Below are 55,153 nucleotides of genomic sequence, written 5' to 3' on the forward strand. Positions count from 1 at the left end.
CACAGCGGATGGCGGTGGAGCCAAAGTCCCCGTGGTGGGGGCAAGGGTACACCCTCACTGTGCGGGTCCTTCCTGCCTCCTTATTCACTTATTCCAGACCAGCTCTGTCCTCTCCAGGCGAGGTGACAAGGCAGGTCCTCACCAGGGACGGATGCCACAGAGCAGAGGAACAGAGACAAGTGCTCTGAGTGGCGGGACTGGGATTCCATGTTGAGGACACACGTCCCACACAGAGGCAGCAACCAGAGCGAGGGTGTAGAACTGGGGGCAATCAGAGGCACACGGACGTGAACTCAGTTTCAATCCAAGCAGCTACAGACAGAGGTGCACGGACAAACGTGTGCGCACCTTCCCACGTCCCTGAGATCCTCCAGAGTCCACCCCCCACTGGAGGGCCCCAGGCTCCTCAGAGTGGGACAGGGACAGCAGAGCTTGGACACCAGTCATCCAGAAAGGAAGAGGGGCTCCCACTGGCCAAGGCCCAGATGCTGGGGCAGGAGCAGGAAATAGGACATTGAATGAATGAACAAATGGAGACGCCAACGAGGAGCAAGACCTTTGGAGTCCACACAGCCAGAGACAAGCCACGTGGAAACCACAGCCTCCTTACAGGCGGTGCCAGGCAGTGATCCTTCACAGAGGCACACGCGTGAACCCCCTGTCCTGAGGCAAAATCAGACAGACCCAAGTTTGGGTCCCCACAAGGCTAGGACCCCCATTCTTCAAAAGCTGAACGTCACCAAATCCAGAGGAGACGAACATGTTTGCACACTGGCTTGTCCTCCAGGCCCACACGCCTCCCCAGCCATCATGGGGTCCACTGCGGTGAGCTTGGGGTGCACCAACTTGTCAAAGCATCTCCCTGCCCAAATTCCCTAAAGCACAGATGAGCTTTTATGGTGAATTTGCTTTGATTTTTCCCTAAGAACTTGGTGACTCTCCCTTGGCACAGACTCTCCCAGGATCCAGAGTGGGGGAGGGCAGCTGCAGCGGGAAGACCTCAGGGACTCAGAGCCCCAGGCGAGAGCGCTGCTCTCAGGGTGGTTTGGGAGGCCTGCTATCCAGCAAGCTGCTCCCTGGCAGGGCTGTAGCGAGAGCAGTGGCACTGGGCCAGCCCGGGGTAAAGGCCCTCCCTCTCTCCCCAGCCCTCTGACCTACCCCAAAGGGACACCCCCACAGTGTTTTCTGGGAAGTCTCCATCTTCCAGTTGGCCCCCCACAACATCGAACAGGACCCTGAGGCACAGTCACCCTCACAATGGCCAGAGAGGCGGAAAGCCTGATGTGCTTTCTGGGCCAGTGACAATGAAAGAGACCTCCCCTAAAACCCAATGGCCCACGGAGCCCGCCGGCCTGTGGGACTGACCTACGCAGCCAGGCAGGGCCTCCGGCAGCAGCACCAGCCTACCCGCAGCTCCGCCTCCAGGGGGTTGTCCCCCAGGCCCATCCTGCCCACAGCTGCCTGGTGCAAGCTCGCTGCTTCTCTTCTCAGTGTGTATTTTCTCTGGACCCCGACCCATGGGCTTTTCTGCATTCTCTTTGAGATAAAAATCAAACACAAATCTTTAAAGGCCATCTCCAAAAACCACAGAATAGCTGGAATTAAATAAAAATAAAGCTTGTGGTTTTCCCCCCAGGAACTTCCTGCTTATCTGAAATGCACTGAGTCAGCAGCACCTCAGAGCCCAGATGGAGGTTCCTGGGGCCTCAGTCTTGGGACAGGGTCAGCCCGAAGGTGACCAGCCCCCCAGTCCCAGGGTACATCAAGGGAGGGGGACAGTGGCCAGACCTGCTGGTCCAACACCGACGTACACATGTGTGTAGTCCACACAGGGGGGTTGAAGAGTGTCCCCAAATACCCACGTTCACCATGATTCATGCCCAGGCTATTACGTGCTCTCTCATGAGACAGTCGGTCAGGTGTGGCCACAGAAGAACATCTGGGGAAAGCCAAGTTTATCAAATTCATGGACCCCAGAGATGGAGCCACATGTGCAGGGCCACAGGGAAGCACAAGGGTGGAAGCAGGAGCCGGGGAGGCCTAGAAGAGCCTTTCTTAGTCCCGGGGGCCAGGGGCTCTGGGGCTGTCCCCAGTTGTCTGGTCCCTGGTCCTGGGTGACCAAGGGCAGGGGGAACGTTGGCAGAGTGTGTGGGGTAGATAAGGAGGTGGGGTGGGGTCTAGAAGCTAGGTTCTTTAAGATGTCAAAACGTCACAGACAGAGAAAACTGTAAAACACAACAAATACAACCTGAACATCAGATTATGACATTACATGGAAACAGGGTCCTCGCAGATGGAATTAAGAAGCTTTAAGATGACATCATCCTGGATCAGGGTGGCTCTAAATCCAATGACTGGCATCCCAACAGAGGAGAAACCACATGAAGATGGGGGCAGAGGCTGGAGTGACACGGCCTCGGGTCAGGGACACTTGGTGTCCCAGGAGCTGGGCAAGCCTGGAAGGATCTCTGCTGCAGCCCCGTCAGCCTCCAGAGTGAGTATGGCCCTGAAACACCGCCATCTCTGACTCAGCTCCAGCCTGCGAGAAAACCAGTGCTATCTTAGGCCCCCAGTTTTAGTGATTTATTGAGCCCTGAAACCACGGTCTCAGAAACGTTCCTAGGGGTCTCGGCATCATCGTGAAACAGCGTCGAGAAACCAATAAAATTGTCTGTGAAACCTTCCTTTCAGCTGCCAGGAGAACACCTTTGGGATGACATTTAAATTTAGGGGCGGGAGGCAGAAGGAAAGCTTTGGTGGGTGTTGAGAGTCTGCCAGGACTGGCACCACAGGAGAAGGATCAAAGATTTTCACCGGGAAAGCCCTTCGTGTATGAACGGGTCCTTCTCACCTCAGTGCCCAACTCCAGGTTCCTCCCAGGCTCCAGAGAACACACACTGGGATCTACCTGCATCTCAACACAGTACAAAAATCTCCTTTTCCCAGACGATTAATTTAAGACGCTGGGACACATGGGGCAAGGCATCTGAAACCTGCTCAACGTCTCTGCTGAACTCCACATGGAATTTATACCTATCTACTGACTGCCAGGAATAGATTCATCAGCCAAATGACTGCAGTCCTGAAGGGCACTCATACGCATCTAGTGGCAAGTAACAGAACTGCAGGAACACGGTGAGAGGGGGACACCGCAACTCTACAGCACCCTGGCGCTCACCAGAGAAAGCCCCATCCGTGCTTGTCTCTCCCTGCCCCGAAAGTCACCCTCTTAGAATACATATTCCACACAGCCTTAACGGCCAGGAAGACTCTGTCACACTTTCTGACCCAGAGTTAACAGTGTGAAATAAAAATAAGTTTTATTCTTAGAAAATTTTCCAAATGCAAACCATAATATAAAGTTTAATGTGACTTTTCTTTCAAGCCAAACTGTCTCAAAGTCCTGACAGAGTCTCCTAAAAATGGGGGCAGGGTACCCATCTGAAAACTCACTCTTCTGGAAACACTGACTTAACAATCAGGAAAAGACACAGATGCTTCACGCATTTATTTGCATGTTATCCTTGAGCATGTGCACACGCAGACACACACACAAACACACTGTGCTCAGTTGTGTCTGACTCTTTGTGACCCCACAGAATGTAGCCCGCCAGGCTCCACTGTCTACAGAATTTTCCCGGCAAGAATACTGGGGCAGGCTGCCATTTCCTTCTCCAGTGATCTTCCCAACCCAGGGATCAAACCTCTGTCTCCTGCGTCTCTTGTATTGGCAGACGGATTCTTTACCACTGAGCCACCTAGGAATCCCCATCCTTGGGCGGGGGCCATGCTAATCTCTGTACTGTTCCAGTTTTAGTGCATGTGCTAAAGAAGCCAAAAGCATGTGGAATTTAAAGGAACCCACACCCGCATGAATAACTCCAATGTCCTCGCCCCCTGTAACCAACAAGCGCCTTGCAGGGCTTCCCCGATGGTTTCAGCTCCTCCAGACTGATCTAAGCCTGAGCTTTTGTGCAGAATAATCTGTCTTCCTTGTACTGATGTGGGAAGAAATAACAGCTGTTTTCACAATTCACCATCCACACCTGGTAACAGAAGACAGTCACCTCTCAGAAGCTAGCTTTGCTAAAAGTGGATGTTGGGAGGCAAACTCCTAACTGCACTTTGATGGATGAGACACAGGTTAACTTTGCCAAGAAGGAGAATTGGGGAGAGAAAAGAAAAGACAGACAAGGAATCAGATTAATTTCTTTCGTGCAGCAAAAATATTCTACAGCTTACGGCTATAAAGTTCTACCAACAAGCTTTACTGAGGAGAAAAAAGAAGCCACACACTCTTCAATGCAGAGCCCAAGGCCCAGAGCTGTCCCAGACTTGAAGAGAGCGGAGTAAAGGCAAAATCACTGAAGGAACAAAAGCAGAGAGGCTCAAAGGGAGCCTCGAACATCAGTATTTTCAACGAATAAACATCCGCAGGCACTTGTTTCCTGGGAACCAAGAGAGAAAAGCAGAGACTTTAAAGAAAAGCAAGGAGTGAGGGGGTGCTATGGGGACTAAAAGGCAGCTAATTTTATCTGGCTTATTTCCAATGATAAAATCAAATCCATCATTTTCTCTGGGTGAAAGCTCTTAATGAAAATTTAGAGTGTGCAACTGAAATTTAGAATTCTCCGGGGATTCTGCCGGCAAGATGTCTAACCGCCACACAAAACTTGCCACAGCTGACTCTGCCGAGAGAACTGTCCACGTGGGAGGCCATGGGGCTGTAGCGCAGCTCCTGGACCTCTGTGCCCCTTGCTGCCACCAAGGGAAACCTCCTCCTCCAGCCAGGGAGCCCAGGTTACAGCTTTCCACTCAGGGACACCCTGTGGGGAGGGCTGATGGAGATGCAGCCTTTCAGCACAACACATTTGCACTCTGCCAACATCCCCGGCACGACGTCCTCAGACAGACGGGAAAGGAGCCTCACTAGTCTCCCTAGGGCAAACGTCACACCTGTCTAGCTGCAGACATTTCCATCACCCTGAGAGGAAACTCTGCACCCATTAGCACTCACTCCCCACCCCACCCCAGCCCCTAATCTGGTTTCTTTTTTATAGTTTTATTTACTTACTTACTTTTGCTGGTGCTGGGTCTTCGTTGCTGGGCACGGCTTTCTCTAGCGGTGGCAGCGGGTTCAGCAGTTGTGGCGCGCACGCTCAGTCACCCTGAGACATGTAGGATCTTCCCAGATCAGAGATCGGACCTGTGTCCCCTGCTGGCTGGCAGATTCCTATCCACTGGACCACCAGGGAAGTCCTAATCTGTTTTCTGTCTCTCAGTTTGCCTGTTCTGGATGTTTCACACAAGTGAACACATGTCAGGTATGCGGCCCTTTCTGTCTGTCCTCATTCACTTAGAATAGTGGTTTTGAAGTCCGTCCACATTGTCGTGTATAGGCACTTCACTCCTTTTCACAGCTGGATGGCGCCCCTTGTATGGACAACTTCTCTCCAATTACCCACCCTCCATCGATGGATCCAGGCTGTTTCTACCTCACAGCTGCTGCGACTGCAGGAAAAACCGTGGGCAGTCAGATATCTCTTCAGGCGCCCATTTTCAATTCTCTTGGGTATGTACCCAGGAGTGGAGTTGCTGGGTCACCTGGTGACTGTGCTTAACCTTCCATGGAAATTCCGACTGTTTCCCACAGCTGCTACACCATTTTACATCCCCATCAGCCATGCACAAGGGTCCCAATTTCTCTACATCCTTGCCAGCACTTGTCATTTTGCATTTTTATTTTATTATAACCACCAGAGAGGGGGTAAGTGGTATTTCATGGTGGCTCAGACTTGCACTCTGTCAAGCATTTGTTCATGTCCTTGCTGGCCATCCACTTATCTTCTCTGGGGAAGTATTTGTGAATCTGCACTTCCACTGCAGAAGGATGAGAGTTCAATACCTGGTTGGGGAACTAAGATCCCACATGCCACAAGGCATGCCCCTCCGCCAAAAAAAAAAACTTCATTTAGGCCACAATGTGCAGCATGCAAGATCTTTGTCCCTTGACTAGGGATTGAACCCATGCCCCTCACATTGGGAGTACAGAGTTCCAACCACTGGACCAGCAGGGAAGCCCCTATCAGTGCATTTTTGACCTGGGTTGTCTGTCTTTCTCCCATTTCCACTCATCTTTCCGTAGCCCTGCATGTAGGAGGCTGGGGCATGTGGGGTCCTACTACTCCGTGAGGCTCACAGGGCCCTCTAATGCATAGGCTATGGTCTTTGGTCAGTGTTTGGAAACGGAGGGAATGATCTCAGCCTTTTAATGATCTCCTTCCTGGGTGTTCCCTTCTTAAGGATCTTTGATCAAAGAACATAATCATCCAATATATTTAATATTTTGTTTTCTCCTGGGAAGAGATGGATCCCAGTTATCCCAGGGCAGAAGGAATGACCTAGAGGCCAGGGTAACACCTGAAGCCACAGAACACAAGACAGCAATCAGGGCTTCCACATCACTGAAACCCGAACCCACTGCCACCGTCAATCCCAGAGAGGGCCTGAAGAACCAAAATTCATCAGAAAAAGCCAGAAAACACATAGCGATATCAGATGCCACCACTAAGTTTACAGTAGTGACAAATAATCTTCTGCCACTTCAAAGCTGTACCACCATTTTCATTCCCTGTGCCACGGGCTCAGTATCCCCTTAATTTTCCTCCTTTGATAAACAGGCAATTCGGACTCATTTCCACAAAAGCAGGGCCCACATAATTCTCAACAGATGTGCTCCAAGCACACGTGATGCTAGAGAGCTGTGCTAAAGCCCTTCTCATCTTAACTCTCTTTCATTCTATAGAGTCTCACCCTGGAAAACCAGCCTGATTTAAAGGAGTTCCCTGAAATTCAGAAACTACGTTATCCTGTACCTACATAAAAACACGGGTATGACCTCTCACACTTGTAACCTCAACAGAAGGTTTTCAACGACAAACATTCTAAGCCGAGATTCCCCTGGGGGTCCAGGGGTTAAGAATCAACCTGCTGACGTAGGGGATGCAGGTTTGACCCCTGGTCCTGGAAGATCCCACCTGCCAAGGGGCAACTAAGCCCATGCACCACAATTATGAGGCCAAGCTATAGAGCCCGCAAGCCACAGCTACTGAGCTTGTGCTCCCCTACAAGAGAAGCCACCGCAATGGGAAGCCCCCGCTCTCCACAACTAGAGAAAGCCCGCGTGCAGAACAAAGACCCAGAACAGTCAAAAATAATTAACAAATTTAAAAGGAAATAAAACATTCTAAGTCATCTCAGCAAACCTCGGCCCAGTGCATCTGTGCCTGGTTAGGATGTGGTCTCCAGGAGGAGGTGCAGGCGTCCTGAGCAAGGGTGGCTGCCTGCCCCTCCTGAGGGCAGCGGTCACTGGAGCTGCCTAAAGCCCCTTGGCTCCCCATGGCCCAGGCAATGGAGCCAACAGATTGGTGGTTCCCTCTGAGCCCAGGGAGACAGGTTCGAGGTGTGTGGGTGGGACACGGCAAACTGCCTTTTCTTATGTGGGACATTGTAAACCCGCTTCAAACCAAAATTAGAGGAAAAAACTAACATTTTTTTTCAATTGTCCGATATGTGAAGTCCCCCAGACCATGACAAATCACCCACCCTGTAGAAAGAGGAGCACCCCTCCCTTCTCTGTAAGCCCCCATCTGCCTTCCCTGGGCCCTCTCCTCTCACTCACCTTCCCACCTGACAGTGTTTTTGTTTCTGATGAAAAGCCATCACCCGTCTGGCCTTCCCACTCCCTGGTGACTTTCTGTGCATATCACACACAAGGGGAGCGGAGCGGGGGCAGAGGGAGGGCGCAGGGCTCCTCAGTCCTGGCTCTGGCCCCCTCCACCCGCATCGCCTCACCCCACCCCCAGTCTGGCCAAGTCAGGGAGTCTCTGTGGTGAAGGAGGCTGTAGTGTAGTAACCAAGGTGTGTGGGCTGAACTGACAACAGATTACCAGAAGAACAAGTTCATCTGTATGCACCTGGGGATGGCTCTGTAAATGGTCTAGATTAGATGCTTATATACCTAACTTAATAGGGGAAAGGGAGCCAGGAGAAAAGCCTTCTTACAGGAAAAGCAAATCTCTTCAGGAAAGACAAATGGATTTTAAGAGAATAATCGAAATGTAAGAAAGTATGTGATAATGTCCCCTGGAAGGGACTTGGGATAGACCTTATTCCCAGTGTCCCCCGGAGCAGACCCCCCACAGAAGGAATTTACCACAGCCTGACTTCCCAGAAGCTGCTCTTAGTCAGATGAGGGACACTCCAAAAAGCCCTTTCTGCATCTGCTGATTCTTGAATGCCTTCAGCTCAAAATAAACTTCACATCAAGGTGCTGTATTTTGTACTGTTTTGTTAATGCTATTTTAATTTTTTAAAGTTTTATAAAATCTTTATTAAAAATTTTAAAATTTATTTGGCTTCACTGGGTGCTAGCTGCCACATGCAGGATCTTCAGCTGCCGTGTAGGGTCTAGTTCCCTGACCAGGGATCGAACCCCAGCACCCTGCATTGGGAGCGCAGAGTCTTAACCACTGGACCACCAGGGAAGTCCCCAAGGTGCTATATTTTTGGCATGACATATCCTGATCCTCTTCATGACCCGTAACCACGCACATTCGCCCCATCACCCAGCACCAACCAAGTCCCCTGGGTCAGCAGGAGTCGCTGCTGTGTGGGCCATCTGCTTTTCCCTCCAAAGCCAGGTACAGCAGATCCTTTAAGGGCTGCTTGATTTCCCACATGAGGCTGATTAGAACATACACTGAATGAAGGAGTCAAGAGGGGAGTGTGGCCCCCCACCCGGCAACCAGGGAGCCCACTGGGGAGCAGAGAAGACGAACGGTGTTGGGTCCTCACTCCAGGAAGCCACCAACAGATCCAAGGAAGGGGGTGGCCAGACACACCAAAGCCTCCCCTCCAGGACGGGCCAGTGGCCCCTGGTCCACGATGCTCAAGTACAGGTCACAAGAACACCCTCTGACAGAAACCCTTCAGCGGGCTGCTTCCTGGAACCCTGTCTACACCAATGCTGCTGAGTGACTGGGACAAGCATCCTACTCACATGTACCACCCCGCCCCCACTTGCCTCCCGCACCCCATCTCTCCAGGGTTTACTCTTCCAGTGAAACCACGGTTGTGTTCAGAGCACCTGATAAAGTTTTGCAACAATAGCAAAAGGCAAGAATTCTGTCCTGATGTATCAGAGTTTTTTCCACTGGGAATAAAATAAATAAATTCTCCTCCTTTTCCAAAAAAATATAGGCACAAACATTCTTAAGTTCCTACATAAGACTTGTGCTTGGAAATGTCTGTGACCCAAATATTTTGTCAATTCAGTATGTACTGGGGCACCAAAAAAGACCCAAAAAAACACCAAGCAAAGTCCTTTCATAATCCTCTGAATTATGTTTTGACATTTGAGTTTACACACATCTTGTTTGTTTTTACATGGGACCCACTGTATTCCTATATACGTGTTTCTTTTCTGAGAAAAATTACTCTAAGCAGGTGAAACAGAATGTCCCACATGTCTCCACAGTCAAAGTCCCACACTACAGTTCCACATGTCTCCACAGTCAAAGTCAAGTGCTTGGAAAGAGTGGAGCTAAAAGTGGTTCTATGGGATGGGGGTCTGGCATCCTTGAGCTGGGTCCCAGCAGTTAGCAGTAGACCCAGTCAAAGCTGTGAGGTTCATTAACAAAATCATGACCATCGTCACAGAAACTACCATCACCACAAATACCACCATCATCATCACCATCACCATCACCACCATCATCAACACCATTATCATAACCAAAACTACCACCATCAAAATCACCTTGGGCTCACATTTACAAAGCACTGACCGCTAGCTCTTTTCATGTGCCAATTTATCTAATCCTCACACCCTGTGGGGTTAACCTCAGTTCATAAGGGAAGAAACCATGGCACAGAAAAGCTGAAGCCACACAAATGGGAGGGGACAACAGCAGAGTGTCAACCCCAGCAGTCTGGCTCCAAAATAAGACCCATACCCGAAACGGCAGTTAGACCAAATGTCAGTCCAACTCCCAGACTCATGGGAGCAAGTCAGCAGAGGGCCGTCCTGCTTTCCTTTCGCTGAACTGTTTCTCTTTTTTTCTGGTTGTGCTGGGTCTTCATCACTTTGCACAGGCTTTCTCTCACTGCAGCAGGCACGGGCTATTCTCCAGCTGTGGTGCACAGGCTTCTCGTCACAGTGGCTTCTCTTGTTGCAGAGCTCAGACTCTAGAGCGTGGGCTTGATAGCTGTGGCCCACAGGTTTAGCTGCCCTGTGGCATGTGGGATATTCCCGAGCTGTCCTCTGCATGCAAGGCACATTTTTAACCACTGGACCAGGAGGGAAGCCCCCTTCCCTCTGTTTCTGACACACAGAGCTCTGAGCTCTCAAGCAGTGAAATGGGGTGGTCTCCGTCATGCACAATCAAAGCACCTCTGACCCCAATTAGGAAGGGAGAAAGGAGGCGTGTGGATATTGAAATAGGAACTTCTGGCTGTTCACACACAGCTGAAGCAATCCAGGTGACCCACACTCAACATTTGGTGTGCTTTTCTGAAGAAAAATTACAAAAAGTTCAATTTCTGGGGGTAGGGCTGGTTGTGTTTCCGCTTTAAATGCTATCAGATTCCTCAGATGGGGAGGCCATGGGGCAAGGGGGTACAAACAGGTGGAGGATCTGGAAGAAGTTGTGAGCCAACTGAAGAAAAGGAATCAGTCAAGAGACTGTCTGTTGAAGGCAGCAAGAAGAACCTCTTTGACCACATCCTGATGTCCAGGGCAGAGGGCTGCCTAAGCGGGTCCTACAAATGGGGAGACTGCCCATCAGCTGTGTCTGAGGGACAATGGGAAACAGAGACTCACTAAAAACATTTATGAAAAGACAGGAGCCTTGATCCTCACTCAGTAAGGATGTGTCAGTGAAGAATGGAACCAAAGGTACTGTTTTCTAGGGAGGAAACAGGCTTTTCCACAAACCAGTTGTCACCAGTACAGTGAGGGGTAAGGACCAGATGGCCGTGTGATTCCAGGCCACTCCCGCCCCCAAGCACTGGGAAGGCGACAGGGACAACCTGCAGCGGCGCCCCCACCTCCCAATCCAGCCCAGCCCACTCAGCCCAGAGTGTCTGCCAGCCCTGCAGTCACCGCCTCGTCTGTGCGCACACCCACGCTCCCTCTCAACCTCTCCGGCCTGCTCCCCATGGAGTCTCCAGCCCCTCAGCAGGAACTGGTCACCCACAACTAACACAAATCCACACGTGGACCCTAAAGGGCAAAGCAGATGAAAACAGTAGCTCAAGCCCCAAGGCCAGAGTGCGAACTCCCAGAAAAGCTAACGGGGGTGTTCTGAAGAGACGGCAGCCTGAATTCACAATCCTACTTGCTCACTTGAGACCAAGCCCAGCAGGGAGAGAGCAAGCCGTTTGCCCACTGGATCCAGAGAACCGAGCTGGGAGAACATATGCTCCCCAGACAGAGTCCAACAACTGTGACCAAGGAGCCCCTCACCAAGCAGAGTCTTGGCTCTCCCTGAAATGAGGCATCAGGCGGGAGGAGGTGCAGGGCTCCTCACCAGGTGCTCAAGGGTGTCAGGCCAGCTTCCTCAGCCCTGCTTTGTTTTTGCTGCCTTTCTGACACTGCGTGCTCTCCTGGCCCCGGCTGCCATACCCTCAAGCACTCTCCCCTTTCTCCCTTCTTCTCCCTTTGAGGACAGGGAGGACCCTGTTCTGTGCCTCCAGACCCTCTCAATCTCAGCAGAAGGAAGCAGGATATACAGAAAGGTCATGATCCGAGCAGCAGTCATCATCTCCTTGCCCAACCAAGAGAAAAACATCCAACAAACCCCAGTTGAGGGGCAACCTGAAAAATCCCTGACCAGCACACCTCGGAATGGTCAAGGCTGTCAAAACTAAGTCAGAGACCCTATTCCAGAGAAGCCCAGGAGATGCAAGGACCACACATGACAGGGGACCTGCTGCAGGAAGAGGATGCTACCTAACACTGTGCTGGCGTCGGTTCATAACTGTAATGAGTAGAGGCTAGCAACAGAGGATGCAAAGGGCAGGGGGCACACAGGATCTCCATCCTTTCTACTTAGTTTCTCTGTAAGCCTAAAAGTGCTCTAAAATAAGTTATAGTCTATTAATTACCTTTTTTTAAGTAGCAAGGTGCCCCCATAATCACAGCAGCCCAGTCTCCCCTCAGACCCCAAAAGTTGAAAGGACTGGGACCCTCGCAATCACCCACAGTCTCTAACACAGACACTGTCCTCTGAGAATCCTGAATATATGAGCCTCAGCAAGACTGATGGGGCAGAGTAACCTTGATTACAAACCAGGTTTCTGCAAGCTTGTTTATCCTCATAAAATTACATTAAATATTTTATGTTTGACCTTCCTTATCTTTCAACAAAAAGAATCCAAAAGCAGCAAATCAATGTGGACAGACCAACAGAAAGAACTTGAGTTGGCCGTGTAGTTCTAACCTAGCTCTTCTAAGGGATCTGCACCAATGATGGGAAAATAAAGCTGTTTTTCTTTAAACTGTGATGTTTACATGCACTGGATTTATCATCGCTGGTTTTAAGTGAAAGTCCTAAGTGTAACAGCTGTTCTATTTTTGTTTCTAAATACCCCTAGATGTCACCATGTAACAGAAACTTTAAAATTTTAGGAGAGTTGAAGAGTCCTGAGGCTAAATTTGAAAGGCAGGTCTGGTGTTTGCAACCTGGGAAAGCAATTGGGTAGGCCTGTGGCTCCACCTAGTGGCAAAAGCCAGGCAGGGGACATGGGTGAGCCAGCCAGCTGAAGATGGAATGGCCTGACACCACCACACAGTACTGGGACTTCAGGAGCTGCCTTTTTGGGATTCAGGTGAAATGCAACATGAAACTGTGTCTTGGCAGGGCTGCTAGGATCTTCCTTTGAGATCCAGCTCCAAAGACCTAGCTCCACAGACCTCATCCCAAGAACTACTCAGGACCTCCAGATACCACAGGGGGCACCTCTCACCGTGTGCTGCCATTGGTGCATTTGCCCATTAGAGATGGACAAAAGTGGAACTTGGCCATCTGCACAACCCAGGCCCTGCCCAGGGCCAGGCCAGGGTCTCGAGGAATGAGAAGCTGTGGAGAAACAAGGAGAGGGGGTCTCAAGGCCTCACCAAGATAGGGCGGTGGTGACCCCCACCCCCGTGGGTGTTGAGCAGCACACCTGGCCTCCACCCCCAGACCCCACAACCAATCCCAGTGGAGACGGTGGTGGGGCAAGACTGGATGTAGATCCCAGGAGACCAGGCTTTACAGCTGTGCCAACGGTTGGCTCCTTTGCTGTGCCTTGATTCACTGGATTTTGTCTCCAACACACCCCTCCCCCTCCCTACAATCCTGGCTTACTTGCTGTCCAAGCCACAGGCCATCAGGACAGTGCCCAAAGTCGTTACTGAGGCACGATGGAAGATAAGCTTTGTTCCCTGTCGCCTGTCTGCCCAGCCTGTTAGTTTTACAAAAACTGCCTGGTGTCCAGTTCCATGGCACACCTCAAAACTCACCTGGAACAATAATCACATGGCTCATTCAGGTGTCCAGAACAGCACTTTAGGAGGGAGGGTGTCCCTGAGAGGTGACCTACGTGAGGCTTGAGGGGGGAACTGAGAGGGGGCATCTGAGGGGTAGTACCTGATAGGAGGGGCTGACCTGAGAAGGGGGGACCTGATGGGCGGGGACGTGAGGGGAGAGACCTGAGGGAGGACCTAAGAGGGGGTACCAGCGTGGGGAAACCTGACGGGTGGACTTGAGGGGGAGAACCTGACGGAGCGGGGATCTGAGGTCGTGGGTCTTGAGAGGGTGAATTTGACAGAGGGGACCTGAAGGGGATACCTGAGGGGAGGATCTGAGAGGGGAAACGTGAGTTGGAGTACCTAAAGGGGGGACCTGTGTTGGGGTATCTGAGCGGGGGACCTGAGAGGGGGAACCTAAGGGGTGGACCTCAGGGGGTACCTGAGAGGGGATCTGAGCTGGGGCACCTGAGAGGGGTGGACCCTAGGAGGAGGACCTGAGAGGGGTATATGAGGGGGCGACCCGGGAGGGGGCACCTGATGGGGGACCTGAGTGAGGAGACTTAACGTGGGGGAATCTGAGAGGGACTTGAGGAAGGGACCTGAAAGGTGGGACCTGAGGGGGGGATATGGGTTGGGCAGAGGCACCCTGACGGCTCTGTCGTCAGTCTTCAACATCTCCCCTTTTTTCAGATTCGGACGGACGGCATCGCTCACCAGTGCCGCCGTGGGGGACGCGGGGATGCCCGGCCACCTCAAAGGTCAACTGCCATAACTTAACAGGAGCCTGAGAAGCCAGGCCAAGGGAACACCTGAGCTTGACAGGTGACAATGCCACCTCCGTTCCGGCCACGCCTCCACAGAGGACGCCGCCGCCCGGCTCCAAGGTGGCTGCGCCACGCAGAACGGCGTCCTTCAGAAGCCCCGCCCCTCGCCCGGGGGGCCGGCCCGCGCGCCCCGCCCCTCCACGCTCAGACCCGGAAGGGCTCTCCCAGGCGGCAGGGGGCTTCGAGCGCCGCGGGCTGCGGAAGAGCGGCGGCGGCGGGGTCGGCGGAGCAGCTGAAGTGCGCGGGGCCTGCTGCCGGGCCATCCCTCGCGATGCCGCTCGGTACTGTCTTCACGATAAATACCGCACGTTAACACTAGTAAGAGCGCCGGAAACTTCGCTTAAGTCCTTTAGCTAAACTGGCCGTCACCTCCGTCCTAGGAGTCCTCGTCGCGAGTTCCCTGTCCTAATCCTGGCCCCGAGTCTGCCCTGCGGTGCCAGCGCCCGAGCAGCCAGGGCCCCGCGGTGCGTGGACTCCTCTCGCCGCCCCGGTCCTCCGGAAGCCAAGCCTGGAGTAGATTCGTCCTGGTGAAGCCGAGCAGCGAGCCACGCACATCTCTTAGCCGTCCCGCCGGTTCCGCCCCGAGAGCTCCGCAGTCCAGGCCGCGCTCCCGCGTGTGCTCCTTGCGTGGACTCCCGTTGTCTTGGTCCTTCCCCGTTTCACATGACAGACCCTTCCCCAGGAGGTTGAATTCTAGATTCCTGGTAACTCTGGTGTCAAGTTCTGCAGAGCAGTCTGCATATACTGCATCCAGAAGTGGCAGACGTGGCCCAGGCGAGGGAGCCCTGCGCTGAACCTGGGAGGGGTGAACGATGTCCACGGTCCCCATGGGAGACCTCGCCCCCTGGCACAGGACGGGGGTCCTTTCTGGGGAGAGGTCTTTGTGATAGTTGAGGGTCCCCATTCAGTCAGTTGCACTCTGCAGTCACCAGAGCTTCTGCAGCCTCTGATGAAATGAGCAGATGGCAGGTATTCCAACTGTTTGAGGGAAGTCACTAGATGAAGGACACAAAACCGAGGGTGAGACCTGAGCAAGCCCAGAGCCCCGGGGCCTGTTTCCTGCTCAGCCAGTTCATCAGACCTACTCTGGGCGGTGAGCACTGCTGGGCATCATCCCTATTATGGGGGGCAGCCCCAGCTGACAGCAACATCCCCTAAAGTGTCTCCTCTGCTTTTGTGGAAAATCTCTGGGCACTGAAACTGTTTCTAGGAGCCTCTTCCATCCACCCCTACATGGTGGGCATATCACTTGGGACCAGAAGCGTACCTGCTGAAGGTGCAAGGCCCACCACATTTGGCTACCAGCCGGGGGAGGGGGGTGGCTATGGCAGCTGTGAGACAGTTGGGGGGGTCCTCCACACACCCCCAGATCCACTCACATAGCTGCCCCACGATCAGGTAGAATTTTCTGCAGTGCTGCACAGACCTGGGGGTGCAGCTGCAGGTCAACAGGGAAAACCTAGAGCCATGCCCAGGCCTGGGTGACAACGCACTGGTGGCCCAAGGTGTGCATTCATCTCACTCACCTTCATGGTGAAAGGCCCTTTGGGGGTGCAGACCAGTAGACTTGCCAGCAATGTGCAGGACCCCTGAGTGGCACTGGCCTCATCAGAAGGGGACCCCCATGGCCTGTGGGCACTGGAGTGTTTGGTGCTTAGGCAGGTGCAGGCCCTGGGCCTCTTCTTGAACCTTAGGAGCACCAAGGTACAGACCACATGCGTCTTCCTGACCCACATGCTGGCAGTAGCCAATGTCATGGGAGGACTGGAGCAGGTGGGGAAGGAGAGGGAGTCACCTGTGGACCCCAGAGCCATTAGAATAAACTGCTAAACCATAGTCACTACCCTGAGACTTTATGATTCACAGCTTGTGCCGATTAGAACCTGTGATTCCCTGTGTATTCACTGTGTATTTTGCACACGCGTCTAAGAGCTTAAATTATTTTTGAAAGTCATTTTCAAACATTCAAAGATTATCCAAGAACTACCTAGTTTCTTGTGAGCTCTGTTTAACTAGGTGAAATAGTTTTTTATCTTCCTATCCCCATGTTTACCTCAGACAGCTGTTTCCAGGGATGGGAGACAAGTAGGCACATCCTCTGAGGCCTCAGGAGGGGAGTCAGTCTGTTGTAGTCAAAAGGGTCCCACACCTACCCTGGGATGGGTGCTGGCAGGCTGCGCCCCCACCGCCTCCTGCCAGGTCTAGGTTCTACAGCGTGGACTACTTGTCAAGTTTTCTCACCAGAGGCCAGGCCTGTTGCCATGGGAGGGTTGTGTGTAGGGTCTGACCCCACCCCACCCCCCAAAGTCCAAAGTGAAGCTGCAGACACAGGGGAGGTGTTCTCACACAGGCCTCATCACGCCAGCACATGGGGCAAGATCTGCCCCAGCTGCACGTTTCATTGCTGGGGCACCACGTGGAGGAGAGCCTGGTTTCAGGAGGACCAAGCGAAGAGCTGACAGCACCAGGTGGCTCTGGGTCAACAGCATGCTCTGCATACTCAGAACGGACCAGGTGAGAGGCTGGCCTCATCTCTGGCTGCTGCCTAGCAAGGCCACAGGTCCAAGTGGCACTGGGACCAAACCAGGCTGCAGGTCCTATGGGGCTGGGGTGTTTCCTGCCCCTGTCCCCCCAAGTCCTCCTTGGGGACCCTGTTCAAAGTGGGTCAGAGCACCCCACACACCACTGACTCGTCCTGAGCACCAAAACCAGCAAAAAGGGACCCTGCCTCGCTGCATCTGCCCCCACACCCGGCACATCCTAGGGAGCCCAGGTGGCTCCCCGCTCCAGTCAGGAGCCCTACGGGTGTGGGACCTGCAACAGCCGTTTCTAGGCCAACGAGGAGCCCTGTTGGCTCTCACCAGCAGCCCAGTTAGGGGAGCTAATTTCAGAAAGGCGGTTGGTCTCCCTGGGTCTGCTCTGGGTGACTGCAAGGTGGCGTCAGCTGGAGCACCAGCTGTCACTGCTTCTGGAGCATCCTTCCCCCACCACAAACCACTGGGCCTCTGCTCATTCCAGACCCATCCAGTCCCCCTGCGGTATCTGGGGTTGACAAGTCCAAACTCCCAGGAAGGTGAAATAGGAGTCACTGGTCCCCCAGTTTTCACCAGACAGCAGCTTCACAGGCTCACATCTGCTTGACTGCCGTGTACAGTCACGGCCTCTGTCCCATGGGGCCACCAGGGTCAGCACAGGGACCACTTTTGAACCCTGAGGGTCCACAGGGCAGCAGGTGTGACCAGTGCTCACAGCCAGGAAATAGCACGCACAGCGGGAATGCAGGACCCCACGCCCCACACAGCTCCCCGCCATCCTGGTGAGGTGATGACACCCAGGCATTTTCAAGTGCCATCATGAAGGCCTGTATGCAGTGGTTTTGGTGGAGCACTCCGAACCATGGAGGAGAGATCACACGACGCAGGCCCCAGAGCAGAGTACAGGGGCCGTGCCCTGCCAGGTCGCACCAAGGCTTCTCCTGGGGCCAGAATGCAGTCCTGGGTTCCCTGTTCTGCCTGCACCCTCCATGGGGAAGGCATGGCTGGGGGCAGGGACTGGCTGGCCTGGTTTCAGTCTAAATCTTGAGCCAGTTCTGGGGGCTGACTCAACACCGTACCTGAGCACCCACTCCTTGTGAGCAGGGCCCCAGCCACAGGCGAGCCCCAGGCACCCCAGGTAACAGGGTGCCTGCCCAGTCACAGGGCACCAGAGGAACAGGCGGGGGTGGGAGGGAGTGAGGTCAAAACTGCTGGCCATCTGCCCTGAGGAGGATGCTGGCACCCTCGGCTCTAAGCATCCCCCCCCATAAATCCATAGTAAGAAATAATCCCTAGTTTTCCTAACATGCCCCAGTTCCAGAAGCGCCTCCTGTTCTGTCGTCACATTGGTGTGTGAGAGGGCCGTGCAGGCGCCGCTGACCTTGTTTTCTGCGATCACAGCAGGGAGAGCCCAGGGCCCAAGGTGGATAGGGAGCACCCCAGGCCTGTCCCACTCCTGAGTGGGAGCACCTGCCAAAGGCCTGACCCAGGCTGCCCTGGGGAGCCATGGGGTCTCGCCTCCAAGGGGACTGGTTGGTGAACTGGACCCTGCCACCCACCACAGCTGCCCACCACTGGCCTGGGAATGCAGGGCAGGGGCCAGGGCAGGAAGCAACTCCACACAGGCCCAGTTGCCCTGGTCAGAGTAGGCTCACGCCTGTGGTGTGTCAGCCCCGGGCCCATCAGCAGACACTGCGGAGCCCCAGGGTATGGGGGGGTGGCATCTCGGCCTGGAAATTCCAGCCCATGAGGAGCACCAGGGGCTGGGGTGCAATCTACCAGCTGCAAGCCCACCCAGCGCAGTGGGAGGACACCTCATCCAGGGCCAGAGCTGAGCCTACATTGCTCCCAGCTGCACCTCCCACCCCCCAAAGGCTGGCAGAATGCCTGGTGAAGCCAGCTCCCCAGGGTCAGCCCAGCCCTGAGGAGGGCGGGTGGAGGGTGGGGGCGGTGTCGGGGCCTGGCCCAGGTGGCGGGATGGGAGGGGCACCTGCCCAGGCTCTGCCCGGCTTGCTCGTCCATCACTTCGTCCCTGCCATCCCGTGGCCCTCATCTCTGTCCTCACGGTCGCCGTCCAAGGTAGGTCTGGGGAGCTCGCCCCTGTGCTGAGCACACTCTGGGGCCCGCCCCCAACCCCTGAGGCGCCCTTGCCTGTCCGTCTTCGGGCGTCCTCCTGTCTTAAGGGGCCGGCCATACCGGTGGAGAGGACCCCTCCATCCCCCGGCTGGCTGCGAGGGGAACCGCGTCCGTGCACCGTGCCCGCCGCCCATCCGCAGCGCCTGCCGAGCAAGCTAGCGCTGTGCGCCGAGGCCGGGGGGCGCGCGGCTACTGCCGCGGCAGCTCCGCGCAGGAAAGACTGGCGCCCGCGGGCTCAGGGCTGCGGACCGGGCTGCTGCCCCCCGCCCCAGTTGGGGGGGCCGCACCCACGTGACTGTGAGAACGTGCACTGCCAGGTTGGGTGCTGGAACTCGGGGTCTCTGGGAGGAAACCCCTGCTCGCCCCCACTGGCTACCCCCCAGAGCTCTATTTCCCCGGTCACAGCCCCTCCTGGTAGACCCTCCCAGGAGCCCTTTCCACAGCCTGAGGTAGGCAGTGTCACACTCCTGCCCACACTTCCCAGGTCAAGGAAGCCAGTCCCCTGGTTCCCAGCTTCAGTGATGGGGGCGGGGGTTGGGGGACAGCAAGGGGCTCCCTGGGACCCCAAGTGGGCTGAAGCAGGGTGAGGCAAGGAGCGGCCATGCCTCCCTTCACTTGCTGGCTCGGTCTGGAGTCTGAACCTGTGGCTTTGCCGGGTGGCCAGGCACTTGGGCAAGTTGGAGGAGGAAAAAGGCAGCATCAGGAGGCTGCAGGGACCTGAGTCCTGGACCAGCTGGGCAGCCTGTGACTCCAAGACCCCGGGCACTTGCCCCACCCCGCCGCCTGGCCAGAGATGCAAATAGCAGCCCCACCCTCCTGGCCCCTGGATTAACCTGCCGTTGGGGTGGGCTTTGCCCATGCAAAGCAGAGGGAGGGGTGTGTGTATGTGTGTGTGTGTGTGTGTGTGTGTGTGTGTCCCGCCCCTGACACATGGGTCTTCTGCTACCTGGATGGGAAATGGGTCCTGCACTTGAAGGATCAGGACCTGACTTGTCCGGCTGTTGGCAGGACACTGCCCCTCTCCCCTCCAGCCCAGAGGCCCAGCCTTGGTGAGGTTTCAATGGCAGGTAGGGGTGCAGAGCTAAGCATGGAAAGTTTTCTCGGCAGTTAATGAGCCCCGTGGGAGGTGGGGGGCAGGCACATGGGGCCTGATTAGTGTGGCCTTATCCCCAGCCCTGTTCTCTGGTGGGTGGCAGAGGCTGTGGGGACTCCCCAGGCAGAGAGCGGGTGTCCCTTGTGTGGGGGATACTCACCAGGGGGACAGTGCATCAGGAGGGCGACTGCAGGCTGGCAGCCCCCGGCTCTGTGGCTTGCCCCATACTCCCCAGCCCCAGGCTGGCCACTTCCGAAGCCCCTGACGCCATGGAGGAATGGGACGTGCCCCAGATGAAGAAGGAGGTCGAGAGCCTCAAGTACCAGCTGGCTTTCAAGAGGGAGATGTCATCCAAGACCATCCCCGAGTGAGTCCCCAGGACACCCTGTGGAGCCGCAGCTACACGCCCCAGACTGGCAAGATTTGTGTCTCATTTCCCTGCCCTGTGTTCATTTGTATGAGCCAAGACCACACCCCCACGCACTGCCACCAGGCAGCACTGGGGGCCAGGAGCCCACGGGTTCACCCACCCTCCCCACCCACAGGCTCCTAAAGTGGATCGAGGAAGGGATTCCCAAGGACCCCTTCCTGAACCCCGACCTGATGAAGAATAACCCGTGGGTGGAGAAGGGCAAGTGCGCCATCCTGTGAGGCCCCGTGGCCCAGACTCACGCCTCCCTGTAAAGTGGACGCCTCTGTGAAAGTGTGAGTTTTATAAAGACTTTGCAAGAAGGCTGGTGCTTTTGTACACTTTCTAGGAGACAGAAAGCAACACCTAGGTAGCCAGTGTGTGTCAGGGGATGTCTGGCGTGACCCCAGAGTGTTCAACGTGGACTAGGGTGTCCAGCATACGCCCTGGGGACGTCCAGCGTGGGTCGGGGTATCCAGCACAGCCCGGAGTGGCCGCCCAGGCCCCGCGGGCTCACCATGCCCCCTAGAGCAGGTCCCTGATGTACAGGCTGCGCCGCACGGCATTGGAGACGCCCTCCTTGAAGCGGAACCACACGTCGCTCCTGCCCACTGTGGTGCCCACGCGCTGCTCAGCCGTGTCAGTCTGAGGGGCCTCGTGCCCTGCGGGGGCCACACAGTCATTCCTCCACCTGACTCCGGCCAGTCCCTCCACCACCCACCCCTCCACACACACCTGCGCTTGGGGCTGCTGCTCTCTTGACAACCACACGACCGAAGAAGTCCCTCTCGGGCTGAAGGAGACAAGCTGGTCAGGTTCATGGGACTGAGCTCGAGCGGACTAGCCCTACCTGGGGGGGAGGGCCCAGAGGCCACGGTCCCCTCCCGCTGAGCCTCTCTGTGTGCACCCTCCACCATGCTCACACTCATCTCCTCCCTGCCAAAGTCAGGAGACGCCAGCACCCTGCGCAGGTGGGAACCAGGCCCAGGCAGAGCCATCATGCTGAGCAACAGGGAGCTGGACTCCAGGACTTAGAACCAGCCCACTCCAAAGTTGCCTGCCCAGGCCCCCCAGCGCCGCCCCCATGGCCTCCCACCGATATGTCAGCCCCTACCTGTTCCAACAGGGCGGCTCTCTTCAGGATGCACTCCAGCCGCTGCTTGTGGTTGCATGGGGCAGGTGGCTGCAGCTCCTTCTCCCCCAAGCCCCCCAGGGAATCCCCAGGACCCCCATCTACCTGCAAGAAGTCACGGACAGTGACAGTTGACTAGGCAGGACCGCGGCAGGGCTAGTGTCCGCTCTGAGGGCCCTGCTCTGCCCAGGGCCTAGGGAGGCTCACCTGGAGGCTGTCTCTGGCCCGAGCCGAGGCCTCCACCCGCCGCATCTTCTCTACTTCCACCTCGCGGGCAATGAGCTGCTTAGCCTGGTAGGTGAGGGGCTTGCGGGCGGGCAACTCGGGAAAGCGGCAAACCTCCTCCACGTTCCTGTTCTTGGGGTGAGTGGGGCAGGGCAGGCCCCGGGACACCCGATCAGCAGGGACGGGCCATGAGCTACTCACCACCCCTGGCCCCACCTGCCAGACGCAAGAGTGCAGGACGGGGTCCAGGCCTGGCCCTGCTGTGCCCCAGCTCCACAGCAGAAGGGGCATTCCCCCCCTGAGCCTGTTTCCCCCACCCACATGGGCAGGGGGAGGGCTGCCCGGGGAGGAACTGACACCACACAGCCTGAGCACACGGGAACAAGCATCATCACCACCCAAGGCTGCATCCGGCCCCCACGAGTGCCGGCGTTCCACCCCACGACCCTCTCAGGACAGAGGAGCAGAGCCCTGGAGAGCTCGAGGGCCCGCTGGGGGCAGCTCCTGTGGGCACTGAGGGACTCTGCGGTACACCTCTGGCCCCAGGGTCGGCCCCAGTGGGGGCTCCAATGCACAGTCACATTCGGGCAAGGAATAAGCTAGACCTGACTCCCCCAGTCTTCAACAAGAGAACTGAGGCTCACACCATGCCTTCAGACTCTCGCCAAGCAATCGCTGTGGCACCTGGAGCCCAGCACCCCCAGCCCAGGTGCTGCACAGACTCACGGCTCCAGTCTGTAGACGTATTGCCCGTCGGGTGTGCGGTCCTGGCGGTAGGTGAGGCTATAGGCGAGCATGGTGCCCACCAAGCTGGCCAACTGCTGCTTCTCTCGGGCGCTGTACAGCTGCGTGCTCACCTGTGGGCCAGCAGGGCACTGAGCATGGCCAGGTCCCACGCCGCCCCAGGAAGCACGCCCCTTCCAGGCCAGGCACTCCCAGGCCAGGCACTGCCAGGCCAGGCACTCACTGGGCGCAGCTTGGGCGCGAGGATATCCAGGAGCAGACATAGGGTGTCTAGGATGAGTGCCTGCGGCGCAGCCCGGCTGCGGGTGGCTGGCGTGATGCCCGACACCAGTGTCTGGATCAGGTTCTGTGTCTGGTTCATGCGATTCTGGGCCTGGGGTAGAGAGTGGACCAGGACCGAGTCACCTAGGACACTGGGGCTAGACCCTGGCCCCGGGCAGGGCACAGGCTGTACCTCCTGCTGGCTGCTGGGGAAGGTGATCCGTGGCACGTGGCTGGAAGCGAAGAGCAGGTGGAAGGCCGGGAGCAGGAAGGGCAGGTAGCGCATCAGCTGGAAGCTCTGGCCGTGGAGGGCAGCCCGGCCCAGCAGGTCGTCAAAGGCCAGCCAGTCGAGGGCAGTGCACACGGCACCCAGGCTGGAGTCCCGCAGCCTCAGTCGCAGGAAGTTGTCGAACAGGCCCTGCAGGCAGGTGGACAGGCCAGTCCCTGAGGCCCTCCAGCCTCATGGTGACCACCCACAGCACAAGCGCCACCCTGGGGGGACCCTCCCCTCCCACCAGCCTGTAAGCCTCAGCAAGTAGCCACAGGGCCATGAGGGGGCCAGAAAGGCCTAGCCTGCTGCCCCCACTTGTCTGACCCAGATCTGAGACACGCGAGAAAAAAGCCCCCAGTCATCCCCTAAAGGAGAGGGAAGCTCTGTCCACCAGGGTCAAGGGCACGGAGCCTCTACGCACGTTCCATGTGGGAGTCCCTCCCCTCCAGCCACCATGCTGCCCTCCACACAGAGGTTTTCCGGATTTGCAAGGATCCCCAGCTGCTAATCCAAAGCTGCTTAGCCAGGGAGGCAGCTTACACCAGGCTTCCCGGGGGTGGGGGCAGGGGCCTGCCACCTGCTCTCCACCCCAGTTGCACCCACGTCCCCGTTCCCACAGCTCACATCCCGAATCCAGCCCCTCCTGCCACTGCCAGGCCCTTTAGCGACTTCCCCAAGGGCAGACACAGAAACCCCACGAGACAACCCCTGCCAGCCGTCCCCTCCTGGCACAGTCAGTCCTTCCTGCCGCCTGACCCTGCTCGCTCTCAGAGGCCTCCCAAGCACAGGCTCCACCAGTTTCTCCTCGGGCTCAGCACCACTGAATTGTGTGCGTCCCAGTCAGTTGCTGGCCAGGGTCGAAAAATGCTGCCAGAACCAGGCCTCCTGTCCCCCAGCCCCCACGAGGCTGGAGGCGGAGCACAGTTACCTGGACCACCTTCTCGTGTTCGCCTGCAGATGCGGCCACGTGCAAGATGTGGTAGAAACGCTGTGCGGCTGCGGTCAGGGGTGCCTCGGCAGCGAGGGGCCCAGAGCCGGAGAGCCGGTCCCCGAGCAGGAGCATGTGGGTGGGCAGGGTTGGGTCCTGACCCATGCGGCGCCTACAGAGGGAGCTGAGGCTGGAGTGGCGCCCCCGCCCCGTCACCCAGACCCAGCCCTACCCACCCTCATCCTCCCGGCAGCACCGGCCTGTGCATGTTTAGGGTACCCCGAGGTCCCACAGGAGGGCGAGGCACCACGTCTCCATCAGCAAAAGCAGATCTGGCTGGCTTCCCAGGGCGAGGGTACCGTGGACCTTCCAGGCCAAGCCTGGCCTGCCTACCTTTGGGCCCGGGGCAGCTGGAAGACCTCCTGCCACACAGAAAAGAGCCCCTTCCGCTGATCCTTCAGGCCAATGCTCGTGCTCTGAACGGCCTGAACGCTCAGCTCCCGCTGGCCCCGCCTGTGCAGGAACTGGACATGGGGTCGGGGAGGGTGAGGATGGCTGACCCCGGCTCCAGCAGGAAATGGACAGAGGGGAGGCGTGGAGGGGGCGCTGGCCGCCCAGTCCCCCACCCCCGCACCATGGCCACCTGCCCACCTGCAGGGCATTGATGCAGGCCCGGATGTCGTTGTCTGTTTTCTCGCAAAGGGCAGCCAGCGCACCGGGGTCGGCCCGCATGCCCCGCCTCAGGGAGATCTGCAGAGAGGTGGGAGGATGGGTATCCCCGGAGCCCTGCCCTGTATCCACCGCCTCCCTAGAAACAGCTCCTGTCCCACGGGGAGCAAAGGCCAAAGAGCCCTGCGGAAGGAGCTCAACTGTGCCTTGGAACCACCCACAACTAGAGAACAAACTGGCCCAGGACCTCCACACAATGTCCTGGGAGCAGCTGGGGGGCCACAGGCGGATGGCGGAGGGAGGGCAACCCTCACAGACCTCCTGGAGCCGCTGCGTGAGCCTGGAGGGCAGCGTGGGCGGGAAGTGCAGCAGGAGGGCCTGCTGCTTCAGCTGCCGGAGAGAGGGCGTGAACCTGCGGAAGCAGGGTGTGCACAGTGAGCCACCCCTGGCCAGGGTGCTGCCTGAGTCCAGCAGCGAGGGAAGCGAGGGACAAGCCTCCCAGTGGAGACCCCGCCCACCCGACAGAAGCCCCGCCCCAGCTGAGGCCCCGCCCTCCACTCACGGGTCGTTGCAAATGCAGATAATGGGCCTCATCAGGAGCCCCACCTCTGCCCGGCGCCGCCGTCCCCCACCTGTGGGCACAGAGGGGCCCCCTGGCTCTGCCTGCTGTGGGCCCTTGCGATCCAAGACACTCAGGAGAACGTTAATGGCGGCCTGGGGGGTCACGGAGATGGCAGTGAGTCACAGCCCCCCACCACCAGACAACCAGCCCACCTGCCCGCCTACCCAGGAGGCCCACCGTGGGGGCCCCATCGATCTCATCGATGACCAGGCAGTTGGGTCTCCCACCAGCACCCAGGACAGACTCCATCTGTGTGGCTGCCTCGATGCGCGTGCGGAAGGCTTCAGGGCTGCGGTCATCACTGGAACCAGGAGGCCCAGGAGCAGCTGTCAGGGCAGCCAGTGTCCCCAGCCGGACGGTCCCCAGGGCAGAGCCACCACGCCTACCACTCAAAGATACTACACAAGGCCACCCCCTGACACCATGCCAAGTCCCAGGAGCCCTGAGATGTGTGGACCATGCCATGGCCATGCACCTGGGACACCAGTCCCCACCTCCAAACCAGGCATTCAGGGTTCTGTCCCAGTCGACCAGACACGTTAGAACAGAGGGAGGCCTAGCCTTCCCCCACTCACCTCGCATTCATCTCCACCACGCAGTACCCAGCGTGCCGTGCAATCACGTGGGCCAGGGTGGTCTTGCCCAGCCCTGGAGGCCCACACAGCAGTGCCACCTGCAGCCAGGGCAGGAGAAAATGTGCTGCAACCCACACTGCCTCACAGACTTTGGGAGTCACTGGCCCAATTGCCAGAGACAAAATCCCATCCCACAAAGTGCAGTGCCAGGGGATGTTGCCCTGCCCTGCCCAATCACCAAAGGAGAACAAGCCCCCACCTGCTCATGGCACAGAGTAAAGCCATGTCAGGTGAGTGACATTGAGATCTGACAGACACAGCTATTACTGACATGACTGACACCTGAAACCCACCCACGTTCCACTGTAATCACCATGGGAAGGTGCGGGTCCCTTCAAGTAGTACTGCTGCTACTGCTGCTGCTGCTAAGTCACTTCAGTCGTGTCCGACTCTGTGTGACCCCACAGACGGAAGCCCACCAGGCTCCCCCGTCCCTGGGACTCTCCAGGCAAGAACACTGGAGTGGGTTGCCATTTCCTTCCCCAATGTGTGAAAGTGAAAAGTGAAAGTGAAGTCACTCAGTCGTGTCCGACCCTTAGCAACCCCATGGACTGCAGCCTACCAGGCTCCTCCACCCATGGGATTTTCTAGGCAAGAGTACTGGAGTGGCTTGCCATTGCCTTCTCCGCAAGTAGTACTGCTGCTGCTGCTGCTGAGTCACTTCAGTCGTGTCCGACTCTGTGTGACCCCCCAGACGGAAGCCCACCAGGCTCCCCCGTCCCTGGGACTCTCCAGGCAAGAACACTGGAGTGGGTTGCCATTTCCTTCTCCAATGTGTGAAAGTGAAAAGTGAAAGTGAAGTCGCTCAGTCGTGTCCGCAAGTAGTACTACCTTTGTCTAAATCATTAGAAGAAAGGACTCGAGTTCCAGCTCAAACTGCTGACACTCCACACCAAGACACTGACATCATCACAGGCTTCGGGGCAGTAAATGTGCCTTATGGCCCCCAGAGGCTGCAAAGGCACCAGCCACCCAGAATATAGCCCTTAGACATGTGTGCAACACAGTCAGGTGTACTCACCTTCTGCCGGGGCCGCCCACTTGGGTCCAGCTCAGCCTCCAGCATCTCCTCGAGCACTTGTTCGTGACTTTTCCACTTGCTGGAAGCTGTGGCCTCCTTGCCACCACGGGCCGGTTCCATACTGGACCTAGGCTTCCGGGCAGATTTCTCTCGGCCAAACACCACTAGGTCCCACAGTTTCAGCCACTTGAGGAGGCAGCGGTTAGTGAACTGAAAGAAGAGAGGCCTGGCCTGGGCTGGGGGTGGTCTTTTCATGCCTGCCCCTCATGTCACCCTACCATTAAAAGCCCAGAGACACATGCAGGGATGCTGAGGCTGAGTGAACAGTGAAAGGCCCAAACTGGCCTCAGTTTCTCCATCTACCAACACAATCCAACAAAGCTAATCAAATCCTTCCCTAAATCCTGACACCCCCATGGGCTGGCAACGCAAGGACCTACTAGGCCCTGAGTTCTTTTCTCTCAGCAACAAAGAAGTCAGTCACACTAGAGCAAGAACAAGGCCTCACGTCATCACTGAGCAGCTCTGTATATCGCTGGGGTGCAAACTCATCCACCCAGAGGCAATGCTGGGAGGCATCTTGGCTGTCGGCTGGCTCCTCCTCAGGCGCCCCTGAGGGCTGGGTCTCCTCCTCCATCTCCTGTGACCTGAGACTGAAGAGCATCATGCCCTGAGCCGCTGGGCCTTAACCGCCTTAACCCCATGCAGGGACGACACCCCTGGAATGCACGCTAGGGGTCAAGTCCAAGGACTAGCCAGGATCCTGGGGTGAAGAACCCCCCGCATCACCTGCACAGCATGTCTGAGAGCCGCTGGGCCTCTTCCAGCAGTCGCTGCCGCCGCTGTGCAAATTAAAAAAAAACAGCTCAGCCACCAGTCACCCTGGAGCCACTCCTCCCCTCCCAGCAAACCCCAGCAGCCCCCACCTCGTTGTCGACCTTCTCCTTCAGGGAGGCGAAGGGCATGCCCAGCAGGTCCAGCTGGCCATGGCCACGCCACTGTGTGTCACGGAAAGGGCTCTGTGGGGGAAAGCGGGCAACAGTCACTCCCTTCTAGTTCTGGGATTGCCACAGCTCCCTCCCAAAGGTGCTCAGGAATCCATGTGGCATTCCCTAGCATCCACAGCCACAAGGAGCCCCTTCTCACCACGGACCCCAAGGGGTCACTGGGATGGCAGCAGATCTAAGGAGGAGGGTGAAGGAAAAGGTAGAAAAAAGAGGAGAAAGAGGGGAGAAAAGATGGAAGAGGAGGAGAAACAAGGTGACCCTCCCGAAGGCAAGACCAGAGGCAGGGTGGACCTCTAGAAGGGTGCCCGGAGTCAGAGTGGGCATATGATGTACATGTACCAGCTCGTGGCTGCACAGCACCCACCTGAACCCCAGTGCCCACTGGGTCAGCCCGAAGCACCAGAAAGGCCCGGTCGCCGCCCGTGGATGTCACATTGACATAGTCTTCCAAGACTGGGGGCCGCCGCAAGACAGGATTGCGGGTGGCCAGCGAGGCCTGAGTGAGACCCGCATCAGCCCCGGCGTCTAAGGGCCTGGGAGGGAACCACGATTGTTATGGGGATCCTCATGGAACAGCCATGGACCCAGCCCTGCCCCAGGCCCCAAGACCTTGTTGGAGGAATGAGATCCTTCCAAGGCCCCCAGAGATGCCTCTGCCCCAAGTTACACACCCCTCACCCCACAGTTCATCAGGTATCTCGGGACTTGGTGGGGGAGTGATGTCCAGAGTTGGGGAGTCAGGAGGCGTCATCTCTTCCATCTCCTCCGACCTAAAGTTCAGTCTCCTGACAGCCTGCAGTCTGGACCGTTTGATTTGGGGAGCTGGGGAGACACATGGAAGGAATAGAGGGCATTCCCCAGCCTCACACCCCACCCCTATGCTCTGGGCCCCAAAAACGTACTAGGGGGCAGGGATCTGTCCCCCTGGATGTCAGGAGCCAGATGCCTCTTCCTGACACTGCCCTTGCTGCTCCTTGGAGGGCCGTCTGGAGAGCAGTGAATGGCAGCGTCCCCTCCAGCAACTGCCTCCTCGAACGTCAGGCGGGGCCGGCCCACAGTGGGCCGGGGGTCCCTGGAAGGCGACAGGGCGGCTGTCCCTGCGGAAGGAAGACCCACAGCAGTCATCCAGGGCAGCTCGTTTGCACACACAGCCACAACACCCGCGGCCGGCGCCGCTGCAGGGCCCTGCTCTCTCCTAGGGGGTTGCAGCCTCTCCCCTAAGCGGCCCTCGGAGCAGCCATCCTGGACTCCCCGTGAGGGCCAGGCTTCCGTCAAGCTATCTGGGACGAGGCCGCGGCGATGCTCGCGCCTACCTTCCAGCTCGGCCAGCACCTCGAGCTCGGCCGCGAACTGGTTGTCGAAATCGTCCTCGACGCTGTACAGCTCCCGCTCATAATCCTCCATGACTGCGGGCCGCGCCGCCGCCCGCCGCGGTGACCCGGCTCCGAACCTCCCGCGTCTCGCGCGCCGCTCCCGCCCCCAGCGACCCGGCGCCACCAATCAACGGCCGGCGTGCCCGGCGGCGCTCTCCATTGGCCAGGAGGAAAGGCGGGGAGTGGGCGGGGTTGCGCGCGCACGCTGGGCGGGGCCGAGCCCTGACGCCGGAGTGAGAGCCGCGGGACCCGGGCGCTCTCCATTGGTCAGTAGGACCGCCCGTCCGTGCCGTGGGCGGGACGTGGGCGGGGCTGAGACCGCAGGCCGGGCCCGGCCAGGCGTATCTCTGTGGTCTGAGTTATTGCTCCCGGACCACTGGGTCACGAGGTGCGGGACGCGAGTGCGGGCCAGGGACAGGCCGCGGCATCGGAAGCCCGGACGGCGCAGCCCAGCTGCAGGTCGATCCCGGAGTGGGCAGGGGCGCGGGAAGGATTTGCAGCGGGAATCCGCCGGGCACCCCTCCGCCGGTGTCCATAAGACGCGGAAGGCGAGAGTTCCGCGGAGGGGAGCCAGAGCAGGGGGCGTCTAAGTAGGCGAGAGAGGGCCCCGTCTCCTTCTCTGTACCGGCCCTATTTAGGAAAAGGTCACTATCACGTGTCTGTGGCCCGCCTAGGGAAGCATCCGTGGGAGCAGGCTGGAGGGCAGGACTGCTTATCCCCCCAGGCCCGTGTCTGGGCAGGACCGCCCCACAGCCAAAGCTCAGGGCACCACTAGCTTGCCTGCTCCTGGCCAGAGCCCCCAACCAGTAGACGCCCTGCTCATCCCACTCAGAGGTTGGGAGTGCAGGCACACAGTCGGTCTACAAGCTTGCCTGACAGCGTCATCGGCTTCAGACCGACGGCCCTGGGGAGCAGGGGTGTTCAGGCCAGGTGGGCAGGGCTGTGATGCAGGCTGGGCAGCCTGTAACCCCACTCCATGCACTTGCCCCGCATTGCAGCCACCATGGAGCCAGGCAGCGTGGAGAACCTGTGTGTCGTGTACAGGAGCCGTGATTTTCTGGTGGTGAATAAGCACTGGGATGTGCGCATCGATAGCAAAGCCTGGAGGGAGACGCTGACCCTCCAGAAGCAGCTGCGGCACCGCTTCCCGGAGCTGGCCGACCCTGACACCTACTATGGGTTCAGGTACCCACAGTGGCCTCCACCGGGGGGGAAGCAGCCCCCAACCCAGCCACCACTGAGCCTTTGCCCCATTCTAGGTTCTGCCACCAACTGGACTTCTCCACCAGCGGGGCACTCTGTGTGGCTCTGAACAAGGCGGCCGCAGGCAGTGCATACAGGTGCTTCAAGGACCGGCGAGTCACCAAGGCTTATCTGGCTCTGGTAAGGCCGGGCTGGTCCTTGGAGCAGGAGCCTCCGACCCTCCGTCCACTTTGGTAGGCTGTGGATGTCAGATGGGCTTCCCAGCAGTGGTGGGTGACCCCATGAGCAGCATGTGACCCCCTGCCTGGCAGGTGCGGGGACACGTCCAGGAGAGCCGGATGACCATCAGCTATGCCATCGGCAAGAACAGCACAGAAGGCCGGACCCACACCATGTGCATTGAAGGCACACAGGGTATGGAGGGCAGGGGGTGGGTGGGCCAGGGACACAGCCATCCAATGGGGACCCTGGATGAGCTGGGGCACATGACCGGGCTGCGGTGGACTTGGCCCCGGAGCTGGCCCAGCCATCTCTCTGAGCTTGCCTCCCTCCCTCAGGTTGTGAGAACCCAAAACCAAGCCGCACAGAGCTGGTGGTCCTGGAACACGGGCTGTATGCAGGTGACCCAGTCTCCAAAGTGCTGCTGCAGCCCCTCACAGGTGTGTCCCAGATGTGTGCCCAGGGCCCCTGCTCCCTGCTGACAATGTCCTGCCTTGGCCTCTCCCGGCACAGGGCACCACAGTGTCCCCACCCTGCAGGGGAGGAACCTGCACGGGAGCCCCCAGCATGCTGACCAGACCCCCCCATGCAACCTCAGAGCCTGCAGCCTCTTGCCCCACACGAGGTCTCTCTGGTCTGAGTTCTCAGCTGACTGGCGCTGCTTTGGCCCTGCCTTCACCAGCAGCATCCCAGAAGTCGCTTCGGTTTTGAGCTCTGACTTTGTGGCATGAAGCACAGGGAGGTCTGATGTCCCCAGGGGCTGCATGAAGCTTCAAGGACAGCAATTGAGCATGATATGAATAGGTTTGGGGTGGGCACGGGGTTGTGCTCCCACCTGACTGGCCCCCTCTCCTCTCCAAAGGCCGGACGCACCAGCTGCGCGTGCACTGCAGCGCCCTCGGCCACCCCATCGTGGGGGACCTGACCTATGGCCAGGCCTCAGGCCAGGAGGACCAGCCATTCCGTATGATGCTGCATGCCTTCTACCTGCGCATCCCCACGAGCGCCGAGTGCGTGGAGGCCTGCACACCCGACCCCTTCGTGCCCTCCCTCGATGCCTGTTGGAGCCCTCATACCCTGCTGCAGCCGCTAGACGAGCTCGTCCAGGTCCTGCAGGCCACCCCGGACCCTGACCCCTCAGGAGGAGGCCCCGGGCCCTGCAGCCCCTGCACACCCCTACCTGGGCCAGGCCGGCCCCCACCGCCCCTCGAGACAGAGGTGCAGCAGGCCTCCTGCCTGCAGTGGCTGTCGGAGTGGACGCTGGAGCCAGACGACTGAGAGCACCGTGCTAGAATAGGAACAGCAGGCTGGGACCCTGCAGGGCCGGGCTGCTGGTCAGAGCCCTGGACAGTCCCTGCAGCGGCCAGGCCTGGAGCTGGGCAGCTGCGATAGCAGAGGACAGGGCTCTTGGGCTGTAGGACCCACACGGGCCTCCATCCCAACACCACTTTCCAAATGGCCTCAACGGCACCTCCCTGGTTCTACAGCCTCAGCTCCAGGGACCGACTTGTAGACGTGATTGGGGTCACCATGCAAGAGACAGAGCCAAGACTGGGCCAGCCTCAGGTGGGCTCCTTCTGGCCCCCCAGCCCACCCCCCAGAGCACCCGGCTGCATACTGCTCTGCTTGGACCTCTGTGCCCGCCACCCCCAGCCTGGCTGGGTCGTCCGTCTGCAGACCTTGACACCCTGACCCCTGCCCCCCGCGCCAGGCTGGTCCTACCTTGTGCCTTCGCTTCTGCCAGATTCTGGCCCCCCCCCTCACATACTGAGCGTCTCGCATGGAGGTGGGTGTGGGCCACACGCGTGCCATCAGCTCCCCCAACCTCCACCTCATGCCATTCCTGCAGGCCTACCCTGAGCATTGCCCTGTGGGGTCTTCCAGGGCCCTAGTTGCAGCCACTGCCTCTACTGCCTGCCTGACAGTCCCCAGGCAGGACCTCCGCCTGGAGCCAGGGGAGCCAGGCAGTCCATCCATCCCAACAACACGGCCCAGCTGCAGCCCCAGCTGGGCTCTGAGGATGGAGAATAAACGCTCAGTGACAACCTGCAAGTGGCCGTGAATGTGCCTGATGTGGGGGCTTCGGGGGGGCCTGGTCCCCCACCCCCGCCCCCACCCCTGTACGGGGCAGACCTTTGCCCTAGGTCCCCAGCAGGAGCCTGGATGGACCCTGTGGTCTTGGCTGCTGACCTGCCCACCCCCCCACACGCAGAGAACATCCTGCAGCCCTGCTGTGGGGGCTGGGCACAGAAGCTGGGTCACCCGCATCCCTGGAGGACCTCCAGGCCCCCAGCAAAAGCATCAGAGCATCTGCCAGGGCTCCTTGCAGAGCTGCTGCCCAGAGAGTGTCAACCTTAGGAATTCCAACATCTCAGAATGCCACCAGAGAAGGCAATGGCAAGCCACTCCAGTACTCTTGCCTAGAAAATCCCATGGACAGAGGAGCATGGTAGGCTGCAGTCCGTGGGGTCGCTAAGGGTCAGACACAACTGAGCAACTTCACTTTCACTTTTCACTTTCACACATCGGAGAAGGAAATAGTAATCCACTCCAGTGTTCTTGCCTGGAGACTCCCAGGGACGGAGGAGCCTGGTGGGCTTCCGTCTATGGGGTCACACAGAGTCGGACACGACTGAAGTGACTTAGCAGCAGCAGAATGCCACAGGGCAGGGGACGGGGCTGGGGGGTTGCGTGCATGGGCCTCCAGGCAGTTAGCAGTCACACAGCACATCACTGTGCCCACCCAGGCGAGGCCCCTCCTCTCCGCTGCCTAAGGCAGACAGGCCCTGTTGTGTGGTTCCTGGGCTCAACCCATCTGTGATCACAGTGAGAACTTAGCCAGGGTGGAGCCAGAGGCAGCTGCCTGCCTGAAGGGTCTCTGCAGAGACCTCGCCCCTGCTCCTTGCGCCTCCATCCCATCATCCCTAACAGCACTGCAGGGGTCCACAGGGCAACAGCCCGCACAGACAGATGGTTACCGTGGCGGGCCAGCGCCAGCCTCCGATGGCCTGGAGTGGGGTGGGATAGCCTCCCCTCCACGCACTCCCAGCCCTTCTGTCCTCACCAGAATGGCCCCTCCACCTCCCTCCCACTGCCTTCCTCCTCTCCCCCCCACCTGCCACCCCCACCCTAACCCACTAACCTACCTGTTTCCTCCCCTCCTCGGGCCCCTGCGGAGCTTCAGGGGCCGTGTAGGCCTGGCTCCCCTGAGCCCCTCACCCCCAGTGCAGGCTCCGCCCGCAGCCCCTGCTGGTGGGTGTCTGCGTGGATGAAGGACTCACCGTGAGCCCACCTAGTGCAGGCTTCCAGCACCTCCCCAGGTCCCCTCGCAGCCGCACCTGCTACACCTCCTGGGTGCAGCTCAGCCATCACGCCTGCTGCTGCCACAGGGGTCACTGCTGCCCCTGGCCCCTCACAACCTGTCCTGGGCCTGCAGTGGACTTTGAAAGTCCCCCGGACACACCGTGTTGCTTCCCAGCTACTGGCACCTGCCAGAGGGTCCCGGCCCACAAGGGCTGCGGCTGCGGCGGGACCATCCTGACAGCTTCCCTTGCAGGTGGCCTCCCCGCCCAGCCCAGGCCGGGCCACCCCAGAGCACCCCATGGAGTGGTCAGGTCTCTGTCCTTGTGCCCCAGCGACTGGGCACCGAGGGGCAGGTGGGGCTCCCTTTTTGTCTCCCTGGAGCACAGGTCCTGAACTCACGAGGCCACGTACTCCCATGCCAGTACAGAGAACCATTTTCCTCCAGTGGGCCAGCGGCACCACTCCGCCACCCTCAGGTCCCAGGAAGCTGCTGGTGAGGCCAGGGGGCCAAAGGCTACCCCAACCTCTCCTTTCTGGAGCCAGGAGTCCGCCCCCACCCCTACCCTCACCACCTCGCCACAGGGATGGGGGCACACAGCCACCACCGCCACGTGCCAGGCTCTAGGACCTGCTTAGTGCCGAGGGGCCTGGGAGATCAGCCAGGCTGGGGCCTGGGGCCAACCCTGACTGCTGGGCAGCAGGGTGGGACCTGCTGGTGGGGAGGGCCTGGGGGAAAGCCAAGGGCACACAGGACCCTCCACAGAGCACAAGCCTGCTCGGGGCCCAGGGGCTGAGCCTGCAGAGCAAGTGACAAGACAGATGGGAAGAGGGCTGGACTGGACAGACAGGTGGCCACAGAGGGCAGTAAGGTAAGGTGGGAGGGTGGCAGGGCCCACGGGTGCCAGCTGCCCTGGGGATGCCCCATAGCCTAGCTTCTTCCCCTTGAGAGCCCCCCCCAGTTCCTCTGAGAGCCCCCAGGGTCAGATTTTGACCTCCCTATGGGAAGCCTGCCCCCCACCACTGGTGCCTGGGCTAAGGCCTCAGAGCCCAGACATAGGGTCCACCCACCCGTCTGCCCCCCACAGCCTACTGTGAGCAGCCCACAGCGGTCACGCTCCAGGGGGCACAATGCTGGCAGCTAAGGAGCCCAACCCGGCCGTAGGGCCCAATCCCGCTCCCACTCACCTATTTGGCCAGGCGGGCCTCAGTCTCCCCATCTAAAGTGGGCTGGTGGGGGCAGATCCCATGAGCAGCACATGGCAAAGCTGGGACAGAGGGCCTCACTACAGCCCGGCACTTGCTGTGTTGCTGTGGTCATCTGTCCACCCGGGGCCTGGGGTGCCCTGGAGGCTGAGCCCAAATAGGGTAGCGAGCATCTTCCTCCTGCACTCACTGGTCTGTAGGGAGTGTCCTCCACCCGGCCCGGGCTCTTGGGTGGGTGGAGACCCTATCACCAAGTGACAACTGAGCGCTTGAGAGCTGACTGGCCAGCCTCGGAGGGGGGGGTCAGTGCTGGGGCCCAGAGTGAGACTGCCCATCTCCTGTGGGGTCCACCCCCTGAACCCCACCCCCTACAGACTCTAAGTGTCACTGTTGGGCCAGCTGGACAGGGACTCACTGGACAGCTTTCAGGAGGGAGGGGCTGTCTCCACCGGCTCTGCGTGCCCTCCAGCTGTCGTTGCTGTGACTCGCCTTCTAGGGGCTGGGGACTGGCCCTCAGCTGGTCCCTCCAACCGTCAGGCCCCCAGGGTCAGCGCCTTGGCTTGTATGTGGCTGGCTTGATGGGCACGTGGCCCTGGGTAAGCTGGCCCTGCCAGGCAGATGTGGTGAAAGCCGGGGGCTGGGCACCAGGCATGTGTGACCGGCATGTTCCTCCCATCAAGGCCGCCTGCACACCCTCCGTGCCCCACAGTGCACACATGTGCGGCCACGTGTGGGAAGCTCTGCTCCAGCACCCACAGAACAGAAACACACCACTCGTGTCACTCAGCCCAGACGCCACAGTGGGGAACACAAGCACCTCCTGCATATGTGTGCCTGTGTGTGCTCCTGGGGATATATAGACATGCGCGTGTGCTCACAGGTGGACGCTGGCACACACGTCAAGTGCAGGTGCGCACACACGACCCTCAGGGCAAGATCATGCCTGAGCCAGGCCCCCCTGAGTGGGGAGGGATGTGTGCTGGACCGCCGCCAACCGTGAGCTAAGCCTCCTGCTCCCACGGGGCTGGGGAGCAGGTGCCCGCTGTGCCTGGGGCCCCCAGGGGCTGACAAGGCAGCGTCACCTGGTATAGCCCCAGCCCCTCCCCTACACATCTGCCTGGAGGGCGTTGCTGCCGGAGTGGGTGGCTGGGAGGGCAGGGTGCTGAGCGGGGCATGGAGGTGAGCAGAGACACGGGCGCTCCCACCTTGCACCACCCCCGTGCTCCGAGGCTCAGTTGCAGGGGCTGACCCCAAGTGGGCTGGGACCCCGTATCTGGAGTCTACAGCATCCCAGCGTCCGACACCTGCCGCCTGGACCCTGAGCAGCCTCCTCCAGGACAGACGGCATTCTTAGTGCTCAGGTGAGGGGCAGGGAGGGGCAGGAGCCACCACCGAACGGACACACAGGGGCCCAGTTGTGAGTCGGGCCTCCTTGCAGCCCCAGGCAGGTAGCTGAGCCCCTCCGAGCCTCCATATTGCCCCCATGTGGGGGGGTTACCTCCCTATCTTCTTCATGCAGAGCCCAGAGGCCTGCAGGTACCCCAAGCCGGCAGCCTATGCATGGCCGTGGCCCAGGGACCAGTAATATGGAACAGGCTCCCTGCCGCTGCCCCCACCCCAGGCCTGTTTTGGCCTCCACCATGGCCAAGGTGCCCAACAGGCTGCAGCATGGGTTGTGCCTGTGGCCGGGTCTCACTGGGCGTCCGAGATCTGGGAGGGGAAGGGGGCTCCCTGGGCACCGGGTGTGGGGTGAAGCTGGGCGGCACCAGGGCAGGTCGGGGCCACCAGGCCTCTCCCAGCTGCTGCAGGCACTCACTGGGTCCTGGAGGTCCACCCCCCCACCCCACCCCCCAGAGCTGTCGAGAGATTTGTTCATGGGAGACATGGCAGCCAAGCCCATGGGTCCCCTGAACCTGACCTGCAATAAGAAAGGCCCCAGAATCCGGCCTGGCTCCCCCACAGCCCCACTGCTCCCTTTTGTTCCAGAGATTCACTGTTTGTGGGTTGTGCCTGAAACACAGCTGCAGCCCAAGATTCGGGTCCCCTGCCCCGTGTGACCCTGGGTGGTGACCTCCCCTCTGCAACCCCCTAGCCCCGCCTCACCACCTTCCATCTCCTGTCCAGCTTGACCTGGACCCACTACCTGTGACCCCGCTGCCTTCCTGCCAGGACGACCAGTGGGCACCACACAGCCATGGGCCCCAGAGCAGGTGAGATGATTCTCTCTCCCTCTCTTTGGGGGCAGCGCCCATGGCTGGCTCCTGAGGGTGGCGGAACCACGCTCCCCCCTCCTGAGCCTCTACCTGGGGTCCTACCTTGGGCCCACCACTGGGGGTGAGGGGAGCAAAGGGGGCGGCACAGATGGGACACTGGGCCGTGGGGACAAGGCAGGGGCAAGGGGGCCACGGCCGGGAAAGGCTGAGCAATTGCGGAGCAGGAGGAGGTGGGTGCTGACCCCTGTCCCTTGCTGGGGGGTCTTGGGGCTCAGAGTATGAGGGCAGAAGCGCAGGAGGGAGAAGGGGCACTCCCGTGGACACTGCTGGGCCCATGTGTGGGCCATCACAGAGGGGTGCACGCGTTCCCGACTGCCGCCGGCCACACACGCACACAGTCACACACACGTATACACGTCACATACGCGTGTGCACACCGCCACAAATGTGTGCACACCGCCACACGCGAGCAGAAACACACAACTGTGTACACGTCATCACACACGCACATACACACCATCACACGCGTGTGTACACTGCCTCACCAGCAGACACAGATATACTGTGTGGGCACGAAGGCCACCACAGACGTGTACACCCCACCACACGTGTGGATACTCCACCACACAGGTGCACACGCACACAGCACCAGACAGTAGACACACTGCCACACACGCCTGCCTGGTAAGAGCTGCCTGATGCTCAGGACCGGGCCGGCGCATAGGTGCCCAGCTCCCCAGGCGGTGCTCCCCAGTGTCAGGGGCGGTCACAAGCCCACCCGGGATGCAGGGTCCTGGCGGACCCACACGGGACGCTCCCACACACGTGCGCGTGGCCTGTTCTGTTCCAGGTGCCCTGGTGAGCCCGGGCCTCGCCCTCCTGGTGTCACTCACTGCCCATTGCTCTCACCCCCAGGCCGAGGGCGCCTCCCAGGGAGGCCTGGATGCCAGCAGGGCCGACCTGTGGGCCAGGTGAGTGCAGGCTCTGAGTCCACAATCAGGTTTCCTGCAGCAGATTCCCTGGGTGGGGGTGAGGAGGGACCACCTCCAGGGTCTGCTCACGGTGCGCGGGCATGGCTGAGCAGGGCTCCGACACAGAAGCCTGGCCCCGGCGGCCCAGGTCACTCGCTGGAGATGGCTCTGGGCCTCTGGTGTCCTGCACCAGAGTCACACCCACACAGCTGCAACAGGCCCCCCTCCTCGACCTGAAGACAGTCACTTCCTGTCCTGAGGCCTCTCAGTTTCCTTCTCTCCACCCTGAGCCTGGCTGCCCTCTCAGGCCCCAAACTGAAACCCATCTAGGGGGTCTCCTGGTGGGAGTTAGAAGTCACTGGTCTGCCTCCATCAATGGACCAATCAACTGAACCACCAGGCAGGGCTGCAGGCCAAGCTGGACCAGTCGGGCCCTGGCTGTGGTCTTGTGAGACCTGACCCTCGCTGGTGCACAGGTCTTCTTAGAGTCACACCACGAGGACAGCCTGGCTGTGGGCACCCAGCACGTGCCCTCCAAACCCTCAGCCATCTTGGGGCCTTGGAGCCCTAAGCTCCAGAACTGGGGCCCTGGTACCAGGCCTCAGACCCAGGGTCTGGACAGGGGTCACTTTTAATATGTATTATTTTTAAAAAATTCATTTGGCTGTGCCGGGTCTCATTTGCAACATGCAGGATATTCAGTCTTCCCTGCACACACGGGATCTTTAGTTGTGGCATACAAACCCTTGGTTGCAACATACAGGACCTAGCTCCAACAGGAGTCAAACCCGGGCCCCAGTATTGGGAGTGTGGAGTCTTGGCCACTGGACCACCAGAGAAGTCTCTGGACAGGGGCTCCTTGTAAGCCCTGCTCATACCTTGGAGCCTTGGCACCACACGGGTGCCCTCAGGGGGGCGTCCACACCTCCTGCATCTCTCACCCTCACCCCAAGTTGAGGAGTCTGACCTCCGTCCCAAATACTGCAGTCTGGGGTCCCCACTCCTGCCCCTCACCGTCAGCCTCCTTTCTGCCCAGTGCCAGCGCCTCCCTCCTGCAAGGCTTCTGGTGCCAGCCGGCCAGCCAGCTGTCCCGCAACCAACTTGCAGCTCTCATCAGGAGGATGGCAACGCAACACGTCCTCCTCAGAGCCTGGCAGGTCAGCAGCGGCCACTGCCAAGACTGCTTGGGGGTCGAGGGCAGGGGTGGACTCCCTGGAGAATGGCCCCAGGGACAGGCAGGAAGGGAGGCACCCCTAGCAGGGGGCCCGGGCAGCACAAGGCCAGGATCATGGGGTCAGGACGCAGGGTAGTTCTCCTGGAGAACGAGGGCCACTAGACCGACAGTCTTATTATAAAATTAATATAAAATCAGTAATACATTTGACGTGACCTGAGGGGAACGGGACAAGATGTCCAGGCGGGGGTGGATTGGGTAAGTGGACCCTTAGTGAGCCACCATGGTGGGGCCCAACACCAGAGGGGAGGGGCTCTGGGCTGGTGTTCCCTGTCCTGAGGCCGGTTCTCACCTGGAGGTGGATGCAGGAAGAGGCGGACAAGAAGTCAAGTGACAGAGAGCCGCCAGGCAGGAGGAGGGGTCGGTGGACAGGGACAGGGCTGAGAGGTGGGTGGGGGCTCCAGGGAGGTCCCAGTCAGAGCGGAGGGCCGAGGAGAGCCCAGGCCATGCAGCAAGTGACACGCTGCCCGCCCTGCCCAGCTCAGCTGCCTGGCCAACCTGGCCGCCCTACAAGGTCTCCAGGGTGACTTCGAGCTCCACCCCCCCGACCTGCTGCTCTTCTACAAGTGAGTGACCTTCCCCACCCAGCACCCTACCGTGTGGGCTGAGCACACTCCCGGGGCACCCCCATCGGCCCTCCCAGCGGCCCCCCAACCTTTCTGCAGCCTGACGCAGGTGAAGGAAGCGGACTGCCGGGCCTTCATCCACCGCGCCGCCCAGGGAGACACAGAGCTGCTGGCCAACCTGCCCGACCAGAGGGCCGCCCTGCGGCACAGGGCCCTGGTCTGCCTGGTAGGCGCCGTGGGCCGGGCAGCCGGGCGATGGGCTGTGGGGCCAGGCCCATGCTGACCAGCTGTCCTGCAGGGAGGGCCCCGGCCAAGGCTCAGTGCCTCCGACCTGCTGCTCCTTGGGATCCTGGTGTGCGACATGGACGCGTCCAGCATCGTGGCCGCAGACCCCCATGTGCTGCAGAACCTGCAGCACTGTCCCCGGCTCACCACTGCCCAGCAGGCGGCCCTCAACAGGCTGCTGGCCAGCGGCAGGACCGTCCTCGGGTGGGTGGGGGCCCCTCCCTTCTGCCTAGGCCTCCCCTCCTGCAGACGAGAGAAGAGGCAGCCTAGGTGTGGATGTTCACAGCCCCACTGACCTCCAAGTCCGACCCAGCTCACGCCTCACCCTGACCCTGCAGCCCACGGGGTACCCAGAGGCCTGGGGTGGGAGCGTCCACTGGGTAGGCCCTGAGATCGGCACTCGGGGAGAGCAAGAGGCCTGAGGGGTCCCGGTGCTGCTCAGGACCCAACTTGGAGTCCCCTTTGCACACCAGGCCCCCCGGCTCCTGGAACCTGGAGGGGCTGCGGGCTCTGGGACACCTGGCCTCATACATCAGCCCTGGGCTGTGGATGCAGCTGCAGGAGGTAGGGCAATGCCCCAGGTGGGGTGATGGGGGGGAAGGGGGATCCAGCTGACCTTCCACCAGCCTGTCCAGCCCTGAGGGCCAGCCTGTAGCCACTCTGGTACCCAAGTGGTGTCCCCAGTCTCTCACCGTCATGGGTTTCCTGTCTGAGGGGAAGAAGAAGGGAACAGGTGGCCCTCCCCAGGGTGTGGACTCTCCAGGCCTGCCCGCCAGGCCGTGGGCCTGGACTTTTTCCGCAGCATAGTGGCCGCGTGCCGGGCAGGGCAGCTCAGGCAGCGTGATGCCAGGCGCTTTGTCACCAGCTTCCTCGAGGCCAAGTCCAAGGCAGTGTCCTCACCATCCAAGCGGGACACAGGTCAGTGTGGCCACCATGGCCTGGGGATGCTGCGTCCCCCTCTGCTCGGGTTTCTCATCCTGCAGTGGGGGCCCCAGAGGCATGGCACCCTCTGCCTGGACCTCCTGAGCTTGGTCAGGGCCTGCGTCCTGGCCGGGGGGAGTGGTCAGAGTCTGGTGGGGCTGGTTTGGGCATTGAGATCATGGTCAGGGTTGACTCAGCCTGGTCTTGGCCAAGTTTTCGGCTAGGAGTCAAGATTGGAAAGAGTCAAGGTTAGGAGTGAGGTGGGGCCCAAAGTCAGCAGTGGTGGTCAGCTCAGGCAGAGGCTGACCAGCCGGGTCCTAAACACCCGCACCCCACCATACCACAGGGAGACCCTGCGTCCGTGGCAACATCACTGCGGCCACCCTGCACGACGACCTCTTCCTGGTGCGCTACGACTGTGGGCAGCTCGAGTCCTGCCTGAGCAGCCACGTGCTCAGGGCCAACCTGGACCCCCTGCTGCAGCACCCGCTGCCCGCTGAGTGCCAGCAAGTCGTCAAAGCTAAGCTAGCCAGGGTGTGCTAGGGCCCGGCGGTGGGAGGGGCTGGGGGTCGGTGGTGTGGCCTGACCACCACCTGTCGCCCACCTGCAGGTCTACCCAGGCGGAGTCCCTGAGGAGCAACTGCGGCTCATCCCCTCGCTGGTCTACCTCTACTCCCTCTCAGAGATCGGCCAGTGGCACATCACGTCCAAGGACACGGTCGTGACCCTGCTGGCCCCAGATGGGGCCCTGGAAAACCAGACTGAGGTGAGGGTGGGTGGGGGTGTGGTGGGCGGGGGACCCTCGCTGACCCTGGCCTTGCTGACCCCAACCTTGCCTGCAGGCCATCCTGCAGAAGTTCCTGGACCTCAATGGCACCGTCACTGGTGCACTGCTTGTGGCCATCGGGGGCTCTCGCCTCTGCTGGATGAGCCCCCGGCAGATCCAGGCCATCCAGCCCTCAGAGTTCCGGTGAGCCCCCTTCAGAGTTCCGTTGAGCCCCCCTCAGAGTTACAGTGAGTCCCCATCAGAGTTCCCACCCCTACCTCGGAGCCAGCTCCACTCCTCAGCCAAGGCAGGCCCAGGTGGGGGTCCAGGCCAGGCCTTTCAAGGTCACCAGCTTCCCATGGCCGCAGCGACAAAAGTTTACAAGCAGAGTGACTGAAAGCAACAGAATCGTGTCCTCTCATAGTCTGGAGGCCGGAAATCTGAAATCCAGGGGTGCAGGGCCATGCTCCTTCTGAGATCTGAAGGGGAGGCTCCTTCCTCCTCTCCCAGCTTCGGGGGCCCCATCACCCGTCTCTGCCTCCCTGCGCATACCTTCCTGTCTTCTTTGGACATCAGTCATTAATTTAGGGCCCACCCTAAGTCAGTGTGGGCTGACTCATTGGAAAAAACCCTGATGCTGGGAAAGGTTGAGGGCAGGAGAAGGGGACGACAGAGGATGAGACGGTTGGATGGCATCACCGACTCGATGGATGTGAGTCTGAGCAAACTCTGGGAGATGGTGAAGGCCAAGGGAACCTGGCGTGCTGCAGTCCATGGGGTCGCCAAGCCGTACACGACTCGGAGACAGAAGAACTAAGTCAGGGTGACCGCATCTTAATCTGATTACGTGTACAAACAGGAAAGACCCTATCTCCAAATCAGGTCACACTGTGAGGTTCTTGGTACGCCTGCGTCCACTCTACAGAGCCCAGTACCGAGGGCAAGGATAAGAGGGCGGGGCCGGTGTCTCCAGGTGGAGGGCCCCTGGCCTGCCCACGAGCCGCGCCCCCTCCCCCAGGCTGGCCGGGGCCCTGGACATCTCCTCCTGCCCTCAGACCCGCAAGGACGTGCTGTTTGACAAGGCCCGCGAGGCCTTCGCCAGCGCCAGCACCACGGACACCTACTACCGCTTCATGCGCCCCTACCTCGGTGAGACCTGGGCGGCGTGGGGCCCGCCTCCCGGAGGCCCCGCCCTCGAGGCCCTGCCCCTCACCGCTGCCCCGCCCCTAGGCGGTGCCCCCGTGGAGGAGCTGCGGCACCTGGCCCAGGCTAACGTCTCCATGGACATCGACACCTTCACCAACCTGAACCCCCGAGTGCTGCAGGTGAGTGGGGGCTGCCCGTCAGGGGGAGTCGGGGAGCCTTAGGTCGCGGTCTGCAGGCCCCAACACCCCGAAGTCTGAGGTGTGCACAGTGTGGACCCCAGGTCACTTCTCCCAGGTGTTTCTCAGGGTCTTACCACCCCCGCCTCCTGCCAAGCGCTGACCCCTTCCCTCCTCCACCCCTCACTGCCCCCCGCAGAGCCTGAGCGTGGGCAACGTGACGACGCTGCTGGGTCCGAACGTGGGGGACCTGCAGAAGGCTCGGAGCCACCCCATCATCAGCTCCTGGCTCCGCAGCCTCAATCGGTCAGCCCTGAGCGAGCTGGGCCTGGACACGGATCCCACCGGCCCCACCAGCTCTGCCCACTCGACCACTGGGACACCCAGCACCACTCTCTGGACGCACCATCGAGCCCCCACCTCAGAAGGGCCTGGGAGCAACGCCCCCAGCTCGGGTACCCTGCACCCACCCTCCCCCTGGGGTGGGCCATCCCCTCTCTGCTTTGTGTGCCCCTGCCCCCCCCACGACACACTCCCTCCCTCCCCCTCCCCTCCCTCCTCCCCAACACCCGCTACTGGCTTCTCTTTCGCCCAATCTCATTCTCTGCTGGCGACACTTCCCATCTGCCTCCTTGGATGACACGTGGGTGACACTGACTTAGCCCTGCATTGCCTGCTGAGTTAGTGAAGACACAGTCACCTCCCCAAACCTGCTGAGCAGCAGAAAGTGGAGGATGGGCAAGCTCTGAGGTCCCCATTGGGGCCCAGAATAGCGGCCCTACCTGGGGGTCCTCACTGCTCTTCCCCACCCTCAGGGACGGTGGGAGGTGTGGGCCCTGAGCCTGAGACGCAGGGCAGCCTGGGAGCTCCCAGCTGGACTGAAGGTGCTCCCTCCATGTCCTACCTGCAGGCAGCCCACCAGCCCACCTGGGGTACCTGCCACTGGCTATGGCCTTGCCCGCAGGCCTCCTGTGGCTGCTGTATGGGGGCACCCCAAGGCCCAGCTGGGACCACCCGCAGGGCATCTGTGGCATGGTGGAGGACCGCACTGCTCCAGCTCCACATGCAGGAGAACAGGGGTTGGCACGTGGAGCTGGATGCCTGCCTAGACCAAGATGCAGGCCCCAGGGGACCTGGCCACATCCCCCATCCTAGGGGCGTGCAGGGCCAGTCCCTGCCTATGCCCAGCTCCCAGGACCTGGAGCCAGAGCGAAGCCCTGGGCCCGGGGTCACTGCCAAAGCCAGTGAGGGAGATGCTGCCCCTGTGCTCAGGCTTCTTCTGTGGACTGACTTGGCCAACTGACTTGAATAAAGGACAAGGTGATCTTTCTGCCTGTGTCCCTTTGCTCTGGGCCTGAGGAGGGGCAGAGCCCTTCTCAGCTGGGATCAGGACTCCAACTGGCCATCTCCCCTGGCAGTTGTGTCACCAGAAGCCACCTGGAGCATTGACCTGGACTCCGGGGAGACCCTGCCTGGAAACTGCGCCAGGAAGGCCCTGAGGGCCTCCTGCCTGGAGCCCCTCCCCCTTCCAAGTGCGCGTGGGAGGGGCTGCAACCCAAGTGGCCCTGTGCAAGGGGCACAGCTGTCAGGGCTCCCCTTCAGTCCTCAGAACACCACGGGGCACCTCTACAAGAGGGGAATGGGGTTCTTTTATTGAGCTGCGGAGCCCTCAGGGTCCAAGCCCGGCAGGGTCTCCACGCAGTGCCGGTCGCCAGGGCACAGCAGCAGGCTCAGCTCAGGGCCAAGACCAGGAGCAGACTTGCGGTCACGGTGAGCACAGGTCCAGGCCCTTGTCCGAGGCGGTGGGGGCCTCCTGAGGAGGCCTCTGCACAAAGAATAGGCGCCTCAGCCCCTGCCCCTCACTCTGCCCGACACCACCCAGCCGGCCACCCCAGCCCACCTCGGCCGTGGAGGTCCAGAACCAGGTAGCCGTTGGGGATGCCGCCGCCAAGCCCTAGCCCCAGCCTGTCCAGGTCCTCCTGCGACTGCCGGGAGATCCAGTCCCGCAGGGGCACGCTCCCCGCCTCAGCCTTCAGGCCCACCAGGTTTGGGCCCAGAAGTTTCTGCACCTCAGCCACGGTGAGCGACTGCCAGAGCCCACAGGCGGCAGTCAGAGTCCGCCTGCATTTTCCCAGAGGCTTCCGGCTTCTCCTGCGCCCAAACCACTCCGACACCTCACCCACGGACCCCACCGTAGCCTCTGTAGACCCTGGAAGGGGCTTTGATGGCCACCCCCCCAGACCCCGCCCCTAGAGCCCCCGCCCATGGGAGGCCCCGACTTTCCCCCTGTCGTACCAGCACCGCCTCTGTTGGCAGTTTCTTGAATGCAGCCACGTCTATACTGATGTTCTGCCAAGTAAAAACCCGCAGGTCTTCTGTGGAGGCCCCACCTGCCCTCGGGGAGAGGAGCCCCCAAATGTGAGACCATGCAGCAGCCCCCAGTCCCACCCTCTGACCACAGGCTACCAGAAGCCACTTCTTTTACCGAGAGTCCCTTTTCCTAAGTAATTCCTGGGCCCCTGGTTTGCCTGCTGACTACCTGACCCTCTGGGTTGGAGGAGAGGTTGGAGGTGCCCAGAACTCACAGAGTCTCAGCCAACACACACTTGAAGGGACAGACTGTGAACACTGGTCACGCCGCCACTGGACAGCCCAAAGACAGGGGAGCCTCAGGCATCATTCCCCCCATATCTTCCCGGGCTCACCTAGGAAGGGCTTGATCCTTGTGAAGTATTCAGACCTGCTGACGTTCTGGAAGGCCATGCGGGCCTTGTGGTAGAGGACAGCCATCTGCGGCGGGCTGCATGCATCCAGGTCCTGGGGTGTGGTCATCCTAGGGAGGCAGCGTGGGGCCGGGCAGTGAGCTTGGAGCACAGCACTCCCACCAGCCCCAACAGACCCCAGGACTCACCAAAGCACGCTGAGCTGCACGGAGCCCAGCTGCTCGGGGCGGAGGAAGCACAGATAGGCAGGGCGGAAGGTGGCCAGGGTGTCTAGGGCGGCCTTGTCCAGCTGGCCCCCTCCCCCTACATAGCGGGCAATCAGGGCAGCCACCTGTGGGAGGAGGCCACTCAGTGCTTGGGGCAGGGAGAGATGTATGCCCCTGACCTGGACCACCTCATGCCCTGTGCCATCCCCAGGCCTGTGCCATCTCACACTGCGCCCCCCCCCCACTGGACCTGCACAGCCTCACACCCTATGCCTGCCCCTCCACACCCCCACAGCTCTCACCTGAGAATCCACCCCATGCCCTTGGCTGACTTTGAGCAGAGATTTCACAGTGTCCAGGGAATTCACATTCCACTTGTGGATGTCCTCAGGGGTGACGTAAAGGAAGAAGTAACTCAGGTGCTCGATCAGGGACTGGGGGTACCCCTGCGGGTAGAACTTCCAGGGGAAGGGACCATGAAGGCTGCCGCCATAGCTGGGGCAGCGGGGACATTTGCACTGTGGCGGGCGGGCTGAGCCCTGAACTACCTCATCCAGTTTGCGCTTGAAAATGTGCAGCTGCTGGTAGGTGAAGGGAATCAGGTTCACTTGTCTCATCTGCGCGGCCAGCAGGGTCCCATCCACACAGGCCTCCAGCTCCCACTCCTCATAGAAGAAGAGGTTCTCATCCACCACTTGGGCCTCCCGCCCTGGAGGGCAGGCCTTCTCTGCAGGGACAGCCAGGGGGTGGGGGGTGCTGGGCTTCTCCTGTCAGCCTCCTCCTTCTCCTCCTGCAGGGTCTCCCTGCGCTGAGACCCTGAGCAACACACGACTCTCTGGGTCTCAGTTTGAAAACTGAAAGTCGCTTAGATGTGTGTGACTCTTTGCACAGTCCAGGGAATTCTCCAGGCCAGAACACTGGAGTGGGTAGCCTTTCCCTTCTCTAGGGAATCTTCCCAACCCAGGGATCGAACCCAAGACTGCCACATCGCGGGCAGATTCTTTACCAGCTGAGCCGCCAGGGAAGCCCAAGAATACTGGAGTGGGTAGCCTATCCCTTCTCCAGTGGATCTTTTTGACCCAGGAGTCGAACCAGGGTCTCCTGAGTTGCAGGTGGATTCTTTACCAACTGAGCTATCAGGGAAGCCCAGGCCTTCATTTACCCATCAGCAAAATGGCGCTATTCCATTCACTCTCCCACGTTATCATGATTGAAGGAGCTCAGTGGCCAGGAAGGGCCGCATGTACAGGTAGAGGAGACCTCACAGTGCTAGCCCCCAACCCCCGCCTCCTGACACCAATGGGGCTTGGCTGCCTGCTCACTCTCTGTGCCCCGCCGGGCCCTCGGGAGGAGGACGGTCAGCTCAGGCTGCTGCCAGGACAGGTCCCGGGATGTGCGCTGCAACCTTGAGTTCAGGAGAGCCTGAGAACAGAGCAGGGCTGGGACTGAGAAGGGAGTGTCCTGGGGTCCGAGGAACCCCTCCCAACCAGGGCCAGAAAACCTTCCCCTGACTCCCCAGAGGGTCCTTACCAGTCCCACGTCTGCAGCCTGGGCCCTGGAAGGTAGAACCCAACCTGCAGGGGAGGGGACACCAGGCTTGAGGGGTGGCCAGGGGCTCCACCCTGGGAGGAAGGGGGCCATGGTTGTCCCTCCTGGCCAGCCCCTGGTGTCACGGCCCACGACACCCCACGAAGGAGCACAGGACTTCCCATCCTCCTTGAGCCCCTCTGCTCAGGGCAGGCAGACGCCTGTGCTGTGGGCGCCCTCAGTTTGGTCTGTGCCCCCATCACTACTCTGCTTTGGCCTCCAGCCCCACAGGGCAGGACAGACATAGTCCCCTCTGGGGGCAGAGATCTAGCCGCCTGCCTGGGACTCGCACCTGCTGACATTCAGGACACGGGTCTCCAGAATCAGGGGCACCGGAAGGGGTGGGGGGTCCTGCCCACAGTGGGGGAGCACCCACAGAGCTGGCAGAGCCTTTCCTGAGGCCTGGCCCCCTGAGGACCCCCGTGGCCCTCTGCGCTCTCAGCACTCCAGCGTCCGGCTGCCCACCCGCAGTGCTCACCAAGGCAGAGAAGCAGAAGCAGGAGGCTGCCGCGGGCGGGGCTCCCCCAGGACCCCAGGTGGGGAGGAGCAGTCTGCAAAGCCATGGTTTGCGGAGGACAGGCGCTCTGATGTCCCCACCGCTCCCTACCACTGTGTCCCCCCCACAACACCGCCCCAGGCCAGTGCTGAAAGGGCACCGGGTAGAGGGCTCAGACCTGCACAGGCCTCCAGGTGTCTGTGCAGCGGGCCGGCACCAGCCGGCCCCGGCCCCACCCATCCGGGAAGCCTGCCCCTCCTGCAGGGTCAGGGTGAGTCAGCCCGGCCCCCAGCCGTGAGGGCCCCCAGCTGGCGCAGGCCTCTTGCCCCACAGGGCAGGGCGGGGCAGGACAGGAGTCTCCTGTGAGGAAGCAGGGCCGCTGCTGGCTCTGGCTGACCTCGGTTCCCCACTCAACACAGGGGAGCTGAGCAGACCCCCACCCCACTCCGCAGCATGGTCATCTCCCCCGGGCTTTGTGCAAACCCAGGTCCTGCTGGGGCACCAGGCTCGCAGGGCCCACCAGGTTCCCTCCTGAGCTTCCCCCCAAAGCAGAGGCCTGGGCAGTGCCAAAGGGAGTTCCACAGAGCCTAGGGGTTAGGACCCCGGGCTTTCACTGCTGTGGCACATCTTCAGTCCCTGGTTGGGGAACTGAGGTCACACGTGCCATGTGGTACAGCCAAAACACAACCGAGGGTGACAGACCCTCCCGCCAGTCAGCCCCGCGGGTGCACATTCTGGGGGGACCCTCCTGTGCTCTCTGGAGTGGGGTTGGGGCCTGCGGACCAGTGTGGGCAGGAGGTGGGTCGGGAGTGGATCTCTGGAGAATATTGTCCCAGAATAGGTGGGGGTCAGAAGGAGACCAAACCGCTGTCCACATGCATCTCCCAGGGAGGCCTGGAGGGGGGCCATCAGGGCCAGGTGGAATGGAACGACCCCCTCCCCCAAACCTGTGCCCAGGCCTGTGTCGGGTCCACCCCGGCCCAGAAATGGGGGCACGCTTCTGTGCTTCAGCACCCCCTTTCAGCAGTGCAACGAACCCAGCCTGCAGGGAGTGTCCTGGGGAGTAGCAAAAGCCCAGGGGGGCCCCCCACCCCCACCAGGTCCCCAGAGCAGTAAATAGGCAGCTGAGTGGGGCCTTGCCCCAGGGGTGGGTAAGGCCACACAGGAGCTCTGTGTTCCCCCCTGCTGTCTCCCCTGAGTCCCCAAACCCAGCCTCAGGTAATGAGGGACCCCACACCCCAGGTAGGGGTGCCCTCAGAACCTTTGCCAGCCACTATGGGCCCTGGAACCTGGAATCCTTGTACCCTGTACCCCAACACAGTTTAGGTCGGGGCCACTGAGGCACCTCAGCTGTCAGGGTGGCAGCTCCCAGAGTGGCCCAAGTGTGATCACAGGGGTCACAGCTGTTTGTGGCCCCCAGGCCACGCATACGAGTGTGACAAGGACATGGGCCACTCACCGCGCTGTCTCCCTTCACAAGGCTGCTCGACCGCTTCCCTTTCTGGTACCCAGGATGGTCCCCTCTCTGACCTTGAGTCCTTCAAGACCAGTGTCCACCTGGCTACCTGTCACTCACGAACCACCTGCATGCTCCCCAAGTGCCCACTGATTTGGGCCTGCATAGACACTGCACTCGCTGGAGAAGGTGATTCAGGCCCTTGCCCAGGACCTGGGGGTGGGCCTGCCTGGCAGCGCGTGGGGTCTAGGGTCTGCGTGGACCACCAGCTTATCAGAGTGGCGCACGAGGTAGCGGTGGCCGTGGCCATGTCTATGTCGGGCTGAGTCCCGAGCTCATGGCCTCCGGCAGGTGCACAGCTGCAGGACGCCGGTGGAAGCTCTCTCCCTCTCCACCTGTCTCACCACCCGCAGACCCTCCCACCCCAGCCCAAGCTTGGTCCCCAAGGTCTGGCTCTCAGCTGGTGGAAAATGAAGTCAGACCACATTCCCAGCCAGCCCCAGGCCACTCTAGTGAGAGAGGGAAGGGGCATAGAATACACATTAGAGGCTTGGATACAGGATCACTTAATCCGCCCCAAGCACAGAGACGCCTTGCGGCTTGCCCAGGGTCACACGGCATGTCAGGAGCAGCTGGGGCTGGGATGGAGTTGACCCTGTGGGCATAGCCCTCTGAGATCAGGGGAGGTGGTCCCGGCCGCTCCCCAGGTGCAGTGGCAACAAGGGCGAAGCACCAGCGGGGGCAGGAGAGGGGGACTGCCCTGTCTCCCCCAGCTTCCCGGGTTGGGCCCAGTACCAGCCTCCGCCCCATCCCTGCTCCCAGCAGAGCTGTTTGGCTGCAGGTGCTGATGGAAGTGTCCCACCGTCACCTTCCCCGCATGCCCTCCCTCATGACCCCACCCCACACAGATGAGGCTGAGCTCAGTCAAGAGCCTGGAGCCTGGGCTGGGTGCTGAAGACCCCAGTCACTTGCCAAGGGTCAGTGGGGGGCCCTGCCCATGGTGACTCTGATGTTCTGGGGTGATCAGCCAGTTCTGAGCCTGTTTCCTCAACTGGGATGCACACTCCTGGTCTGTCAAGGGGCTGGCCAGCAGCTGGGAGGGGTAGGACTCAGGCTGCAGGAATGTGTGGGTGGAGACCTGGGGAGGGCGTGGGGGCAGGGGAGTCGCCTCTGCCTTTTCCTCTGTGAGTGGGCATGGGAGCTCCAGGTTGACTGACCGTCAGGCACCAGGCATGTGTGGGGAGTCAAGGCCTCGCTTCTTCGGGTCTTATTCTCCCATTTCTCAGGTGGTAAAACTGAGGCTCAATGCCGCAGAGATGCTACAGTCGCACAGTAAGGCCAGGGAGTGGCCCCCAGCTGGTGCTATGAGGATCTCGACCTGAGTCAGCAGGTGCTGGGTGATTGCTGCCTGGCCAGGACATGACCCCCGGGAGTGAGCTCCAGCATGGCGGCCAGGGAGGGGGCCTTGGGAGCCCATTTGCCCATACACTGGCCATCTTCCAGAAGGGAGGTGGAAGACACCTTCCTGCTGCTGTGGCCCCAGGGGTGGACAATGTGCGTCTTTGGCTGGCTGGACACCAGTGTCTGCATCCTAACTTGGGCACCCGTGGGCACTCGTGCAGATCCTGACTTGGCCCCGCAGCCTCCGTGTGTACCCCTGGAGCCGGAGTCCCTGGCAGGTCCTTCAATCCCTGCCCCGCACCCTCTATACTTTGGTCAAGTCTGTCTGCAACACACACCTGAAAATGTTTCTGTTTGTTGATCTGTGTATATACGGCTGCCCCATCTCTGACCTCTCTCCATGGGCTGGGTTTTCTATTCTGTGCAGTCAAGCCAGATACCAATTCATACAGAAATTCAGGATGGCTGCCAGGTACATTGGGGGAGGAAATGGCAACCCACTCCAGTGTTTTTGCCTGGGAAATCCCATGGACACCAGGGACATGAACTAACTCACAGATTAGTTATTTATTTAAAAAAAAATAAACTCATGTTCATAGATAACAATGGAAAAATTCAGGACAAAATATTTAAAAACCAATTTCCAGGGCTTCAGTGGGTTAAGACTGGGTGCTTTCACTGCATGGGGTTTGGGTTCAATCCCTGGTTGGGGAATGAAGATTCTGCATGCTGCATGGCACAGCCAAAAACCAGTAAATTTACTTTTTAAATATACAAAAATTCTGAGGGCTCTGGAGAGTGAAGGGAAGGAGGCAGATTTTGGATGGGAATCGATATTCACTGGAAGGTGTCAGGTGTAGATGTCCCTTTGTGGGTGTAGCTTTGTGGGGTGGAGTGCTCAGACACCAGCCCAAATTCCCCATCTTTCTGGTCAAAGAAGCCAGAGAGCAGAGAGTCGGCAGAGAGCTCTCAAAAGGAGAGAGCAGAGGAAGGGACCCCAGATTCTGTGTACGAACCCCACCCAGCCCCTCAGTGAACCCTGAACCACTGTGAATGCGAGGCAGACAGCTGAAATGGCCAGCTGGCCAAAACTCTGCCCACCTTCCGAATGGCGGGGGTCACAGTTCAAGCCTGACCAAGGTCATTCTCTGCCAGAACAGAGGCAGCAACAGTCTTTGTAGAAATAGAATGCAGTGTCTACACAACAAAAACAGTCACAACGGTCAGGATAAAATCAAAAGCTGCTGGCACAGGGGGAGCCAGGACACTGACCTGCCTTTCAGGGAGAAGAATCTGCTGGGGCTGCGATAAGACAGCGTTAGGATTATCAGACAATGAGGTCATGGAAAAAATGGGTTCTCACACATGCAGAGGTAGGAAAAAATGAAAATAGTCCTTAAAGAACCAAGTAGGAAATTTTAGAAATGAAAAATACAAAATGTGGAATTTAAAAATTCACTAGATGGGCTTAACAGGGTTAATCGCTTCCACTGGAGGGTTAGGCGGGGCCCCTGCAACTGCACAATTCCATGGATTTGGAGATGTGAAGAGGTTCCTCTGTGCCTACTCGCAAGAACTGCAGTTTGAGCCCCAAAGACCCAGCAGCTGCAGTGCAGGTGAGAACTGACAGTTCACGTCCTCCGTTAACTTTGACGGCACAGGAGGTGTGTGAGACTCCTTACTTTCCTTGTTAACATGATGGCCATGCAGGGCATGCTTTGCACGTAAGTTCTATTTTCCCTCCTAATTTTAGGTTGCCTTCGTTAAGAGACACAATCAGGCCCAAAGCAGAAGCTAAATTCCAAAACCATTCAGATTAAAGATGATTCAGGTTAAAGGAATCATGCTGAATTGTGAGCTTTAAATGGGTGGGTTAGGCGGTGTGAGAATTCTTTCTCAGGAAAGCTGTTTTTAAAAGACCACAAGGGACTTCCCTGGTGGTCCAATGGCTAGGACTCTTCTTTCCTGATGCCGGGTCGGGGCTCGGCTCCATCCCTGATCAGGGAACTAGGTCCATGCGCAGCAACTCACACCTGGTGCAGCCAAACAAGTAAAGACAGGCCACGGGGTTGAACCAGCTTCCCCAAGGCTCAGTGGCAAAGAACCCTCCTGCCAATGCAGGAGACGTGGGTTCGATCCCTGGGTTGGGAAGATCCCCTGGAGGTGGAAATGGCAACCCACTCCAGTATTCTTGCCTGGGAAATCCCACGGACACAGAAGCCTGGAGGGCTACAGTTCATGCTGTCGCAAAGAGGCAGACACAACTAAGCAATTGAACAACATTCAACAGTTGACAAAAGAAGACTCGGGAACGGCCAACGGGCACGTGAAAAGATGCCTGACTCACTGGGGAGGTGCAGATCACACCCCCCGCCAGATCCAGGACCCTTAAAGGGACCAACAAGGACAGGTGTGTTGAGGGCATGGGGCAGTGGGACTCACACCCGCTGGTGGGAGCACAGGGTGGTGCTGGCATTTCTGCCGGGTGTTTTTTGTTTGTTTGGACATGCTGTACAGCTTGTGGGGTTTCCCAACCAGGGACTGGACTTGGGTGCCCAGCAGTGGAAGTGCAGAGTCCTGACCACTGGACCGCCAGGAATTCCCTTGACTAGTTGTCTATTTAAGCCATCTCCCGCCGTAAGCAACAGGACGGAAGATCAGTGTACCCGCCATCACCGGACACGGGAAGGCGAGCTGACAGCCCTGCACGCTGTTCTGGTCCGTGCGTGCAGGGTCGTCACCCCACTGGGTGGTGGTCTGGGCTGTCTTGATCCATCCTCACAGCCAGGTGATGGCAGGTCCCCTGAGGGCTGTGCACCAGGGTACAGTCACGGCGGCGCACTCAGGTCTCTCCTCCTTTCCATGGGGTGACTTCAGGAATACACTCAGCGTGTTCACCGCCGCTCTGGGGCACCACAGTGGGCCAGGACTTTCCACGTGGGAGTTGGGTCCTCCTCACTGGGGCGCCGCTCCACACAGGCCACCCCAGTTGCAGCCGGGACCACCTCACGGCCCAGAAACCTGGGATCCAGCCGCCGTCACCGTTTTCCACCCACTTTCCACTTCTTAGTTTTTTAAGAAGTTAGATATGCTCCTAACCACAGAACGTAGCCATTCCACACCTAAGTAATCGCTCTGGAGAAATAAGCCCGGATGTGCACACAAAGTCTTGTACGTGATTATCCGTAGCAACTCTGTTTACAATAGCCCCAGTCGGGGGGGTGGGGAATCAAATTTCCATCAGTAGGGAAATGAAATACAGTATTATTCCTATGATACCACACTAGTCAGAAACAACAAGGAACAAACTACTGACCCGTGAAGAAAAAGGATGAATCTCAGCAGCATCAGGCTGAGCACATACCGCATGGTTCCGTTTCTACAAAAATGTTAAATTGCAAACTAATCTATCAAGACAAAAGCATAGCGGTCATTGCCAGGGGCCAGGCAGCTTCACTAAAATTCAGGACTCCTGTTCATAGGAGTGGCAGCGAGGGATCTTCTGCGGCTGATGGGAATATTCTGTCTTGACTGGAATGCAGTTTCAAGGGTGTGTGTAACCACCAAAGCTGTTTGGACTGCGCCCTTTTATTGAATGCCTTTATTGTGCGTAAGTTA

The 55,153-nt window shown here is 59.5% G+C and overlaps 5 protein-coding genes across 6 annotated transcripts; 3 read left to right on the plus strand and 2 right to left on the minus strand.

Annotated features, from left to right (window-relative positions):
* Positions 1-18,976: 18,976 nt before the first annotated feature.
* GNG13 (G protein subunit gamma 13) lies at positions 18,977-20,814 on the plus strand. Its single transcript, XM_088832977.1, has 3 exons — positions 18,977-19,013; positions 20,399-20,530; positions 20,709-20,814. The coding sequence occupies exons 2-3, from the start codon at positions 20,433-20,435 to the stop codon at positions 20,812-20,814; spliced, it is 204 nt and encodes a 67-aa protein (XP_088689103.1). The 5' UTR covers positions 18,977-19,013; positions 20,399-20,432.
* On the minus strand, positions 20,267-29,551 carry CHTF18 (chromosome transmission fidelity factor 18). The gene is made up of 22 exons (XM_055409088.2): positions 29,401-29,551; positions 28,990-29,184; positions 28,759-28,909; positions 28,452-28,620; positions 28,007-28,099; positions 27,870-27,922; positions 27,589-27,733; positions 27,081-27,290; positions 26,000-26,097; positions 25,602-25,725; positions 25,365-25,516; positions 25,121-25,214; positions 24,785-24,883; positions 24,527-24,657; positions 24,134-24,305; positions 23,128-23,352; positions 22,897-23,046; positions 22,656-22,786; positions 21,912-22,056; positions 21,687-21,809; positions 21,308-21,365; positions 20,267-21,234 (listed from the first exon to the last, which is right to left on the minus strand). The coding sequence occupies exons 1-22, from the start codon at positions 29,489-29,491 to the stop codon at positions 21,098-21,100; spliced, it is 2,946 nt and encodes a 981-aa protein (XP_055265063.2). The 5' UTR covers positions 29,492-29,551; the 3' UTR covers positions 20,267-21,097.
* A 209-nt stretch (positions 29,552-29,760) lies between these two features.
* Positions 29,761-32,659, plus strand: RPUSD1 (RNA pseudouridine synthase domain containing 1). Its single transcript, XM_055409093.2, has 6 exons — positions 29,761-29,919; positions 30,459-30,645; positions 30,720-30,843; positions 30,975-31,077; positions 31,221-31,322; positions 31,745-32,659. Exons 2-6 carry the CDS (start codon positions 30,464-30,466, stop codon positions 32,158-32,160), a joined length of 927 nt encoding a protein of 308 aa, XP_055265068.1. The 5' UTR covers positions 29,761-29,919; positions 30,459-30,463; the 3' UTR covers positions 32,161-32,659.
* Positions 32,660-36,250: 3,591 nt separating this feature from the next.
* On the plus strand, positions 36,251-45,323 carry LOC129545823 (mesothelin-like protein). The gene is made up of 21 exons (XM_088833055.1): positions 36,251-36,297; positions 36,424-36,567; positions 36,908-37,037; positions 37,513-37,565; positions 37,634-37,722; positions 38,452-38,572; positions 39,609-39,729; positions 40,287-40,372; positions 40,472-40,598; positions 40,671-40,861; positions 41,131-41,221; positions 41,434-41,575; positions 41,925-42,112; positions 42,189-42,344; positions 42,421-42,548; positions 43,363-43,493; positions 43,575-43,669; positions 43,866-44,121; positions 44,577-44,774; positions 44,806-44,910; positions 45,085-45,323. The coding sequence occupies exons 1-21, from the start codon at positions 36,251-36,253 to the stop codon at positions 45,321-45,323; spliced, it is 2,838 nt and encodes a 945-aa protein (XP_088689181.1).
* MSLN (mesothelin) lies at positions 45,307-48,843 on the minus strand. Of its 2 annotated transcripts, none has more exons than XM_088832940.1 (10): positions 48,661-48,843; positions 48,126-48,169; positions 47,918-48,017; positions 47,144-47,322; positions 46,898-46,981; positions 46,578-46,720; positions 46,372-46,499; positions 45,962-46,056; positions 45,567-45,753; positions 45,307-45,491 (listed from the first exon to the last, which is right to left on the minus strand). In XM_088832940.1, exons 1-10 carry the CDS (start codon positions 48,743-48,745, stop codon positions 45,397-45,399), a joined length of 1,140 nt encoding a protein of 379 aa, XP_088689066.1. In that variant the 5' UTR covers positions 48,746-48,843; the 3' UTR covers positions 45,307-45,396. The 2 variants fall into 2 exon arrangements, with proteins under 2 accessions (XP_088689066.1, XP_055265067.2); XM_055409092.2 differs by having other exon boundaries at positions 46,898-47,053; positions 48,661-48,840.
* Between the last annotated feature and the right edge of the window lie 6,310 nt (positions 48,844-55,153).

Source organism: Moschus berezovskii, chromosome 27, assembly GCF_049115385.1.
Source record: "Moschus berezovskii isolate FMDL1 chromosome 27, NW_MosBer_1.0, whole genome shotgun sequence".
NCBI lineage: Eukaryota > Metazoa > Chordata > Mammalia > Artiodactyla > Moschidae > Moschus > Moschus berezovskii.

Coding starts and splice junctions, on each gene's coding strand:
- MSLN (XM_055409092.2), bottom strand. CDS start 48,745: ATGGCTTTGCAGACTGCTCCTCCCCACCTGGGGTCCTGGGGGAGCCCC. Junction 46,721..46,897: donor GGCATGGGGTGGATTCTCAG/GTGAGAGCTGTG, acceptor CTCCTCCCACAG/GTGGCTGCCCTGATTGCCCG. Junction 46,500..46,577: donor GTGCAGCTCAGCGTGCTTTG/GTGAGTCCTGGG, acceptor CTGCCTCCCTAG/GATGACCACACCCCAGGACC.
- RPUSD1 (XM_055409093.2), top strand. CDS start 30,464: ATGGAGCCAGGCAGCGTGGAGAACCTGTGTGTCGTGTACAGGAGCCGT. Junction 30,646..30,719: donor GACACCTACTATGGGTTCAG/GTACCCACAGTG, acceptor GCCCCATTCTAG/GTTCTGCCACCAACTGGACT. Junction 31,078..31,220: donor GTGCATTGAAGGCACACAGG/GTATGGAGGGCA, acceptor TCCCTCCCTCAG/GTTGTGAGAACCCAAAACCA.
- GNG13 (XM_088832977.1), top strand. CDS start 20,433: ATGGAGGAATGGGACGTGCCCCAGATGAAGAAGGAGGTCGAGAGCCTC. Junction 20,531..20,708: donor TCATCCAAGACCATCCCCGA/GTGAGTCCCCAG, acceptor CCCCACCCACAG/GCTCCTAAAGTGGATCGAGG.
- CHTF18 (XM_055409088.2), bottom strand. CDS start 29,491: ATGGAGGATTATGAGCGGGAGCTGTACAGCGTCGAGGACGATTTCGAC. Junction 26,098..27,080: donor GTGGGCGGCCCCGGCAGAAG/GTGAGTACACCT, acceptor CCCTGGCTGCAG/GTGGCACTGCTGTGTGGGCC. Junction 22,057..22,655: donor TACGTCTACAGACTGGAGCC/GTGAGTCTGTGC, acceptor CCCCAAGAACAG/GAACGTGGAGGAGGTTTGCC.
- LOC129545823 (XM_088833055.1), top strand. CDS start 36,251: ATGCGCGTGTGCTCACAGGTGGACGCTGGCACACACGTCAAGTGCAG. Junction 42,113..42,188: donor TCAAAGCTAAGCTAGCCAGG/GTGTGCTAGGGC, acceptor GCCCACCTGCAG/GTCTACCCAGGCGGAGTCCC. Junction 44,911..45,084: donor CGGGGTCACTGCCAAAGCCA/GTGAGGGAGATG, acceptor CTCCCCTGGCAG/TTGTGTCACCAGAAGCCACC.